At 30.9% G+C, this 72,089-nt stretch overlaps 7 protein-coding genes across 9 annotated transcripts in view; 4 read left to right on the forward strand and 3 right to left on the reverse strand.

Moving 5' to 3' along the window:
* Window positions 1-30,766: 30,766 nt before the first annotated feature.
* Window positions 30,767-31,526, forward strand: LOC125065773 (glutamyl-tRNA(Gln) amidotransferase subunit C, mitochondrial). Its single transcript, XM_047673588.1, has 2 exons — window positions 30,767-31,139; window positions 31,361-31,526. The coding sequence occupies exons 1-2, from the start codon at window positions 30,853-30,855 to the stop codon at window positions 31,524-31,526; spliced, it is 453 nt and encodes a 150-aa protein (XP_047529544.1). The 5' UTR covers window positions 30,767-30,852.
* LOC125065770 (DNA polymerase subunit gamma-2, mitochondrial) lies at window positions 31,516-35,682 on the forward strand. The gene is made up of 6 exons (XM_047673586.1): window positions 31,516-31,908; window positions 32,522-32,674; window positions 32,875-33,034; window positions 33,118-33,230; window positions 33,550-33,654; window positions 35,387-35,682. The coding sequence occupies exons 1-6, from the start codon at window positions 31,516-31,518 to the stop codon at window positions 35,441-35,443; spliced, it is 981 nt and encodes a 326-aa protein (XP_047529542.1). The 3' UTR covers window positions 35,444-35,682.
* A 209-nt stretch (window positions 35,683-35,891) lies between these two features.
* LOC125065771 (ER lumen protein-retaining receptor) lies at window positions 35,892-38,409 on the reverse strand. The gene is made up of 5 exons (XM_047673587.1): window positions 38,236-38,409; window positions 37,893-38,152; window positions 37,572-37,718; window positions 37,343-37,448; window positions 35,892-36,872 (listed from the first exon to the last, which is right to left on the reverse strand). The coding sequence occupies exons 1-5, from the start codon at window positions 38,324-38,326 to the stop codon at window positions 36,838-36,840; spliced, it is 639 nt and encodes a 212-aa protein (XP_047529543.1). The 5' UTR covers window positions 38,327-38,409; the 3' UTR covers window positions 35,892-36,837.
* A 138-nt stretch (window positions 38,410-38,547) lies between these two features.
* On the forward strand, window positions 38,548-46,349 carry LOC125065633 (translation factor GUF1 homolog, mitochondrial). Its single transcript, XM_047673366.1, has 11 exons — window positions 38,548-38,713; window positions 38,801-38,984; window positions 39,697-39,819; window positions 40,271-40,784; window positions 40,884-41,094; window positions 42,169-42,300; window positions 43,088-43,203; window positions 43,870-44,102; window positions 44,769-44,897; window positions 45,444-45,527; window positions 46,188-46,349. The coding sequence occupies exons 1-11, from the start codon at window positions 38,646-38,648 to the stop codon at window positions 46,311-46,313; spliced, it is 1,920 nt and encodes a 639-aa protein (XP_047529322.1). The 5' UTR covers window positions 38,548-38,645; the 3' UTR covers window positions 46,314-46,349.
* A 2,539-nt stretch (window positions 46,350-48,888) lies between these two features.
* LOC125065647 (WD repeat domain phosphoinositide-interacting protein 3-like) lies at window positions 48,889-53,564 on the reverse strand. Its single transcript, XM_047673385.1, has 6 exons — window positions 53,413-53,564; window positions 53,015-53,296; window positions 52,788-52,939; window positions 51,346-51,549; window positions 50,771-51,008; window positions 48,889-50,271 (listed from the first exon to the last, which is right to left on the reverse strand). Exons 1-6 carry the CDS (start codon window positions 53,477-53,479, stop codon window positions 50,168-50,170), a joined length of 1,047 nt encoding a protein of 348 aa, XP_047529341.1. The 5' UTR covers window positions 53,480-53,564; the 3' UTR covers window positions 48,889-50,167.
* A 13,084-nt stretch (window positions 53,565-66,648) lies between these two features.
* On the forward strand, window positions 66,649-69,479 carry LOC125065922 (tissue factor pathway inhibitor-like). The gene is made up of 5 exons (XM_047673781.1): window positions 66,649-66,678; window positions 68,002-68,158; window positions 68,925-69,003; window positions 69,144-69,253; window positions 69,385-69,479. Exons 1-5 carry the CDS (start codon window positions 66,649-66,651, stop codon window positions 69,477-69,479), a joined length of 471 nt encoding a protein of 156 aa, XP_047529737.1.
* A 2,244-nt stretch (window positions 69,480-71,723) lies between these two features.
* LOC125065768 (ubiquitin carboxyl-terminal hydrolase 7-like) overlaps window positions 71,724-72,089 on the reverse strand; it is a 4,827-nt gene continuing 4,461 nt past the window's right edge. The window contains exons 10-11 of one of the 3 annotated variants that reach the window (XM_047673583.1): window positions 72,082-72,089; window positions 71,724-71,883 (exon numbers count right to left, since the gene is read on the reverse strand). The exon at window positions 72,082-72,089 is cut by the window's right edge and continues 89 nt beyond it. In XM_047673583.1, the coding sequence (XP_047529539.1) occupies window positions 71,851-71,883; window positions 72,082-72,089 (41 nt within the window). In that variant the 3' untranslated portion in view covers window positions 71,724-71,850. Of the gene's footprint in view, window positions 71,991-72,071 lie in introns of all 3 variants that reach the window. The other 2 variants (XM_047673582.1, XM_047673584.1) reach the window with 2 other exon arrangements.

Here is a 72,089-nt window from a genome sequence, read left to right on the forward strand (position 1 = left end):
TTTGCCCTATATAGAGTTATCAAAGTATTCACTCACTTCAACTCTTTTGTAAATCAGGTACATATCAAAGTGTTCTAAATGCCTTAGACGGTATTCATAATCAAAACGTGCCACAAAAAACAGCTAGCAATTATTATAGCCTACAGGAATTGCAATATAATATGTAACGACTTAAATCATGTATTATATAGAATTCAGTTATATAAGTTTATATTGTTTGAATTGATCAACAAATGAATTTGCAAGTAATTAAACTAGCTTCTACTACTTTTATTCTTGTTAGTATTTTTAGGCTCAAAACTTGGATGTGAATTGGAAATCAGTCCCACCTAACCTATTGAGCTGAAATTTTGCACACAGTTTGAATGCCAGTGACAATCCATACCATACTAAAAGTAAAGTATATTAAATGTAATTCTCACCAGGATACAATTTGATGTAGAAATAATGGTTAAAATGGTCGTATTTTTTATATGAATGTTCTGTATTATTAAGTAATATCATGTTGACCGTACCGAGGAATAATGCAAGAGCCAAAAATAAACTAAAAACTTTAAATATAGAACTAAAACTAATTTCTGATCTCGAATTTCGAATCTGCTCCTTTTTATAGCCCTGTATAAATAGAGCTATAAAAATCTTTGTTTACACACTATTCGACCTCGGAGGTCGTTACCCAATTTGCACATTATATCCGTAATGTAATTGATTAAGCTTCTGAAAATTGTAAGTAATTTTAAAATATATAAAAAAATTTAAAGCCTACGGAGGATTTTCAAAGGATTTTCTCTAAGAACCTTTTTTCCTAAAAATCCCTGAAAAAAAAAATAAAAATAAAATACGCGCTTCGACTTGGATGCCGAAGTACGAAGAAAAGAGAAACACACTACATCGCTGATGGCGTCACACACCTATCTCCTGTAATTGTTGTCGTTTCACTCGCCTTTAGTTTATCAGATTGGTTAACGTTTACGGCTCCACTCCTAGCATGAAATTATATATACAATCTTTCTCAATAAACGAGATGCCTAATGGAATAAGGTTATTTTTTTCAAACAGAAGATTGTAATTTTCGAAAATAGCAATCAACATGCATGTTGTCGTTTAAACATACAACTCTCCATATTTATTATACAGATACTCTTAATCTTGTATAACGTTTTATTTGTGTATAAATTATACGCTATTTAGCTTATTAAATTCTGACAAAACGGAATAATTACTAAATCATCCTTTGTTACAACTGTGGTACAACCACAATTGATATTATTACAATTATATACACACACTCACGCACACCCACACACACACACACACCCACACACACACACCCACACACACACCCACACACACACCAACGCATATACACTAAAACTAAAGCGCGCGATCACCGTCTTAGTGGATGGGTGTGGCATTTGTTACGAATATAACATTTAACTTAAGGAACACATTTATCCGGGTTCAGTCATCCCCCTAACTGCGTCATATTAATGTATCGTATTAATGCAGTATTGATATTTAGCCGTCAAACAATAATTAATGAGAGAAAATCCCGAATTGAAATCTAAATCAGAATAAATAATATATTATTAATATGCATGACAAAATCGAACATATTAATCCCGTAGGTAGAAACATGCTAATAATAGAAACGGCGAATCATTTACGGTTTAAACCTACATTTACTGAAATAGAATTAATTCAAACATTATTGTTAAATATAAATGTATATTGAAATTGTTAAATCATTATTATTATTATACTCGTATATTGAGGAATTAGCTCCAAAGACATTCCTTGACGTGCCAGCCTTATTATTGCTTTTAATTATGAAAATAATATTATTTTAAAGACGATAACTTAAAACGATTATTGCGATTTAAAATAAAGGATTAAATTGTACCATGTTTAAAATATTTTTTGAATTATAAATCATACCATGGACAATTATCAACGTTTCAATATATGCATTATCCTAAACACGCTACAGAATTAATACACTCACATAATATAAATATGTGTGTGTATATACATTATAATGTTAAATGAGGTTGAATTTATTTGTCAGTGTGTATGGGGTAATCTCCGAAACTAATAATCCAATTCCAAAAGTTTTATCACTAGTAGAAAACTACATTAATCTTGACTGATATAGGGTACACCCCTACAATGCATATTGCACCCATGCGAAGCCTATTTGATTCATGCAGCAGAGTCTTCTACGACTCACCCACGCTGTACTCTACTATGACCAACAGCTACAAAATTCGAGGTGGATCGCTAGTCGATAAACAAAAAACTACCATTAGTTTTTAATGTCATAGAGTCTGGAGACAATCATTTGGTTTTAAAGGCGTGTTATTGTTATTATTATTTGCTTCAGCAAACGAAAGTTTTAAACTATATTTTGAACTTTACAATTGAACAATCTTGTTTTCTGGGATACGATAAGCAAAAAAAGTTTGTTCCTAATATAAGACACAAAATTCGTAAAAAAAATATGTTCTGGTATTGATTACTATGTCAGCATATATACAACATATCGTTAATTCATGATATAGTAATATAATATCAAAACAGACAATTCTATGAACATAAAGCCACTGCAGCAATGAATCATTCGATATATTATTATTTAATCAACAATCATATAATTTTTGATATGTATGCTGTATTTAAATAATCATACATTATTCATAGTCGTATTTGCAACAAAAATTTGTTACAACATAACTCGGGTCAGCAGTAATAATGAATATCGCGTAATCATAAGTTAGTAACCCGCAGGATTCCCGTGTAAAGAGCCGCGGCTAAAATTAATAAATTCGAATATTTCCGCAGCAGTTAAAACGAACTTTGCGAGTGCTCTGAATATTAATACGCAGGTCAGGGCGAAATTAATTTATACGAACCAACCAACCTCTACTTTATAGGAATTTTCTCGTTAAAAATTCTATTTTCGTTCAATCCAGAATCACGATCACTGGATTTGATTCAGCATGAGTTGACGGTTACAGAATTATTAAAGAGCGAAGTACATATGTACTAATATAATAATATGGATTCAGACATCGCTTCACGCTTGATATTGTTTCAAATAAAGTAAAAAGGTTTGATATATCCTATTCCATGACATAAATGACTACTATACGAAATTACATTACAATTTCTTCAACCGTACTGTGATTGAAATATAAACGTCAAAAACAAACATTGAGGCGTCTACATCATTGTACTTGTGAGCCGGCTGCAGGCTGTAACGCTACGTACACGAAGACTTACTACATTAGGAATATAGTAAATATGAATAGTTGCTTAAAATAGAGATTTAGACTTTTAAGTCCCTAAGATAATTAATCATTTTTTTTTATACGTCATCATCATCATAATTTTAATCGGTATTTTTTTTTACTTGTTGGTAGGATTTTTCGCAAACCCGTTACGTAAAATATCGTTATATTTCATGCCATTGTTCCTGGGCAGTGCTAACTAATTACCACCAGATTTTCCATCCATCATCTAAATACGCAATAAAAAGATTCAGCTCAACCCAATCCACTGAAAGACATAGACATTTCAGACCTTTACTCACGATCATAAGTAAAACGCATCCATAGCAAACCCTAATTTCCCCAATATCCCTCCCAATATCCAAAGCCTTGCTTCTGTGAGTCAACACTCCGTGACTACTATAGTTTAGCTTCGTTTTTCTCTTCCGGAAAATTATCAGGAATAATTTAGTGGTAATTTATTCCCTAACCAACCAATATTTGATATAATAGCCTCCTTTTGAGTATAGCTGAGTCGCAAAAGAGAGTCATTTACGCATGAGATTTTACGCACAAACTCTTTAAGCTCGTAATACTATCACCGATCTTATAAGATACAGAACATGATCAGACATAGGCAATCTACTATCAAAACTTCTCTGTCAGAAAAACAAAACAATAACTTTCTAGCGAAACTCCCATGCTTGCCTTAAAACTCGATCTACACCTTAAAAACGAGCCACTAGACCAACGATGTAGATACGTCATAAGTAACAGCACTTTATTATTTATTTATAAACCAAAAACAATCAAAATTAAATCATGTCACGCCAGCACAAAGAACATGGATTTAAAATTAATCTAAAATTGATTTTAATATTAACACTGAAAAAATATTTAATAATAAAATAAGGCGTGAAAATAACAAATGTGAAGAAACCGCAGATATAATTAAGGATATATTTTATAATCGTATTTTACAACGTCATAAACAGAAGATGAAATTATAAACGAACGACGCAATAAATATAAACTTCTCTGATACTCCATAATATTACGTCAACGCGGAGGATCGGCCTCGTCACGCGGGCGTTAACGTCGTCGTAATCTCGAAGGAAAATAACTTCAGTTAATAAGTTATCTTCAGTAAATATAAAAAATAAATGAATAAAGCAAAAACAAATATCCATGGCATACATTTTGGCGGTAAATGATCCACGTTATGGTCCAATGTCTCATACTTCACACCTTTAATGCGATGACCCCCTTGCCTTTGAAGACGTCATCTATCTTGTCCCAATAACTACACTGGACCACTCGCCCTTCAAGCCGGCACATAATGTTTACGTTTGCTATTAGGTGGAAGAAATTACTTATTTCTTTAGTCAATACTTCAACTTTTCGTTTATTAAATAAAAATAAACATTATTAACGAATTTACTCTACAGACGTGCTGTTCACAACTTTAATGTATCTTTCCGATATACAATAACTGAACACAAATTATAATCTATTATCATGAATTTTGGGGAAATTTAATCTATTCATTTTTTTTTTCATTTTAGTAACTCTTCGTCTGCCATCATGCTTGTCTCCATGTGTGGCATTTGTTTTTATGTGTTAAATCTCTAGATAGATATGGATAAAATAATGACATGATGCTATATATTAAACATCCATTGTATTATTAATTGTAAGCTTCATAACGATTTTTGATGACGATTGACGAATAACGAATTAGATAATATACCCACTTTGCAGGGAGTAACATATAAGTTTCTAGCGAAATAAGCTTAATAACTATACCGCCACTAAGAGTACAACACTACTAAATTTTTGGGTGTATTTTAAAGGAATCAACTCCTAGATCTCAAAAAGATATGACTTAATATTGACAGATGTCTAATATGATGCAGAAAATTCTTCCTTCTGACTACTATATAACTTCTGAGTCTATGCTGAGTCGAATAACTTTTTCATTTTTTTAAATGACTTTCACGCCCTAGCAACACCCCCATCACAAGAGATTTTTGTAGACAAAATAAAAATTGATGCACATCTGTCAATTAAAATAAAATTGTAGAATTTTCATAATTTGCGGAAACTTCTTAGTAAGTTTGAAAAATAATATCGTTAATATGTGTAAGTCGTACAGGGTTTTATACAGACAATAGTGGAAGTAAAATTTGCTTACTGGAAATGAAACCATAGATAAAGAGGGCATGGAAGTGTTTATAATTAAAACACTCATTTAGCATCGTGTGTACAGCTGCCTACCGACTGCCTCAATGGTCTAGTGGCTATATATGGCCCTGGATCCCGATGATCTGCCAAACCCCAGATCGGACCCATATGTTATTGGGTTTTTCAATCGTAAAATTGTCACTAAAAGCCCAAAGTCTGGAAATTGAAGTGTATGAAAGTTCATAGAGCCGTTAGGTTTGCCAGTGAGGGAACCAGTGGAAATAATAAATGTTTGCAATAACTAGTGCGCTTCAATATGTCCTGCTTATTTGGCTGGTCAGCCTTGAGACTGACATCATTAGTATCGTGCAGTTTTCAAAGTTTATTAATACGAATGTATTATGTGTGCTTTGTTACCGAGGTAATAACCCCTTTAATTTATACAAGATAAACTGATTGCACAATCAATTAAAAATTTGACTAAAAAAAAACAATTGACTTCGGAGTTTGACTGCATGCATATAAATACTATAAGCCAAACCTAGAATTTTATAATAATATTTTAGTTACTTTGAAGAAAAATTTACAAGGAGAATTATTTATTTCGAATGTTTTTATAATAGTTTTATCCTTTCATACTTCTAAAAAGTATTCTAATTTATTAAATTAATTGGGCTTCAATTAGGTACATTATAGAAGAATTTAAGAATCCTAACATACTTAGAGATAAGTGTGTATCTAAGTGCTTTCTCAGCTTCATCGTTGTCTGGCCTCACGTAATTGTATTATATTGAAGTGCGTAGAACATAAACAAGAATAGTATAAGCTAAGTTAAGTTCATTTTCTATATCGCTAGTTTTTATAAATTATCTTGTAAGACCCAAATACAAAAAACTATTTTTCAAAGATTAATTTTAAATTAATTTAATCAAAATAATGCATCCTCAAAAGTCTCAGTGTCAAACAGGACACTTTCATTTAAATAAAACATTTAATTTTATTTTTATTTTTTTTGGAATGGAATGTAGGACCTTCGACCAGAAGCGAAAATGACTCTTTAAAAAGACTAATAACCATCTGAATGTATAATGTAATAACAAAAATCAACTAAAAAGGCATCCTCCTATGACTCAGAAATTGTATGCGCAAAGCCCCCAAACTTCGCACCAAAATATAAACTCAAGCTTCTGGGACAGTCGATCGGGAGTTTTTTTTTTTTTAAATGTATTACGCAACAAGGTATTGATGCATTAAGTATTAAAAATACTCACTAAATGTATTTGAAAATAAATTAACAAGCGTACAATTTTGAATCAGTCATTCTTTTATAGAAACTATTATTCTATTACCGGATTTCCGCTCTTCTTTCCGTTCGCACGTATTTAATCTGACACACTTTTTCGTTCTTTTCAAAACACGCTATTCACCGTTATATCTAAAGGCCACACAATGTGTCTAGAAAAACTGAAACAAGCTATTTAGATACAAAACCTTACTTTGTTTTTTTCAACACGCGTTAAATTTTTACGAAAGCATAATAGTTTGAAAAGGAATGAATTAACTGCTAACCTAATACATTTTAGTCATTTATCAGAGTGTTCTATTATTTTATTTAGAGTATTTGTTAGTGACTCCTTTTATTTATAAAATAAGTCATGGTGTAATAATTAAATTAATGATACATTAAAAAGTTATAAATTATTTTTATGCAGACCACATGCAGTTCTGACATTTGGAGAGATAACTTCAAGCGTAACAAAGATCTTATTTAGCTTAGGTTCTAGAACTTTGTCATCCCAAAGATCTTTGAGCTAGGCCTGGGATTGTTCCAAAAACCAACCGAGGCTTGGGGAACCGCTCACCTCGCACCCGCGATTCCATGCAGATCTGTAGCTAATACATAATATACTTTCTTACAAAATGAATTAATTCCCTATATTGAAATAAAATTTGTTAACAAAGAAAAAATGAAACAATTGAGTTAAACAAAAGCACTGACGCTTAGTCGGTTGACAATGAAAATATAAATATATAAAAAATAATAATAATAATGGTATCCATTTAATTACGAGTATTCAATCGTTCAGTACGAAAGTTGTTAGTTTGACAAAAGTTTTATAATGCTCTCGATAGATAAAAATGTCGAATATATTGCAATTACGTGACGTGGGTAACGAATAAGGAGGAGGGTCCACGCAGTCAATAGTCTCATATTACTTATCTTCGCAGTAACCTTTTATGTTCATATTTTTAAAACTCTTACGAACATAAAAATGTTGGGAGCTAAAGTGGCCCAGTGGATTAAAAAAGTGAATTTAAAACTAGGGTTTACGAGATCAAATATACCACCTGAACGTAAAACCTGCTGTTTTATGTTACCGCTACCACAAGCAAGACTAAAAGTACTAAGGATTACTGATTTGTTTTTAATTAGTTTTTTTTATAAAAATGGGTAAAACAAAGTGATAGGACAACCTAATTTTTTGACTTATGTATATGAGGTTATAAATTAAAGAAAAAAAAAAAAAAATTTAATATATTTTTTTAAATAACCCAATGGTTTATTATAAAACAAACATCGAACATTTTAAATATGATGTATTTTTTTATACAATATTTCGGCTACAGTTACATTTGGTTTATTTTGTATGACATATATCGTGATAGGTTGATTGATTAATATATTCCCTAGTTAGCGCTGACAGCAAATTATGTGGCTAAAATTTTAACAGAGCTCGAATAAAAACATAAACAGTGAAAATATCAAATGCCATTGAATTTTTACTTATTACTCATAATGCGTATGCAAAATTTCACGATGACTATTTAAGTAAATAAGACTTTATAGCGTAACAAACTAACAAACTCACATTATAATATTGTTAGTTATGATTTTGAATATTGATCTCTATACTCTTTTGTAAAATAAAATAGACTTACCTACGAAATTTCCATTCTATTTTTGACAAGTTCCAAATTTAAATTATTCGTTATAAATTTTATAATCTGTAACTAACACTAAGAGAATTAAAGCAGTTGCAGAGTTTCGCAGCATAGAGTCCATATCGTTAATTTGCGGCGCTTAAAACACGCCTAAGTTGGCCTTTGTGGCAACTAGTAGTTGAACTCCAAAGCCCTCAAAATATCCCTAAGGTTGCAGGTAAAAGTTACATACCGCTCAATTTAAATGTGCTTAGTCTAACTACCTTTTGTCTCCAAGTTGACAAAGCGGACCCATAATGAATAGACTTTGTTCAAAATTTCGTCGTTTCTCAGACTTCTTATTGTCATAAGGAGTTACGAAGTTTGCGCTTTTTCGCGTAAAAAATTAACTTACGAAACAAAGCAATTTCCCTCGTTAAATTAAAAGCTTCAGTTTATTTTCAGCAAAAAACAAAAAAACCAACGATTGCAAAATAAAACATTAATAAAAAAAGATACATATATAGTATATCATAAATATTTGAACAAACGTTTTCGTTTTTTCCTGGTGTATTATAAAATTTTCATTGGTCATATTTTTACCTTTTAAAACAAATAAATAAAACAAACAGCTTTTATGTTTACTATGTTTGTTTTCCTTCTGAATTACAAATACTACACAACTATGACAAAGTTACTATGTTAAAAGAGTATATTGATGATTTATTTATTGTAAAACCTTTTTATTGATGGTTCTAAAGTTCTCAATGGCCACTTTAGATCTGACGTTAAGGTGTGTTCTTCTCTCTCTTCCTTGCTCATAACTTATACGATTTATACATATATAGTGCTTCTAATATTTTCCCTTTGCTTTGCATGTATATTTTGCTTTGCTTCTTTGGAGCTTTGCGTCCAAACGCAACATATCTGATGGGTAGGTGGTGCCCACACCATCAGGTATTCTACCGCCAAGCATTAACATTTTGTATTGTTGTGTTCCGATGAGTAAGCCGTGTAACTATATGAATAACATCTCAGCTCCCAAAGATTAGTGGACGGAAGTGGGTTTCTGTATTTTATAATGAAACAAAATTAACAAACCCAATACGAAAAAGATAAATTATATCTCTATATTTTAATTTATAGGTAAATTTTAAAACGAAACAATATTAAAGTATATAGTTCTAAATTCGAATTGGTATTATAGATTAATCTACATAATAATTTAATAGACAAAGGAAATATACATTCGGATTCTCAAGACAATAATAAGATTTCCAAAAGCTATTAATTAAATAAAACCATTGTTATGTAGTTTACTACTAAAACTCTGTTAATTGGTTAAGTTTTTTGTATAAAGAATCTTGGATTTTAATATTATATTTATTCATTATAGTATGTAATCAAAAGTAATCCCAAACCTAGGGTTTCCTTCGTCTTATTTCCTTCGTTATATTTACTTTTTCGTTTGATTTGTATCATATAATTTTATTTTATTCTTTGTTTAGTAATATTGCTTTCGTTCCAGAGGGAACGCCACCGACTGAATTAATTACCTTTTCGTCTTTACTCAGAACCGACATAATATTACTATTTATAACTATTAATAAATAAAGCCTTTGATGCATCCTTTGAGCAATGCATGTGTAGTCCTGATAGAATCCAAGCTACTAACTCAGAAGCAGATGTCCCCATTTTTAGAAGAAACTGCTAGTTTATAGATACTTCAAGAAGGCTATTTATTAAATTGTATTTCAAGGTTATTTAATTATTTACTTAAAAGGAATTAATTCCTCTCCATTAACTTGATGTAACAAATATATATTCATAAAGAAAACAGTTAATCATAAAAGTAACATTTGAGAAAAGTTAGATAACTTCTGAGAAGTTGCGATAGGGAATCCAATCGGTGACGTTTTATTAATCTTAAAAGATTCTTCAACTACGTCCAAAGATTTTATGATTTATTAATAAGACTTTAACCTATGCAATAGATATATTCGTACTGTATAGTAATACAAATTATTATGACGTCAATTAAATAGTATAGTCAGATACAACAAAGTAAATAGCATAAAAAACTTCTCCATAAAAAATGACAATTATTATAAAACACAGCAACTATATATTATACCAACATATTGTTTTATAAATTTAATATGAAAATACGAAAGCATGTAGGAGTAATCAATGACATGAGATATACACTATTTATTTTATATTCAAAAATATATTTTCGTTTTTGATAGAATAAATGTGTTTCGTAATTTGCATTTACAATTTCATAATAATAATAATATCACAAAATTATAAATTCAGTGACTGCGATACATCGTCGGCGTTAATCAATTCTGGATTGATTTGACTAACTTTAACTAATTGGCATGTAATTTGAATTGAAATGTTCTAACATTTGATAATATTTAACCAAGTAAAATAGTGTGTATGGGTTAACAATTGGTTATTTGTTTGTTTATCAATTACTCGGCTTGTTGATTCTGTGTGATTGGGTTATTTAGTTAACTTTAAATTGTACTAACGGTTGATATCATTACTTTTGTATAGATTTTTTTCCAAAGCGTCCAATCACAAGTGGACTTCAACTCAGGAGATGTTAGAGTCCACAAGATCGTATTTAAATACGGATGTATTGTCTATCACCTTGAACTTATAGATAATTGGATGGGACGGCATTATATAGTTCAAAAATCAGTCGAATACAAATAATCAACTTACTCTATGTACGTATATGGGATGGATTAATAGTTCACAAAGAAATTACATATATTCTCATACAAATCAAATCGTCTCAACTAAAAATCACGTAATCGAATAAAAATTAAATATACATCGATTTCATACTTTTTAAATAAATATGGGAACGAACTTCCGATAAAAGAATTCCACTTAAAATGAAAAATGAGAAAAATGTTACTTTTTGGAATATTCAGCTGGTCCACGTGTACACGGAGACCTTTATGTCCGAGCGAGAAATGGCTTATATTACTTTATAGCAGAATGAGGTGAGAGGAATGAGGACCATGTTGAGAGGAAGGTCTTGAGCATAGATGTGGATGGATATAGAGGAGACGACCAAAGAAACGATGGATGGATTCTGTGAAAGACGATATGGCTAGAAAGAATGTTAGATGTCGGAGAAGCTGACCCCTAATAAATTGCGATAAGAGCAGGAGGATAATGACCTTTAAAAATAAACTGCATATGTTTTTAAAGATAAAATAACTTGTCATATAAAAAAGAGTAAAACCTAAATATATTTTATGTCATAAACTAATTCCAAAAAAATTGTACCATCATTTACTTACATTAGTATATGAGTAATATAGAGGAGCGTAATTACTCTACTTAGTAATATAGTAACAATAAAAAAGTCTAACAAAACTAATCTATACATAAAACTGATGCAATTAATTTTTAATGTCACAGATAAATTTAACTTTTTTACAATTCATAATTACTAATTACTTAATTATTTTTAATTGCAAACGATCTGAAGTCAAATTTAAAACTTTTAAGTAACATTTGATCAAATAAATTTCAGGAAATTGATTTTAAAACAGTATTAACTATCAACATAAGGGATGTTTTAGTTATATTGCTGCTATATGCGTAATGTCACACCAGTCTCTGTTGTATTTTATTTACTGAAATTTAATTCGCTGAATATATTATTATTATCATACTGAGGATTCCAAACTGTATTGCAGTATTATTTAATACTGCAATACAGTTTGGAATCTAATAACAAATAAACCGTATTATTAATCATTTTACATCTATCAAAATTGTATGTACATACCATTCTGAAATTCGGCGAAAAAATTAGAAATTATATTAATATGAATATATTGTTACAATTGTTAATAACAATTACACATAGTTACATTTTAGATGTATTATGTTCGTATGAACGAAGAAAACACAGGAGTTTGTCATTAACCATGTAATTCCGTCTATAGCTTCATTTTGTCACACACTATTTTTTACACACCCACTTATGTTACTTTATTATTTAACAAAGTAAAAAAGTACCCTACATTTTTAATCATAACATTGTACATAACATACCTCCCCCCTAAGATTAACATTTAATTTACAAAAAGTACTGTTATGAATCAACACAATTTGGTACACAATGTTATATATATAAACATAAAGAACAAGTTTTTCAATTAAATTTAGATAAATAGGATTTAATTAATTCAGGGTCTTTGATATGGTAACTTAGAATGCTAGTTTAATTTATTTCTTGTTTTTCCTATACTATCAGAAAAAGTAGATGGAATCCCCAACATCTCTTCCCATTCGCTAGCATCTGGTATCTCAATTATTCTATCAAATTCTTGACTATTTCTTACTCCTTCCTTATTTTCTTCATGTACTGTGTTATCCGTGTTTTGTGTACTCTTAACTACATCTCCCTCTTTCTCCGGATGTGTAGTAATAGATCTTTTTTTGATTAGTTGATCTATATGCCTTGTAATTACTCCACCATCATTTGTCTGTACCCTGTAAGTTGATGGGCCTCTTTTGTCAATAATTTTTCCTGGTAGCCATCTTGGGCCACTGGGGTTGTAGTTTCTAAACATTACTTGTTCTTCCACATTAGTCTCCCTGTTTTTCTTTTCATTATTTTTAGTAATTTGTTCTTCAGTCTTCTTACGTTGTATATTGTCTGGATGCAAAGTATCTAATAATGTGCGCAAACGTCTTTTCATTAACAATTCGGCCGGACTTTTGTTTGTTGTGGTACAAGGAGTACTTCTAAGTGTTAATAGTAAATTGGGAATTCTTATCTCCCATTCCAAATCATCCATTTTTCTGAGTTTATCTTTTATTGTTTGCACCATACGCTCTGCCAATCCATTAGTAGCTGGGTGATATGGTGCTGTGGTCACATGTCGAATATTGTTAGCAAGTAGGAATTTTTTCATTTCATTTGAAACAAATGATGTGCCATTATCCGATACTATTGTTTCGCATAATCCGTGTGTAGAAAATGATGATCTCAAAAGCCGAATTACTGTAGCCGACGTAGTGTTATTAACCATAAACAATTCAGGCCATCTCGAATACGAATCGACAATTATAAGAAAATATTTATTATGAAATGGCCCAGCAAAATCCATGTGTATTCGCGACCATGGTCTTGAAGGTGTTATCCATTCATGACTACTCTTTGACGGCATGTGTCGATTTTCTAAACATTTGGAACAACTGCCAATTAACGTTTCGATGTCTTCACTGAGAGAAGGCCACCACACATAGCTCCTAGCTATCGCTTTGGTTTGCACTATTCCAGTATGTGCTTTATGTAACATTTTTAACACCGCCTGTCGAAGTAACTCTGGTACTACCACACGACAACCCAGTAGTATACAATCGTCTTGTAATGAAAGTTCTGTGCGGTGTAACCAAAACGGACGCAAATCTGTATCATTAAGTTTATCAGGCCACCCGCGCTGAATATAGTTCATAACCCGGGATAATGTCTTGTCTCGTTTTGTCTCAGAAGCAATACGTTGGACGTCGTAGGGAAAATCTTCAGGTGCTTCAGCCATTAAAAGAATGTCGCTTAATTGCTGTTCAGGTTGCTCTGGAACCGGTTGTGGCCATCTACTTAAACTGTCCGCACTACCGATTTGTGATCCCGGTTTATATACGATTTCATAATTATGAGAAGTTAAAGCGATGGCAATTCTAGTTAAACGAGGTGAAAGCATATTCGGCATTGGTTTCTTCGGGTCAAAAATACCAAGTAACGGTTTGTGGTCGGTAACTATGCGGAAACGCCTAGCCATAAGATAATTGTGAAATTTTGTGATACCAAACATAATAGAGGTGGCTTCTTTATCAAGCTGTGAATATCGCCGTTCATATGAATGCAGTGTCCGAGATGCCATGGCTATAGGTCGTTCTTGACCGTCTTCCATTTCATGGGATAGGACCGCTCCTACCCCATATTCCGAACTGTCACAAGTGAGTATCAAAGGCTTATTTTCATCATAATGTACAAGAGTCAAATCAAAAGTAAGTAAATGTTTTGCTGTTATGAATGATTTCTGCTCTAAATCCGACCATTTCCAAGACCGTGATGAATCTAATAACCTATGTAAAGGCTCTAGTATTGTAGCTTTATGTGGGATAAACCGTTCATAGAAATTGTAAAGCCCAAGAAATGCTTGTAGCTCTTTTTTATTTTTCGGTTCCGGAGTGTTTAATATTGACTCAACTTTACTCGGTGCTGGATGAATTCCCTCAGAGTCGATAACAAAACCTAAAAATTCTACTCTTTCTTTTGCAAATTTGCATTTATTTTTATTTAATCTAAGTCCAGCTTTTTCGATTCTATTTAGCACCATGTCAAGCCTTTCTTGCATTTCCAACATTGTACGACCACAAACTATAATATCGTCAATCAGCACTGCTACTCCTTGTATTCCTGCTAGTAGCGAAGTCATTAACCTTTGAAAGATTCCGGGGCAGGCTTTAACCCCAAAGGCTAATCGATGTACCGTATAAAGGCCTTTAGAAGTGTTTAATGTAAGCAATTTCGCTGTATCATCATCCACCAATACCTGCGTGTAGGCTCGGTCTAAATCCAAAGTGGTAAAAAATTTACCACCAGCTATTATCGCAAAAACTTCACTAGCCGTCGGCATTGGATAAGTGTCAGATTCTGTCGCTTCATTGACCGTACTACGATAATCTCCGCACAGTCTAACTTCACCAGATTTTTTCAAAATAGGTACTACCGGTGTAGCCCACTCTGAAAAAGATATAGGCTTCAAAACTCCTTCTCGGTCCAACCTGTCTATTTCTTTTTCCACTCGCGCTTTGATTGCGTATGGTACAGGGCGAGCTTTAAGAAATTTTGGGTTTGTCCCTGGTTTAGTATGTATAGTGACTGGCTGACCACGGTAGCTGCCTAGTCCGTCCTTAAATACTTCTTCATATTTTGTAATTAATCTGTCCATTTGTAAAAAATCTTCGTTGGAAATAAAGTTGATATTTATTTTTATATTAAGTGGAGCCAACCAATCACGCCCAAGAAGACTTGGTCCGCTACCCTTAGCAACAATAACATCTAAGCTTTGCTCTATGTCCTTATACTGTACTGGTACTGTAACCCGTCCGAGTATGTGTACTGGAGTTTCATTCCATGTTCGTAGACATAACTGAACTTGTTGCAGCGTATTACACGGCAGATGTTTACAAAGCATATTCCAGGTGTATTCATTAATTAAGGTGAAGCTAGCTCCTGTGTCCACTTGCATGCGAACAGGCATGTCGAATAAAAATACTTCTACTTCAAATGGTGGGATGCGGCTTGAGCTCTTAACATTATAAATGCCATTTAAATAGTCGTCACACTCTTCTGTGTAATGAACATTTCTGTTAGTAGACTTCTTCTTTTTAATGCAAATTTTTTCGATGTGTCCTCTCTTTTTGCAATACCTACACACAGCATTAATAAAACGACACTCTCCCGGGTGCCGATTACCACAACGAAAACACATTCTTAAATTAGGTGTCATTTGCACTGCATTAACTTCCATCGGTTCCGGGGCGTCACCTTCGGGTGTCGTGGCGTGTGTCGGCAGGTCTGAAATAACACTGGCAGACGCTGCTCTTTGGATTATTCGAACGTCACGTCCCGCACTTTCAGATGACAACATCGCATCTACCACATGTTGATATTGTAAATTTTCTCGTTTTAATAGTTCGTATTGCAACCTACTGTCACACATTCCACACACCAGTCTATCCCGTAGCATTCTTTCTAAGTCACTGAAGTTACACCCGGAGCTTAGTTTTCTCAGTTCAGCTATGTATGACGATGCTGATTCCCCGCGCTTTTGGTCGCGTTTGTAAAACTTGAAAGACATTGATATTTCATTTGGTTTCGGACTATAATGTTTGCCCAATATAGTTTCTATCTCCGTAAACGTCACATCGATCGCCTTCCTGGGCGTAATTAACGCAAGTAAAGTTTCGTATACGCGTGAACCACATACTGTAAAAAAGTTAGCACGTTTCACGTTGTCCACGATGATTCCGTTTGCTTCGAAACAGAATTTTAACCTTTCGATATAATTGTCCCAATTAGCCGTGTCCGGATTAAACTCGTCAAAACTTATTGCTTTTTTATCCATTTTGATCACTTTTACCATACGTCGCCACTATTATGTTCGTATGAACGAAGAAAACACAGGAGTTTGTCATTAACCATGTAATTCCGTCTATAGCTTCATTTTGTCACACACTATTTTTTACACACCCACTTATGTTACTTTATTATTTAACAAAGTAAAAAAGTACCCTACATTTTTAATCATAACATTGTACATAACAAGATGTAATACCGCAAAAAAAAAATTATAGTTTTTTTTTTTTAATATATTATGTTGTATTCACACACGCTCTAATAATTTACGAAACTTTAATGTATCATTCTAATATTTGATCGAGTTCAGTAAGTACAAGGCTGCAGGTTTGTATTCCCCACAGCATCATCGGTCAGGACGACATAATCATCATCAATAAATAACTTATCTCCTACATAAAACCTCATTATAAATATTACTGAAAAAATTTTAGAAATCGGATGATAATATTACCTCCTAGACGATTTAGAAGATAGAATTAAAAATAAATTACCTCTTTATAATACACAGAGATACATAATGACAAAGTTCATTAAATAGACCGTATTTATATAATTATTAGTGTACATTAATAAACATGTCTATAGAATTAACTTTCTTCACTTACATAAAATCCACGTTCTATAAATCCGCTAAAGCGTTGGCATCGTGCCTTACTTTGCAGTGCTCTCCAGCCACAGGGCTTTGTACAAATACATACATGAATGTTTAGACGCTTAGTAAACACTACGATAAATCATTTACTTACATTTTATATGAATATCATTAATTAACAAAACAACTCGTTTATTTATGTATATTTATGTTGATATATATAATATTTAGAAAACTACATTATTTAATTGGTCACACAGTTGCACGCACGCAGTCTTAAGGCCTCCGTTCCTTCTGGCAAAACTTTTGGAACTTATTCCACTACGCTTCCGTGTGGATTGATTAATTATTATTTTGGATAACCATTATTATATATTAATAAAGGGTACTTTTTACCTCCCTAAAAAAAAGAACATGCACGACAACATAACTAAATTAATATACCACTAATTAATATACGTAAATATTGTTTAATTCTCCTAACTACTATTTCATTAATTACGTATTGTATATACGTACCATTCAAACATATAATATTGAAGTAACATATATATATATGTTTTTTCCATTTTGAAGGGAAGTTGGTGAACACATGTGGCAGAATTTCATTAAAATTAGACGCAAATTAAGCACATGAATCCTTGGTTAAGATGCACGCATTCTTCATTAAATAAGTGAATATTGCTGATTGACTATTTTTTATATTATATTTTAAGTCTCTATACATAATTATCAGCCACCCTGCGATCGGCTATAAAATGTGGGTACTTCGAGGTCGGAGGGGATTAGCTCGTCAGTCTCGCCATAATCAGATTTTTTCTAGAAGTCTGGCTACTATTACAAGATTTCAAGGAAAATGGAAAATTTTAAGCAATTATAGCATCGAAAATTCTGCTTTAAGTAATGTCACTATAATATAAATCAAACCAAACCATAAATATTACACTAACAGACATACTGTGCTGTTTATATATGTTACAGATTTTACAAAACGAAACTAGAATGAAAGGTTTATAAATACATAAATGACAAACAAATCTTACAAGGCAACACTTTAAAAAAAAAACTATAGCCTGTTAGTTTCCCACAAATGGGCACAGTCTCTTCGCATTTCGGATAGACCATTTGAAACTTCCACCAAGCTTCTTCAATGCGGAAGAGATGAAGAATGCCTAAAAAACTAAATTAATGAATGTAGTTTGGACACCGCATAATTTCAAAATTAAATATTTAACATAGTACCTTAATAATTATATTATATACAATATAGTGAAGTGAAAATTACATATTATAATAGGTATAAATGCCGGAAAGGGCTTAGTTTAGTTAAAGGGTTTCGCTTTTATTGTTTTATGCATATTTTATCCAAGAATAAATTTTACTAGTGTGAATATTACTTATTATATTATTAATATATATATTATTATTTATATCTACCGGTTGGAATTCTAGATTCTATAAAGAAACGGCAAGAAATCTATTTTTCACAAAATAAATTATACATCGTTTTATTAGTGAAATTTTTCATCAAAATAGCTGTGAAATGATCCTTCGTAACCATTTATATACAATTTTACTTTTGTTTTTACTTATCAACAACAGCAGTAGCAATTACTATGTTTTCTAGGTTCCTCTTGTTAAACCATTTAATAATGTACATTGCTCCACAGAATAATTACTGACTCTATACAGTCGAGTACCTGTATCGTTTGCGATTGTCTTTATGAGTGAGTTCTGCATGAGTGGATTTACTCATAGTTGTGACTATTTTTCTAACATACATAACATTACACATTATAGATAACGTGAATAGCTCTTTTTCTGCAGCACAAATACCGTATGTACATATAAACATTGGTAAATAGTCCTATTTTATTCAATGGTCTAATCGTTTTATACAACAGTGGGGGTGGGGGGCTCATTTTGTCATAGCATATCCTCAACAGCAGTGTCAAAAAAATCACGTTAAACCACTGGATCTATCGATTTTTTAATTTATGATTCGTTAGTCGCCCAATATTAAAATATATATTATATACCTACTCTTTTTTATATTACTATCTCATTACTTACATTTTATATGACTACCACTCCTCATGGACATCTGCAACACCGAGGAACTAGCGTCAGCTTTGGCAGTCTTTAAAGAATGAATAGGCTCTATTCTTGAACGTTCCCAAATCGTATCGGCTCGGTAAAACCACCGGTAAAAGGCTGGTATTCATATGTAAATCATTCCAAATTCGAAAATTTCGATCTTTAAACCGAGTGTCATGAATTTATTAAATAAATTGACAATAAGCAGTATAAAATTTTAAAAACAGCGTTGTAAATCTGTTTATTTGAAAAGAGCAACTATGCGAGTTTCTATAACAACACGAAATATTCGAGTTAACAACACGAAAGCCTTATTTAAAAACAATATATAATATTAAAAGAATAAAACTAGTTATATTTTAATTGGACGTGAGTTTGCAATGTTGACGCCTCATATCACTACCAACTCATGTTTTTGAGCACATGCTAGGTCAAGGTCAACCCACTACATCTGCCAAGCTTGTAGTTAACGAATAAAATAAAAAGCTCGATTCACATCTACACAAACTCATGACTTTTATCCAACGTTTGTCCAAAAGAGATATCGTTCTTAGTCATACACCACCTTATCACACATTTTTTGTCATAACTGTAATCTGTTTTACTCTGCTGGTGATATCTCTGTACTATCTTACGAGTACATAGCACAAAATAAAAACATCATTGCATAGTTTATTATCTATTAACGATTTTAAATAGTGAACAATAGTGTGAAATATCCGCTCAATCACATTTGGTACCGCCAGACATTCTCGGCGAAGATGTTTTGTCTGAACCGCTGTTGGTCAGTACTAGTCCATAGTAACTGACGATCTATACGGTTATAGGTGATCTTAGATGCAATCGTAGATACGGCACATGTGAGTGTCAGTCAGACGTCTAGCGGTAGATATAAATACTAGTGTGTCTGCCGCCTAGGCTACGCCTCAAGCTCATAGATATGAATCGACCTTAATTCGTTCGTTCTGTAACGTAAGAATATGTATAAAACAGTAAATGTTAATGTTTTAGCTCTAATTGTATTTGTGACCTTTAAGCGTACACATATGTATAACTGTTCCAGGTCTTAGTGAGATATAAATACGTTTACCATTAAGTTATCAAAAGTTTGTGGATTCTTGGTTGTATTGTAATAATGTGTACTGTTCTACATGAAATTGAGAACAAAGAAACCATTTGCTGAAACCAGTAAAATTTCTTGTTAACAGTTTTACGTTTTTTTTAATTGTGAAAGATGTAGGCTGGTGAGCAAACGGTCCACCTGATGATAAATCACCACCAACCTTATAAATATGGACCATCACTTACAACACCGATGCGCCATTAACCTTAAGAATTAAGATGTTGTGCCTATAGTTACACTGGCTCGGTTACCTTTTGAACCGTATATTCTATGGCTACTTTAGCTTTTAACATTGTTTCCCTGATCAGCAATGGGGCTAACGTGTGAACGAATTTAGCGTCTCACTATACATATAACATAAAAGCAGAAATGTCGTTACTGGCAATACTAAAGGGTATTTATTACTTATTTCAAATCTTTATTAAAGTGTTATGTTGCTGGTAAAGTAATTGAGAGCCCTAGTCTTACGGCCATTTTCAATAACCCTTCTAAGATTACGGATAGATCGTTATCTCCGATTATCAGTAAGAACTTATCTATCTTTAATTTGCCTTTCACAATCAAAGATAAGTGTTATCTATCTTTAACAAATGAAAAATTATTTTTTCCTCTCACTTATCTAAGCTTCTTCGAACGTTTTGTTTTACTTTAACAACAACACAATTTTATGCTCAAAATTTAATTTACTTTTATTTATTTTTAATTTTCTTATTATATCAAATACAGTAATAAATTATTTTAAATTTATATAAAGTTTCAATACATAAATAGGTTTGTTTCGTTTGATTTACAATGCTTTTTAATTAATTTAATTAACTTACTTTTCCGGAGTTTATTTTTTTGTAAATATTAGGCTAACGTATCCAAAGTATCACGACCGTAAGCGAATGACGTTACCAGAGATAGCTTCGTCTATCCGAGAGTAACTTGAACCTGTTTTGGAAATGCTTGTAAGCATGACATGTATAAGCGTTCCTATCTCTAGTAAGCTATCCGTCCTCCCGATGACAGATGGCTAGTTTCGATAGCAAATGCTAACCGTCGATATTGAAAAGAAAGTATGGGCAAAAGAACATATTTAACTACTTTAGTTACTGAAATTAGGGATAGATAAGTTATTGAAAACGGCCATTAGACACGCACAAACCAGTTCTCCTTTAACAAACAGTCACAGAAATAGTAAGCTGCAAGTATGACCGCTTTCACATTGCTTGAGAATCATAAGGAGTTAGCAACTTTAATAACGAGAGGAGGTAATATTTATGTTTGAGTTCCTCGTGGACTGCATTTGTTTTCTGGTAATTTATTTGTAGTCTTTAATTGCATATATAATGTAATCCGCTCGCTTCAAATGTAAGTATTTAATATTTACGTTTACTTTTTCATACTTATTTTTTTCCATGTTATATCAATCGTTTGTCTCATTGTCATACTTTAGATAATAATGACGTATTTTGATTTAATTGAATTTCTAACGGCTAAACATATAACCTGATTCTGAACCCAGGGACCTGGATAAAGGATTCCTTTGTAAAATTGTAATATAAAAATCTGGTTGGCGCCAGTACAATGTGATCGGGGTTTTATTCGACTTTAAAAAACAAAGGAGATTAAGAACCTCTTTCATTCGACTATATTATTTTTTCAAGTGTTTCACCATGGAAGTCCGACGTTTATCAACCGATGTAGAATTGATCCCATATAAATTTAAAGAAAATATATCACGTTTAAGGCGGGAAAAAGGGATTATTTCTTTTATATACTCAAATTATATTATTTATTTTCTTGTAGTATTGTTTGCAGATGGTTTTTTTTTTTGTTAAAATTTCATATTAATTGATCAAGAAATTCTCAGTAGCCGCCCCTACTACAGAATTTAGAAGCGGTATTACAATGTTCTTGAAAGATCAGCATCTTAATCATTTATAACGTCTCTAGTAACGCAAGCTTCAATATATGACTTCAATAGACCATAAAGCAAGATCGAACCTGCGACGTTCTCTTTGATATGAGTTTCGAGAACGAGAAACACAATTTATTTGTTTTTTACTGACAATGATCTCTAACGGCTACCTACCTAGCTGTACTTTATAAAGATCTACCTCGATGATCTATACATGACATATATGTATGTATTAGTTTGAGATTAATAGACTTCACACCGTTTGACCGATCACCATGAATGTTGGCATATACCTATATATGTTTATTCATGAAGATCGTTCTTATAGTATCCACTTTGTGGATAACTCGTCGCTTTATAGTGCTTCAGTTCATCAACTTCTGTCATTGGGAATCCACCTATAATACCCCTTTCATATCACCAACTCGACGAACGCAATTTTCATCAAAATAACGATAATAACAGAATAGATTCACTCGTCACACATCCAAGTCTTTTCTCACGGATTGTGACTGACTGCGTAAATTGCTTTCCGTGATATATATTTTAATCCGATTGGCGGTCGCTTATAAATTAATTGTATTTTAAAACTTTATTGGAAATTCAAGCGCTGACATTGTTTTAAACGATAAAACTTCAGCATCTGATGTCACCATGTATTGAATATCACCATTAATTTTAATTTTGGCTAAGGTAATTCTCTAAGATAGTTAAATGGAAAAGGAAATGTGTTTGATCTGGTTTTACGGTTTAATATGACGCTTAATTTGATCTTCGCGAAATACGGATAATTAAAGTCCACGGTAACGTGAATATCCCGCTTTTTATATATTATCCACCGTCATTAACCTCCAACCGAAAATAATCATACTCATACCCATACAAGCAAAGTATCGTAAAAGTTATGAAAAAAATATTTTTTTTACTTATATCGAGTATTTTTAGAGACTTTTATCCATATCAAATTACACTATAAAAATATATATTATAAATTACTTATAACATATGTAATAATTAGGTTACTGTACAAACCAGTTTAGCTGGCAACCTTTTTTTCGCAATTCGGTTTATTATTGTTGAGAAAAAACGAATCAGCTCTCTTGTCACCGGTCGAATCGATAAGATAGAAAAGAAAACTTTTTCCCTTTTCACTAGGTATAAATAAATGGCATAAATATTTAATTTGAAATAATAAACGAATTTGCTCCGCATGCTCGCTTGAGCATTTTCCGCCACGGATTCTGCTCTCCTAGTTAATTTTAAAGTATCTTCTAAAATCGGTCTATCAAGAGCAATATTTCAATGGACATATTTTTTACAACTAACGAGGTTTAAGTGATAAGAATTTTCTTAGAAAATGTTTATTTCTAATGTTTTAGCAAGTTCATTTAAACAAAAATAAACCGTTACGTCGCGAACGCTTTAATTTGAAAAGATACAAATAAAATTATTATACTGAAATTAATTCTTGGAATACACTCATCTCACAGAAATTCCACTTCAAAACACATTTAATCACTTTCATTACTAAATGTTTATATACTTTTAATAGATCCTTTTTACAAATATCATCTCGCAGGAATCAAAGTGAATCTTAAGTTTATGTCGGAACGTTTATTCCTTTAGAATGTTACATTTTGGGTTTCTCCGAAGAATTCGAGCTTTGATTTCCCGAGATCAAACAGTCAGCGAACTGAAACAGCACGCGTGGAAAACGTTTGGCCGGATATTACTTGTTTCACCTACGCTATTGACGTTGACGTTGTGTCTTATATAGCGAGCTACAGTACTTTATCACGAATAAAGGTTTTTTTATCAAAAAGGGCACTATAGCACATATGTATATTGTTATTTCGTGATAAAAGTAAATTGTAAACAGACGTCAATGTAATAAGGCAGGTAAGTAAAATATACACTTATTTATTTATTTAAATGCTTTATTGACCAACATAAAGTTAATGGGACAAAAGGCGGACTTAAAGCCTGAAGGCATTGTCTGCCGGTCAACCTTTAGGTGAAACAGAAAAACCATGAAGGCGGTAATTAAAAATTAATTAACAATATATAACAATATATGCACATACTTATATAAAACTATATAAAAAAAACATATACATACATATCCATATAGTGTCTACAAAATAAATATTTATATATACTGTCTATCGTAAAAGCATATATATAATATAACAATAGTTAATTTAATAATAATAGTGCATAGCAGAAATCATAAGAACTAGGGGCTTTCTGACAATATGTGCTCACGTAGACTAGTTTTAAAAGTAAATTTTGAGGTAGCTTTCCTAAAATGTTCGGGTACTTTGTTCACATAATCGGACAACTTAAACGGAGTAGGAATTAGAGACGAAACCGGAAGTGTGGCTAGGGACAGAAAGAAGGTAAGAATCCTTAGACCGTAGTTGACGATTGTGGTTATCACAAAGAAATTTGAATTTGCCTTTCAAATAATCGGGAGAGAGAAGATCAAAGATAATAGAGAAAAGAGATGAAAGTAATCGGAAGTCTCTACGTTGTCGAATTGTAAACCATTTTAGTTTATCACGATACTGAGAGATATGGTCGAACTTACGAAGACAGAAAATGAAACGCAAAGAGTTATTTAAGAGACAATCAAGTTTATCCAGTTGATTTTCGTTGAGATCGTAATAACATACGTCTGCATAATCAATTATGGGAAAGACCAAAGCGTGCACAAGTATAATCTTAGTCTTGATGGGAAGGAAATTTCGAAGTCGATTCAGACACCTTAACATGGCTGTAACTGAGCGATTAATCTCAGAGATATGCACAGACCAACTGAATGTGGAATCAATGTGAAGACCAAGGTCTTTTACATGATTACGATAAGGAATATTGATGTCATTGAACCAATATTCTATACCAGACACGTATCTTAAGGGCCAGACCCTTATAGAATACTGGTTCAGAAAAATAAAAGTAATTAATTGTGTTTTCTGTTGTAAGATTTACGTAAAGACGTTGTTTCTGGGGCCTAATCTCTTATGCTCGTGCACAAACTTGTGCACAAGATTACTTTCTGCATAGTTTCGTAGTTTTTGAGACTAATCACTAATGGTGATTTATAGTAACATCCTCTAATTGCCTCATTGCTAGGCTCTACTCCGTTTGAAGAAAAGATTTTGGGACTTATTCCAGTAAGGTGCCGTCGATTGGTGGGTATACATTTGGCAGATTTTCATCCGATACATTCAAGACTTTTTTACAGATCAAGCACATGAAAATACAACGCTGCTTTCCTTTTTATCTTTATTGATAAATAATGATTAATTTTGACCAAATCTTAATATTAATCATGGCATCTTCAAATCAGATATCAACGCTCGTCAATCAAGTAGACGACAGACCTGTTATCTGCATAAATTACTCACTCAGCTTGAGCTGTGAAACGCCTGTTACAGTCAAGGCTGCTAATGATTGCAAGATCCTTCACAGATAATTTGAAATCCTACACATTTAAGCTGTGCATTTCATGACATTAATTTGTCCACATTTCGCTCTTATCACGATTGCATGCCAGAATAAAAAAAAAGAAAAATCATGATTTCATTAACTATCAAACACGCATACAAAGTATCACACACCAAAATTTAAAAATTCGTATGACCTCGGTTCGTTTTTCTATTTATTTTATATTTGTTTATAGAATTAGTCTTACTTATGTAATCTTATATATTTTTCTTAATTTCATGTTATTAAGCTAAGTTAATTAAATATTAGCTTAGAGGAGCGGAGTCTTCTAGCACAGGCATTTCATGCTCATAAGAATGACTTTCACTTAATTAAACTTTGGGTATGAAATAAATTTATAAGTATTATTATTATTTTTATTTTAATATTAATTTTAATAAGCTAAGGCAATTGCTAAGCCAAGACAATTGGCTGCATACTTCTTCCCGTGTACCTACTTAATATAAATATATATTACCTATTACTTAAAAATGAATTTGTCATTTTCTTTTTTATTTGAGTACACACCTGTGAAACCGCAAAATAGTTAATAATATGCTAAATATTATTGAGAAATACGCAATATTATATTGATTACCTATATACATACACGCCATATGATTTATTAATTAGGTAAATAAAACTAAGTTATATATAAAAATATACATATTATATTAGGGTTCCGTACCCCTAAAGTAAAAAAGGAATCTTATAAGATCACTTTGGTGTCCGTCTATCCGTCTGTCAAAACCCAGCGTGAAAGTATCAAGTTGCAACTAATATCAAATACTAATGTTGGCAACCCCTAGACAGTGAAAAAACAAATGCAAGTCCATGCAATAAAAAGATACGGCCGTTTGTGTCCTATTTGTGCCACATATGGGAATCAAAACCTTTAGAGTACTGCACATTGACCTAGAATTATGAAGTTCAAAATTAAAGTATTATTGGCATTATTTGGATCTTAAACAAGCACTTTTAAAAGGTCATTCGTCATATTTTACAATGATACCAAAAAAGTTTCTCTGTAAATAACTATTCCAATGTCTACAAGCTGCCTTTGAAGCTGTCTCTGCCTAACTAAGACAAAAAACAATATGTTTAATATTTGATGAGTTACAGGTTTCATACTTGCAACTTTTAAAACGCGTTCAATCTGAATTGAGTTAAAGTTACTAAGTCCAATATTCTTAGTTAAACCGTTCTGAATATCCATGGCTTTCCATGAATCCGTATAGTCAACATTCGAATAGATTACTTTTCCATTAGGCGTCATTGGAAACGGCTTATTTCCTTCTTATAGACAAATAAAATAAATTCTGTGTGCACATAAATTGTTACATAAAATAGCTACTTTTGATATAATATACAAGTACCCTGTTTCGATCGAATAATTAATGTCTATTTTTCTTTACCTAATCTTTATTACTGAAAATAAATAATAATTTTTAAATTAAAAACACTGAGCAAATTTAATCGCAACCGTAATATGTACAGATATATAAAATTAACTTTATTAGGTAATTGAAACATTTAAACATATCAATTAAAAAAAAATTAAAATAATAAGTCCTATGAAAAATTCTACTTATTACCAAATCTTAAAGTTTACCCTATAATTGTACCTACTATTCTATAATTGTACAGAAAGGAATTTGTAAAAAAAAGTAATTAGGGATTTTTCGTAGGTATCAGGAAAAGATACCTACGAAAGAATCACTTGCTTGTCAGGAAAAGATTTTGGACTCTTTGATGGTTTTCTACGTTTCTACTACGAGATTTAATTGAGAAGTCTTCGATGTTTTAAAATGTACCTTATTCAAGTAGGTTTACTCTTTTGCAACATTTAAAATAAAAAGTTATGTGACTTAAATACATTTGTATAATATAATATATCCTGTCTGGAAGTCAACAGATTTTAGCTCCACATTTTTTTACCTTCTATATAATCTTGTGATGAATTATAATTATACTTTTTTATTAATGTGTATTTTATAAATACACTGAATGAATGAATCGGCAAACTTAAAAAAATATATATATATTATCTGCGGATACCTTGCCCAAAGAAGGATTTATTGACTTTGAGGAGTCGAAAACTTGGTGTTACAAGCTTATCCTTACGTCTTGTGTACATACAATGATTATCACTGATTCTATCAAAGTAGTCAATGTTACTGTGAATGTACCTACATAATATTGTCGTAAAATATATATTGTGACGCAAATGTAGGTGTTCCTACCTTGTTAAAAACATTCCGAAGGGAGTCTCTAGCTCCAAGATTATAAATAGACCGGACTGCTCTCTTATGTAAAATAAAAACAGATTCAATATATCTAGCGGTACCCTAACGTAATGTGCCATATTTCATAATACTTACTATGAAAATAACGAAAATATACGAGACGTGCTGTATCAATATCTGTTAGTTGTCTAACTTTTCTAACCGCTTACGCTGCGGAGCTGAGTCTTCCTGTTGCACATCATAAATGAGAACTCTACTGAAGCTTAGAATCCAATAGTATCCAAAACCACCCTAGGATCGGCAATATAAAGACTTGCTTTCTAAAATTTAGTAGCTTAAAAACTCCGTTTTTATTTTTGAGCATTCAAAATTATATATCTATTATGAACTAATCGTGTATCAATGATTACGCAATGTTGAAATAATCATAGTCAGTTTTGTTTCTGTATCGTCAGCAAACAATACTATATGACAAATACATTTAACATAGAAAGGAAGGTCATTTATATATACTATAAATAGAAAAAAAAAACAAAATTGATCCTTGTGGAACACCCATTTTTAGTTACAGATCCAGAAAACTTTATTCCATTAATGCAAACTTGTTAGACTCTTTGATTTGACTTTGAAGTAATTATAGCTTTGCTTTTAATACCGTAGTTAGGACATTTGAGCTTTTTATAGAAGTGTTTCGTATTCTACATAATCAAATGCTTCAGACAAATCACAGGAGCTTCTTTGATTTTTCCCCATGCATTGTAAATTTGTTTGTGAAATGCTATTGCCGCATCAATTGTCGAGCGATGTCTGGTATCATCAAGGTACAAATATGGCTAAATTGTATCAGACATATGCAGGCCGAACATGGTGTAAGTTACAATATTAAATTTCCACTCGAAAACTCAGAAGTATGTAATTATTACTGGCCAATCAAAATAAGAAAACTACTCAAGAAACTAAGTTTTTAAGTATGGACTCATAGATTTTTTATAATATAAATATATATTCTATATATCTAAGACGAAAATAGAATGACATTCAAATACAACGATTTTCTTATAACCTATAATGACTTTTGATAATAAATAAAAAGGGGTTAAGAGTTCTGTCGGAAGGTAATTATTGTGTAATATCAATAATATTATTCAACCTTTTAACTATTTGTGTGCTTCGGCAGTCAAATCGGCTGTAGCTAACATTAATAGCATTGCATACTTCACTAGGTCTTACCTTTAAATTATAAACATTATAAACAAATAATTGAAAAATTGTTATTTTAATAATGTAGTAGCTCAAATTTGAGTATTCATGATTATTGTACTATTCTTTAATAACAATAATTAAATAATGAGAATAAATTGATATACAATAGTTCATTTCAGTTCAGAATATTTTAAATGTTTTATTTTTTGAACTACTATCTTAAAAAAATTGCAATAAATTATACACAAATCAATTATAAGCAATGTACTAATTTGCAAAGATTAGAAAAGTTAGTTATATTATTGTTTTTGATTGTAGAGAATTAATGAATAATCGTAATATATCGATATGATTAAACTAAAATTTTATATCTATACCTTTTATATATATATTTTATATCTACCCATATAGCAATTAAACAAATAAGAACTATTAAATATTGACTTTATTATGTACAATAAATTAAACTAAACAAAACATTACTTAACATAGTTATTTACTGGAGATTATGTAGTTTTAAACCATTTTATCTGATGAACCTTCTGCTAAAAGTTCTTGTTCTGCAGATGCCTTCGCTGCTTGTATTTGGGGTCGAACGTATTTGAAATACTTGTATACATGATCTCCAAGGATTAAAGATCCATATAAAGTTAAACCCACGCAACACAGCACAGCTCCTCGGTGCAATTTGTCGTATAAAACACTACGTGCATATTTTTTCATATTTTCTGAAAAAAAGAAAAGTGTAATAAAAGCTACTAAGACAAACATTCAATCACTCAAATAACATAACAAACTTAAATAACATTTTGATATTACCTGATTATTGTACTAGATTTTTGGAAATAAATATAACCTAAATTTTTAACAGATAAATGTCAATTGAAATTGATAGTTGGGACAATACAATGACAACCATTGTCAAAACTAAAAAACCATAATAAATAATAAATAATAATAATAAATATTGGACAACATCACATACATTACTCTGATCCCAATGTAAGTAGCTAAAGCACTTGTGTTATGGAAATCAGAAGTAACGACGGTACCACAAACACCCAGACCCAAGGCAACATAGAAAACTATCACTACTGACCATACATCAGTATATTTACCTGTTATAAATATCTTATCTTATAAATATCTTATAATATTATATACGACCTATTAGTAATTGCACAAATAAAATTAGTACAAAAATAATATTTACATTAATTTCTAATTCTTTAAATTAACTTGTATAATTTACTTGTTAACCGTATGATTTTTTAAATTACTAAAATCACTAGGAAATAACAGAAAAAGTATGTATAGAATAATCATTAAGTAACTTAGTATCGATAAATGCGATTCACCGGTTAGCTCTAAATTAAATGTTTATTATATGTAATAATCAAGATTAAGTATACATAATACATAAAACCGGTTTATAGATTTATCGATAATCTATATAAAAAATATTCTATCTTAAATATCGATAAGTAGTCGATGACTAAAAATCCCATTTCCTAATTCGATATGTCAGTCCAACACTAATTTATAATATTTTTTGTTTTTGTCTATAATTTTTGAGGTTATGCTAATAACTTCTATCTGCTCACAAAATATTTAATATCTGATTTTTAAAAATATGCAGAAGAATTTTGTTTCATTTTTTTATAAAACAAAACACATTTTTCAGTTCAATCAATTTTCATCCAAAGTGCCTTCGATTCCTGTAAAAACATTAGTAAATAATAAAACAGAAATTACTAAAGTGGATGCGACCACAATATCTTTAATAGAACGACTTTCTTTGGTAAAATGTGATACAGATGAAGGTGTAAAAGTTCTAGAAGATTCTATTGCATTTGCTGATAAAATCCTACATATAAATACTGATAACATTGAACCTCTATACACTGTCTTAGAAAACCAGTAAGTTGATAACTCATATTTAAAAGTCATAAATAAAATAAAACTATCATAAATATTGGATTGTTACAAAACATACAACTCAGTTATTAAGTCCATAATATGAATTATAATTATCAAAAGTTAAGTTTCCTAATTGTGTCTGTGATTGGATGTAAATGTAAACTTAAGATATGAACTGTAATGAAACTAATTAGCCTTAATTGCCGTATAAAATATTTCAGAAACTTACATTTACGGGAGGATAAAATAACGCAGGGCAACTGTCAAGCAGATATATTAAAAAATGCGGTATTAAAAGAAGAAGAATATTTTGTTGCACCACCAGGCAACATACCATTACATGAATTACAAATAGAATCAAACACACAAATTAAGAATGAAAACTGAAATTCAGAAACTTCTAACGTTACAGAAGTTCTTTAAAAATGTACAAACTTGTAGAAATAGAATAATAGTAGATCTAGAAAAACCGAGTAAAATACTAGTCCAAAATATTCACCATAGTTGGCTGAGATCAATTAATGGGAAGACAACCCATCATTTTCCTGTATATTTAGATAAGACTATTGCTGACAAATATACTAAAACTTACTATGGTATTATTAATCAACACTCATGTGATGTAAACCAAATAGTTTATGAAGAAAAAGAGAATGAATATGACGTACTCAATAAAGTTCAACTTAAATTTGACCTCATGATCCCTCAATCTGATGTTATGCAATATTTCATACAGTGGCAAAGATATAGAAAATATTGGTGGAGTTCTGTAAGTATCAGATGGCTTAAATCTGACTAATATTGCAAGATTTCATGCTATACTCGATTTTGTATTTTATTTTTTGAAAGATACTTCTGCAAATGAGCACACTGTCATGTAATGCCTTTTAGTTTGGATGTCATGATTTTGACATTTATATATTTATAAACTTTTAAATTATCATAACTGTTTATTGTCATGCCTTTTAAGTTGTTGCACATACTGGTGAAGGCATGTAGAACACATGTAATCTGCTATATATTACTTTTAAAAGTATGTGCAATGGATGCCATTGTTGTAAACAATAGAAAAGATATCAAATAGAGATATTTCCTGTAACTTAAATAATAAAGAACAATATAGATGTTAATATTGTAATGTTTTATTGTCTAATGTGTATCAACAGATGTAGATTTCTAAATATACTTTAAGCTTAACAAAATCATCGCCATAGAGCAGGAAAAACTACTTTAGCACTGCTAAATTCACTCTATTTAATAGAAGAGTAGCTATACAAAATTATCCCCATGAATAATTTGCTGACATATGCTAAATTCCAGCTAGTCTAGTCTAGAAATTCACTTGACTTTTAGTTAAAACTTTAAACAGCAATTTTTTCCAGGTGACTACCACTCCCAGCCTGTTTTCCATAAATGACATGAAGCATGGTGTAGGAAGATCGGTAGTCAATATAATAGCTAACTTTAAATGGGGTCAACAGGTTGTAGAATCTATTAGTGTAAATTCTAATGGATCAGATGTATCACCAGAAAGTGTATGTTTTCCAATTTCATTTCACTGAAATATCCCTGTATGTTAAAAAGACTTGATTTACCAAAATGAGTAGTTATTAAAATCTCATCAACAGACAGAGTTTTTTTGCATTTATAATATTAGTATAGATGACGAAAATTCTTTTAACCTTTTAGTCATACTTACATGACTTTAGTAATTGGTTGTCATTTGTGTTTTTAGATGGTTAAAAATACTTCCTGTCTCACTTGTACGATGGGATTAGAAACAGCATTTGTAACTATCCTCTTGGATGGACTTTCAAACGCTACCAAGGAAGAATATCTTAGACTTCACAACAAAATGGCGCCTTATAAAATATCATTTGCATTAGATAGCCAAGGTATGCATAAAGGTATTGAAACATATGTATATTCTGAAGCTATATGTCATAAAAGTAGCTTCTGATTTTTTTTTCTATTTCAGAACCTAAAGTGTTAAATACACTTAAAGAGTTGGCTCAACTCCTCTTCCATAAACTAAAATCAAAGGAATTATCAGCTTGGCTGCCTAGTTTTACACTGCCAATACAAGCACAGGTAAATAAATTGATTTAAATTCGCAAATTAAACTAGCTACTGATTGGATAAAAAAAAAACATTTCATAGTGAGTGAGAGAGAGGTCTTCCTGGTTATAGCCAGTTGTTGTATGGGTTTCCAGGTTTGCCTCATTACCAGGGCCCTATTCACTTCATTCATTATTTTAGGCTTGTTGTTATTTTCAGTGGGTATGTATATATATATATCCAAACCTACCCTATTATTGTATATATAATAGTAAGGTCAGCCCAAAATATTTTGTGCTGGTTTTTAAGGATCAATAAAATTGCACAATTAATAAATCCAAATTATTTACAGGTAAAAGAAAATCTACATTTGGGCGTAACATATACAGCAATTTTGAATGAGAATACGCTATCAAATGGAATCTTTCACTTATTAAATAGCAGTACTATGCTAAAAGTAAGTTATTTGGTATATTATAGTGATGCATACTAAGTTATTACATAGTATAAAACAAAGTCTCTTACCACTGTATGTCTGTATGCTTAATCTTTAAAACTACAAAATGGGTTTTGATGCAGTTTTTTTTTTAAAGATAGAGTGATTCAGGAAGAAAGTTTATAAGTACAATACATGCATTAAAGTAAATAAACACTGGTAGTTTTAGAGATTTAGAATGTGATACCGTAAATAAACATATTTTTTGCGCTTACATTGCAAACACTGGCTGAACCTTACGAGATAGATCAAAATAATGTTCTACAATATTGAATACCTTAAAAAGGTCTTCAAAAAAGTTTGCGATGGTATATGTCTATCTCTGAGGGATATCCCACAATAACCATTTTTTATCCTTTACTTTTTACGAGAAATAATCGCTTATTATCGAAGCGATTTTAAGCAATGCAGCATTAATCCTTATACAATGAAGTACCTTTAATACATTGTAAAATTAATATAGATCAAAAAGGCCCTTCACAGCATGTAATATATTTTCGAAGATATTACAGATTTAAAACGCAGGGGAATAGCGGTTTGTCTTGTTTAATGACTGTTTGTGAACGTTGTAAGACGTTTGTTGGTTTTCAAAACCTCTCGTTTAATTATAATTAAAGCGTTAAAATTTAATTAGTGAAGGTTATAAATGTCATTCATATCGTTTCATTTACTATTAAAGAAAATTACGGTATTTTTAATAACGATTTAATTTTAATATTTTACCTATTTGCAAATTTATGCATTATTTTAATTGATTGTAAAATTTTATTTGATCAAAAAATTTACTAAAATTATTCGATGACAATTAATTAAAGTTTGTACATACATATTTGTTTTTTAATTGTCAAAATATACCAAATGAGCTGAAACTCTGGATAGGGGCGGAGGTTGTGATGTATTTTACTCGTAGCCATGATGAGTCCACTGCTTATTTCACAGTTCGTCGTCAGACAACAGATATATGTTATGGTACTAAATTATTGCATGTACAATCTACATGTAATAAAAAATATATTGAACGGTTCGACAGGTTAAAATAAATTATTTTTATCGATAATTTAACGATCCCTAGAGACTAGCTAAATAGGTCAGCTCCGGTTTTAGATATTGGCATCCAACGAGCGACATTCTTTATTCGATTATCAAGCGTTAGAACTTATCGCGAAACGGTTTAATAAATTATACATAAAAAACCATAGATAATCTGCCGTTTTTTTGTCTAGTAATGAATGTTTTGGAAAGCTGGGTATAACAATATACATACCTAACGCCCTCCCGTCCTCTTTCCGGTATGTCGGATTATCTTCCCAATAGCGATTGTGTTTGTGTATTTGTTTGATTAGATACATATCTGTTCACTATATCTATTACAAAGCAGTTGTTGTTGGATATTATTCGAAATAAATATTATATAAACATATAAAAAATATAAACCAAGATCTCGAAAATTTAAACGGCTAATTATCTAATTTAATTGGAATCAATTATATGTATACCAGTTGTCGCCCGTTGTTTCTGTCGTATTTTAGGGCTCGTCGTCAGGTGTTAAACATAAAAACTATTAAAGTTTAAGCTTGCTTCATACTCAAATTCATCAAATTAGGTTCAGTGGTTCAGCCGTGAAAGAGTAACTGACAGAGTTACTTTCGCATTTATAGTTTTAGTAAAAATTCACATTATTTCTTTGTTTCAGGAACAAGTACATGTGGCTGATTTCGATAGTTATGCAGCATTACTATGTAAAAAATAAAATATCAATTTTCATATAATTTGTATTAAGTAAATGTCCATTTTTATATAATTAAACATTTGACAGTCAAGATGAAAACAACCAATTAGTTCACTTTAAAATTTTAATTCTTATTGCAAGAAATTACATTAGAATCTTATAGGCTATATTTAAAGGAAATTAAATGTTTGATCTACATTACAATATTGCGTAATCAATTAAACCAAATGTAGAATAAAAAAAAAACCTCATAATTCATATGAAAAATCTACACATATTTATATTAATGGTTTAACCAGTTTGTAATAAATTATGCTAGTTATATTATGGTCTTTTATTCACTAAGAGATTTATTTAACAATTTTCTGAACTTCACTTACCAATTCTAGTTTTTATTTAATATTTGAGTTGAATTAAATTTTTCAGATTTATCAGATAGTTATATATTTGAGCTACCAACATATTAAACTGGTGGAAAAGAAATACTGACGACACAAAAAGATCCACTAATTTTTTTTATATGATTTAAATTGATTAATTCATGATTATTATGTATTTATTTAAAGCAATCTGCTTTTAATTTTTATCAATTTATTTTTAAGCATACCAATTAAGATAAAATTACACATATATTCATCCTCTGTAAGATTTTTACCAATCACTGAATACACTTATTTTCATGAAGGTTTAATGTGTAATAATTAATTTTACTTGGATACTAGTTTATTTATTAAACAGAATAGTGACTCATAATATTATTCTCATAGTTGAATTTCAATATGTTGAACACTGCCTTCATTATATCTAATAAACCACAATAATAGCAACTGTTATTAATGTTTAAATTATCTTTTATAAAAGTTGTGCAACATTTGCCTCTTAGTGTACAGTAATATTGTCATAAATATATCAAATTTTGTTTTAGTGTAAGGTAATATATTAATATATACTCTAACTTATTAAACCGTCACACTATTAACGCACAACAATGCCTGCAAGTTAAAATGGCACGTCCACAAAGTTTCGTGGCCATGCCAAATATAAACATCATTACGTAATACTAACTTGGTTATAGTACAAATTTTAATAAAACATGCACTGTATGAACTAAGTCATAATGAAAATAATAGCAGCACTTTTGATTTTAGGATAAATGTTTACTAAATTATGATTTTCATAATTTTATCTGATCAATTTTAATATAATGAAATGCCAATAAACAGATCGTATAATTAAAAAATATATATGTCAGTTAATTTAACATTGGAGTGTATACATGTCCTAAATAAAAAATGTTTTCACAGCTGTAAAACGTCACTTGTTAAACTAGATCTTAGGTAATATTATTGACTTATATAAAATAACTTGACAAACTTTTGTGTCACTTCATATTGCACCCAAACATATTGTGGCATTTAAGCTGGCAGCTGCAGTTTCTTTCCCTTAAGAACTGAAAAAAAGTATTATTTAGTAGATAGTCTATGAAACTATGGGAATTATAATATAAATTTTATTAAAACCTTTTGTTATCAAAATATTTGTCTTGAGGTGGATTTGACTTTAAAGACTTTTATACCAAACTCATCATATTACTTAGTATATTAAAGATTAAATTAGTTTTTTTAATATAAATAATTGATAAATAATTTGTTCCTAATATTTTAGATAATTTTTTTGTCTGCCTATTACTAAGTAGTAAGCTCAGTTCAGATGTTTTGTAAAACAATGAGTCTAAAATGTCAATGTTAGTATCTTTTAAATATACTACAATGGTTTGAATACTCTTCAAATTCCGAACATAACAATATCAAATATATCCACTATTGCAGTAGAGTAATTTATGGGTAAATAAGTTTATGAAATGAAGTAAAATTTACGCACCACTTTTAAGCGCTAAGTATAAATTATTGACTTTTTTACCTTTAGTAATGTAGAGATAGAAGAAATCACAATACAGTACAGTCTGAACTACACCGGCAACAATTGCTATGAGTTCATAATGGTCTTCAACAAAGTAGCGGTATATCTGTAATAATAATCAAGATATCACTTTATCAATTTACATATAGATTAAATACAATACAAAACAAGTTAAAGTAATTAATGGTATTGTTGATTTATATCTGCTTTTTTTTCTAATTCAACTCACCCAGTTCAAGAGATATAATCCTCTGTATGATCCCAACGCAAACAAGTAATGGGATGTAATGCTCTCCGCCTCTCCAGTCTTAGATACCAAAAATAGTTGTGGCAGGATTGCAACAGACTCCAAGTAAATTGAAAATGTCCATAATACCTGAAATTTTTAGTAAACATTCATGTAACAGAACTATTAGTTTACGTACATTATAAATTTGTTCGTAATTAAAAAAAAAATAGAAGAAAAAAAAACTTCTAAATAAAAACTATCTCATGCTTATAGATAAATTTTACGTATCAAATATAATCTGGAGCATTGAATGTTACTAACCTCCATTAAAGTGAATTCACGATTAATGAGCAGTGCAAGAATAAGAGAGGGAATAACTAGGAATTCAATCCTAAACGTGTCGTGGTTGTGGTCGTAGGTGGCTTTAAATTTGACATACATCAAATAAACCGTAGCATAGGATGCTGCGATGAACACTATTTTCATTATAGTGTTATATGGCGACACGAATGTTGTAATTAAGTCCAAATACCGCGTTGTGTATACTATTGAAAATAGTATTTGCGATTTTCCCGATATTCCTGGAAAGATAAGCAAAACGTTAAAACATTTACACTCTTTCAGTACTAGAAAATAAACGCAGCATGCCGGTCATTATAATTACCTGCACATGATCTAGTTTTCCAAATTTTTAGTAATAATATTATTATAGCTAGGAGATGGGACAAGTCCGCGAGTAAGCGAAATATATTCATGATTTATTATTTTACAATGAAGCCTAAATTAGACGCCGCGTAAACTAACTCAACAATCTTCTCATTCGTGCAAAAATGACGTGGCTAACTGACAAAGTATGAAGTGTTTACAGCTATAAAATAAAATTGTTACTCGGATAGTTGTACCGAAATACAACATTGAGCTTAATTTTTTGTAACATATATTCTCAGCTGATTTTGATAGGTCAGTCCGACAGACTAATTCTTACGAATTTAATTAAAAGAATGGATCTTTGAGTTTATTTATTTGAATATGATTACGGATTGTGAATAGAAAGAATAGATAAATATAATAATAATGGTTAGAATTATAAATAAAGTAGGTGCTTTAAATTCATTTGCATCAAGAATTAGAGTTTATGAAAGGTATTTTGAGTTATTAGGTTATCTGAGGTAAACAAATAAGAGCTTGTTTTTAAAAGATCAGTATGTTTTAACTTTTTGATATTTCAGTTTCATTAAAAGGTTGTATAGTTCAGAGGCTGATTCTAAAACGATTGATGTCGCTAAGATTAGAAATTTCAGTATTGTAGCACATGTTGATCATGGCAAAAGTACTTTAGCTGATCGTTTACTTGAAATAACTGGTGTTATTAAGCCGGGACAAGAAAATAGGCAAGTGTTGGATCAATTACAAGTAAGTTTTTATTACTACTGCAATGCAAAACAAATAAGGTGTAAACACCAAATCATGGGAGATATTTTATATTTTAAATGGGCTACTTGATGGTAAGTGCACACCACCTCTTTCTCCTGTCTTTGATCACATCTGGCTGTATTTTTAGTTTCAGGGTGGGGTAAGATGATTTTGAGATATAGCTTATTATTATATAATTATATAAATTATTATAAAAGATTATTACATAAATAAATAAAAAAAATATTTATATGATTATGTAAACAGGTTTCGGTATTCCAAGCAAACACTACTAATACTATAACATATATACAAAGTATGTATGTAATGCACACTTTGTATGAAAGATTTGTATTTAACATAACATTTCTCTTATATACTAGTCAACAACTTTAATTCAAATCATTATTCTCACAGAATAATCTAAATCAATTGCTTTAAATAATGTCTGCAAATTTATCTTTTCAATTAGGACAATTTGGCCTAGAAATTATGCGATATTTGTATAAATGTTTATACAAAAGATGTTAGGTATATGGAAAGATACATTAACATTGCTAGATCCTTTATACAGATTGTATTAAATTTTTATATCACTATTTAAGTATATATTTTAGAGTAAAATAATTTTAAACTTACAAATCAAAGTCGGGACCTGCATATACATAGTATATCGTAAAAATTAATTTAATATTTCGTTTTATAATTTTAGGTGGAGAGAGAAAGAGGCATTACAGTTAAAGCTGTAACGGCATCACTAAATTACACATTTAATAATGAACAATATCTATTAAATCTTATAGATACTCCAGGTCATGTTGACTTTTCCAATGAGGTATCTATTTTGGCCTATTATATAGAAATGCATTTGTACTACAATAATCCAAAAAAATATTACAAAATTACTTTTAAATCACCAATATGGCTCAATATTGCACCGAAATGTATAAGTATAAAATTACAACAAAATTACTGGTGCAGCAAAAGGCGTTAGACAAAAATAACGTACTATACGCAATAGTGTTCAAATAAGAATAATTGTTTTATTTCATTACTAACACTAGTCTGAAATAAACTTTTTCTTTTTCTAATACAGATTTTTCTACTCTCCATTTAACGACAACTCTATAACGTCCAAACACATGCAGTCCCTTGAGTGTCGTTATATAGAGTTTGCACTGTATATAAAAAAGAAAACCTAACCTAACTAAAATTGGAGCTTTTTTTGGTGCAGTGGCATTTGTGTCTATGAACCAATTAATGTTAATTTCTATATGTTTACTTAGGTAGTCCGCAGTGTCAAAGCTTGTCAAGGAGTTATACTATTAGTTGATGCTAATGAAGGAGTACAAGCTCAAACAGTTGCAGTCCACTCACTAGCCAAAAGAAACAACTTAATCATTATACCTACTCTCAATAAAGTTGATTTGCCCCGTGCAGACCCAGAAAATGTTAAAGCTCAGCTAAAATCCCTCTTTAATATAAATCCTGATGATGTTATGAGTATATCTGCAAAAAAAGGTTGGGGAGTCCAAGAATTATTACAAGCTGTTATAACCAAAATACCTCCACCCCCTGCAGATTTTAAAAAGCACTTCAAAGCCAATATTATTGACACATGGCATGACAAATATAGAGGTATAATGTGCTTAGCATATATTGAATCGGGGACCATACAAGTTGGTCAAACAGTAAAGTGGAGATCTGATTTGAAGCAACACACACTTAAATATTTGGCACTTTTACGACCAGGCGAAGAACCTATTGATAAGGCAGTTGCAGGACAAGTAGTAATGGTGGGTAAGTAAAGTAAAGTTAAAAGAAACTCAAGTTCTGTAAGATATTGCAAATTTTATAATTATGGCATATTTAAATACGTCAAAAATTTCCTTATTTTAGGCTGTGGTCCGAAAGGGGGCGGATGTGTGGGAGACCAGCTGCTGTCATTAGAATCAGCAGAAAATATAAAAGTAGCAACAGCACCAACTGTAAAACATATGGTTTATGCTGGGATATATCCTGCAGATCAGTCTCAACATACACAGCTTAGTGATGCTATAAAAAAACTTGCTTTAAATGATTCAGCTGTTAGTGTGAATATAGATTCTAGGTAAGTTTTTCAAAATATTGTAAGGTTTCTAGAATACTTTTTTAAAATTTTGATTTTAGTGATTTAAATAAAGTAATTTTAAATCTTTATTGGTACTGATTTTGTTGTATACAATGAATACATTATAATGGCAAGACATTTGAACTAAAATGTATTCTGATTAAAACCGTTTAGTTGCTCTAACAGGCCACAGATTATTTTGACATTTATTAATTTCTGTTTTAAAAGTTACTGATTCATAAAGATAAAAGGTCACGTCATGTGAAAAGATATTCAATCTGACTGACAGAAATGAAATTGTTCAAATTGTTTTTAAAAATAATAATCAGGGTCTTCCACTTTTGTGGCCCTGCTTGAAAAATCAATAGACCATTAATTAATGGCTTCTATTATGCAAATCTTATTGCAAAAGAGCGTAAATCGATTATTATTTTTTACGTCTCGGAAAACTGTCATTGGACATCTTATTTCGTTACGATGAATGTTCATCAATCGGAAGTTAGTATATCATGTTAAATTTTAATAAGATATTCAAGTATTAAAATTTAAGAAGCATATTTTTGGAAATAAATTTCACAATGATATCTCGATTATTGTACATGAGTAATTGAGATTCATAAGATTTTTCGGCGATAGGCATAGAAAGTTAGATACGACTTTCTCAAAATGTATTGAATTAGAAGGAAAGCATGCAGAAAAGTAAAATATTTTTCCTTATATATTTATTCCTTATATATATATATATATCTTAATTTATAATACAACACTATTGCACTTGACCACTTATTTTCACTTTAATTTAACTTCCTAAATTCCGATAACAGTTTCGTCGACGTTCAAACCGCCATTTTTTCGAAAATTCATAGTGAATATCATGACTAATCAAGCTCTCGACCAATGATATCGCGTCAATTTGCTGTCAAATGTTTTTTATTTGGTTCTTTTCCTGTTCTGATTGGAATAGAGTTTACATTTAATATTTTGTAATTGTTGTCTCTTTCTTTATGCGATTTAAAAGGGTAGCAAGTCATGTAAATAAAAACTAAATAAAATAATATTTGTGTTCAATTTCAGTCCGGCTTTAGGTCAAGGATGGAGAATAGGCTTTTTGGGTCTTTTACATTTGGATGTTTTTACACAACGACTTTTACAAGAACACAAAGCTGAAGCCATATTAACAGCGCCATCTGTACCGTATAAAATCAAGTAAGTGTGTGTAAACTGTAAAATGAAAAGTAAAGTATGTTAACCATAACCAATATAGACACAGATTGTATTGAATGAAAAGAAATATCCTGTCTTCCACTTTTGAATTTATTTTGCTGAGCTGTTTAACTTCTGGTTGACTACTAATATAGAATTAAATCCGACAAATGCCATTTTATTAACAATCGGATTTTTTTATTTCAATGTTTTGAGGAATAGAAGTTTTATTGAACTCGTTCACTTTCGGATGAGTTTCTCGTCTATATAGTCGTAAGGGTAAAAATTTAATTACAATTTAAATATCTTAAATGTGAAATCTCATCTACATTAGTTTGAGAAAGAATAGTGTTAAATAATTACAATAAGTTAAAGACAAATGCAGAGCCGTATCAAGCTATGCTGGGGCCCTTGGGCACCCATTAATTTGGGGCCCTTTTGGTAGATATTTACTACCGTGTATAAATAATTTAAACGGTGCGGTAATTTTCGTAAATTCGTAGGAATATAATTGGTTGTACAATCTTATGGCTATAGTATACATATTTCTATCATGTTGGGCACGTCTATAGCTTTTTACTTTTAATATCAACTATCTTCACTAGCTTTTTGATAAACATGTCAGTTATTTCTTACAAATATGAAAATTTCGAAAATATAATGTATAGCATAAACGTGTGAAACAAATTGTTGGTTCTTCGGGGCCCTTCCAGGAAGGAGGCCCTGGACACGTGCCCCGTGGCCTATGGTAAAGACGGAAATGGACTGATGTAGTTTTATTTGCTTCCAGAGTTAAAGGTTCAAAGCTTATCAAACAATACAAGGGAGATGAAGTGTTGATCACGAATCCTTTACAACTACCGGAAGCAAGCAATATATTGGAGTATTATGAACCATTAGTGATAGGTATGTTAGTAAGAATTAAATTGATTTAGATTTTTGCCAAGATCTATGTATTAACCCAAGGCACATCACTATATAGTATAAAAAAAGTTGCTTCCCACTGTCTTCTGCTTAGATCTTTAAAACTACGAAACGGGTTTTGATGCAGTTTTTTTTTAAGATAGAGTGATTCAATAGGAAGTTTTATGTATACATGCTTAATATAGTAGAGAAACACTGATAGTATTAGATGTTTTCTAATATGATGTCGTAAATAAACTCATTTTTTGCGCTTACATTGCAAACGCTGGCTGAACCCTACGAGATAGATCAAAATCATGTTCTTAAACGTGTCAAGTATTGTACACCTTAAATAGTATATGCCTATCTCTTAAGGATAACACAATAACAATTTTGTATCCATATTATAAAATAATTACTTATGTACGGAGCGATTTTAAGAAATACAAAATTAATCCTTATCCAATTAAGTACCTTAAATACATTTTGTATTAAATATAAAAATAATAAGGCCCTTTAAAGCATGTAATTCAAATGAATATTTAAAATGCAGGGACATAGCGTCTTACGGGTCTTTAAAGCGAAAGTTTATATTAATATAATGCGGTTTACCTCCCATTGTTGATTGAATATTATATGATTTTCAAGTGTCTTGTTTTTTATTCTAAGGAACAATAATAACACCGGTAGAATACATTGGAGCAGTGACAACCCTATGTGTCGATCGGCGAGGCACACCCCTGCCATCCAGTGCGGTCGATGACAAAATGACAATGATGCAATTCATCCTGCCATTATCAGAAGTTGTCATTGATTTTCATGATACTTTGAAAAGTTTAACGTCTGGGTTCGCGAGTTTTGACTACCAGGATCATGGATTCCACCCAAGTGCATTAGTCAGAGTTAGTATGACCTATGGTGTAATGTTTTGTCACGCTCTACACAATCTGTCTCGTGTGTTCAAAGTAAATGACCGAAATACTGGGCGAACATAATTGGAACTTATTTCATATATGTTTGCTGCTGTGGTTTGGTTCACCTGACATATGTAGGTTGAATATATGGGATACCTATATCCGCCTGATGTTTTCAATCGGACATGAGATTAATTACAAACACTATTAAACCACATCACAGTTGAACCAGCTATTTTCGGTAAAGATCTATGTGATCTGTTCACTCAGTCACCTTGGCTTATTTTAAATATCTTATTAACTGATGTTGTCTTAGATTTTCGCGATTATTACACATTGAAATAAAACTCTGCCCGTAAGTATAAGTAAGTATAAGTCTGGCCGTGACCACGAACACTGCAAAGTGCTCGAAACGTCGGGATGTTAAAATAATTAATATACGCGATTAAATCCGTTAAAAACTAGTTTTATTTCAATCTTATTAACTTTTGCCAGTGTCCAGATAAAAAGATCTCGAAAGTATAACTTTTTTTGTGTAAAAAGATATATTTCATCAAATTTAAACTCGATAAGAGTTTTAAAACTATTAGCAATCGAAGAGACAAAAACGAAAAATATCTCTTGATTATGATTAATTGTATGATTTATTTTCAGATGGACATTGTTCTAAATGGAGTTTTAGTAGACGAGTTGTGTACAATAGTGCACACAAGTCGCTTGGAGTATACTGCCAAAAAGTTAACTGCTAAATTAAAGGAAATGATACCACGTCAAATGGTGCAGGTAAATAATGATATTTTGTTTTAAGATACATTAAAGTACTGTCGGAACGAATTTTCTACCTTCGATGCCACAATGACGATCTCAGTACAGTGAGGAAGACAAAGGTTATCCATAATCATAATATAAAATATGTGTTAGAGACTAGCCCTAGCCTCCAATACGGTGCTACGCCATAGGATATCATAATTAATTATATCATTAATAATATCACATTATTATTATTACATATTATAAAACTATAGTTAATATTATTTTACATGGAATAACATTTAATACTGGCATGTAACACTATTTCTTATTTTAAAAATGATTGAGCTGTCATAGGGAAAACAATTGGATGTTTGTGAGGCAATGTAAAAAATATAGAGATTGAAACATCATTGTACAAAATAATTTTATTTTGCCATCCCGAACTACTGAAATTACATATGTCTTAGTTTGTTTATTTAGTTTTATAGTTTTGCAGGTTTAAGGAAATCTTACTAAAACCCATTTACTGTGATTATAATATCTATTAAATAACATTTGAATGTTTATTTTATTCAGATCGCGATACAAGCTGTTGTATCAGGGAAAGTGTACTCTCGTGAAACAATCAAGGCGTATAGGAAAGACGTGACTGCTAAATTGGTACGTTATTATTTACACTATAGTGTTATTAATCTACGCTTAAATTAACTATTCGTTGATTACAGCAATATTCTTTATTTGAATTTGAATTTTATATTATGTGTTATCTTTACTAATGTTATAAATGCGAAAGTAACAATCAATCGGTAAAGCAGATTATCGCTCATACCGAGCACACGAAAATAGATCTTAAGGTGACGAACCTTTTCTTACCCCGACTATACAATGCGTTTCTATGAGTCTTGATGTCTAAAATCTTAACCTTTAACCGTTAACGTGTAATTATACTCACTTATCTTTCAAAAGGGTATACAGAATTACAAATGTTTTCTTTACTCTCAGAATTAGTCAGCGGTTCCCATCACTTTTGTTTTATTTCAAAAATTCCAATAACAGTTTCGTCGACGTTCAAAACGCCATTTTTTCGCAAGTCCATAGTGAATATCATAGATTAATCAAGCTCTCGACCAATGGATATCGTGTCTATATTGTTTATTGAACTTTTTTCCTGTTATGGCTAACCAATAGAGATTATAAGTTCAGTAAATATTTCATATACAAATAATTGGCAATATTTGATACGTATGTCTGAGACTAGAATATAAAAAGTAAATTCACTCGAAGTTGAAAAATATAAATAAATAAATTTTACTATTTCAGTATGGAGGTGATATTACACGCAGGAAAAAGTTGTTGAAACAGCAATCTGAAGGGAAGAAGAAAATGCGAAGTGTTGCCAACATTAAAATACCAAGAAATACCTTCATAGATGTGTTAAAACGATAATAGTTTGTAGAGATTAATAAAATTTACTAAATTTTATATTATTTTATTTATTAATGATTTTCATACAGTGAACAATGCGTTGATAGTCAGATATATTTATTGAGTGATTATAAATACTTAGTAAAAGTACTTATAAATTATATTAAAATAAATTCTCATATTTTTAAATATGGTGCATTTATTGTATTCATATTAACATTCGTTTGATAGAGGGACATATTTTTGTAATTTAATAGAGTACTAGCTATTATCCGCGGCTTCGCACGCGTAGAATATGAATATATTTACAAATTAACTTAAAATATTACGTAAATTTAAAACCTCTTTGTATATCACATTGGTGTGTATTTCAGCCCTTATATATATATATAGAATATCTAGAAACGCTTAAATGCGAATCAACTCATTTTTAATCGGTAGCCCAAAAATAAAGATTCCTTCTTCTAACTTCAAAAATTACGGACTTCCAGACTAAGCTATATAAGAAATGTCAACCCCTATTAAACCCGTTGGAGGGAGAATATCTAGAAAGACTTAAATACGTATTTAATCATTTTTAATCAGTATCTCAAAAATAAAGTCTCATATTTTTTACTTAAAAAAAATGACGGACTTACTTAAAAATTTTCATCCTCTATTTCACCCTCTTAGAGGTAGCATATCGAAAAACGCTTAACTACGTAATTACTCATTTTTAATCAGTGTCACAAAAATAAAGTTTCATTGTTTTAACTTAAAAAATGATTAACTCTCATAAAAAACTTTCAATCCTTATTTCAACCCCTCAGAGATAGAATATCAAGAAACGCTTAAATACGTATGTATACATTTTTAATATGTAACACAAAAATAAAATTTCATACTTTCAACTTAAAAATTGACGGACTTCGAGACTAATCTATATAAGAAATGTCAACCCCTTGGAGGTAGAATATCTAGAAACACTTAATTACGTATTTAATCATTTTTAATCAGTATCTTAAAAATAAAGTTTCATGTTTTTAACTTAAAAAATGACTGACTCCCATAAAAACTTTCAACCCTTATTTTACCCCCTTAGTGGTAGATTATCTAGAAACTATTAAATATGAATCTACTTACTTATTTTTGATCAGTATCCCAAAAATAAAGTTTCATGTTTCTATCTTAAAAAGACCGATGTCAATACAAACGTTCAACCCTTATTTCACCCCCGTAGGGGTAAAATATGCAGAAACATTTAAATAAGTAGTATCTACTCCTTTTTAATCAGTATCCAAAAAGAAAGTTTCATGTTTCTATTTTAAAAAATTACGGACTACTATACAAATTTTTACCCTTATCTCACCCCCGTCGGGGTAGAAAAAGCAGAAACACTTAAATAAGTATCTACTCCTTTTTAATCAGTACCCCAAAAATAAAGTTTCATGTTTCTAACTTAAAAAATTCAACCCCTTTAGGGGTAGAATTTCCAAAATTCGTGTGCCATGATATGTTAGTTTATAAGTATACAGACTAAAATATAAGTTTTATGCTTCTTGTCCTAAAAATTACAATAATACAACTTAAAACCTTTCATCCCCCTTTTCAACCCATTACAGCACTTTTTCCAAATAAAAAGTAGCCTATGTCCTTTCTCAGGCTCTAGACTATTTGTGTAAGTAATAAGTGATTTAAAATTGAGAAAAAGTTTTAACAGAAGCGTTTCCCGAGCCTTTTGTGTATATTATTTCGATTGAGTTTAGGTGTTTCCTACCTGCGTGTGATAAATGCATCTGCCATTACAATACATCACCAAATTACTTTCTCATTAGGTCAGCGGATATATTGCCACGGTATGAATATTAATAAAAAAAAAACTTTACATATATATGTACCCCACAGGTGTTTCGTTTTTGTGTCGGTAAGAGGTCACCAATGGAATTTTAATATTTTCTTTTACATAAGCAATGCGCCACCAACCTTGGGATCTGAGAATTTTGGTGCTGCGTGCTTACTCAGAATTATTACATAATTAACTGAGATCAAATCAAATGTCAAACAAGTCGAATATGTCAAAAGTGGGTGTCTAGCTTGGACTAACATTCATAATTATAAATAAAGTATATTTGAATCTCAGGATTTTTAAAGGTGACAGATTATATTATAACGTCACATTTTGGCCAGACTGATGAATGCAAGGAAAAATTGAAAGCACGATACAGCCAGTAACTAAAATATAATAAGTATAAATTTATAAGATTTTAAATTAACATGGTTATTTTTATTACTAACAGTATTTAAAACGGGATATTTACCAATACCAATACCAATGTCTTGTTCACGAGAACAAATGTCTACAAATCTACAAATGTCTTGTCGTGAACAAGACATTCGTAGATAATTTCGAAATATCGAGCTTCAACAGATGAAAATAAAAAACATGGTAAATATCCCATTTTAAATACAGTAAGTACAAATTTATAACGAAATATGTATTTCGTTATCACAGTTAATTGTGGCAATGAAACCTATTTGAACGTAACGGTATTTTAATGGTCGAAATAATCTGTTCCACAGATAATAAAACACAGTTGTCTAATATAAAATGCTTACCGCTATTTATTACAAGTTCTCGATTACAACAAGGTCATTGCATAATGAAAAAAATATAACAATAATTTGTAAAATATCAATTAATTGTATGCTTGTCTGAAAATAAAATGAAATAATATATTAAATAATTAAAATTAAACTACAATTAAATATAAAGTGACAAAGAAAATTTGGTACAAACATGTATTTTGTGATCGCATTACTAAATTGTTTCAAAATTGTGTATCCTAATTATAAAAATAATAATAATAATAATCCAGCCAGTTAGCTTTAGAGTAATGTAAATAATTCGCACGTAAAGCAATGTCTCGGTAGCCCTCAGAGGCAAATCTAAGGCACTAAATTATAATAACTCGAGCATTAAGCTTTTAGTTTACAAATAACCGATAATACATAATTTTGTAATACTCTAACTAATCTACAACAAGTTAAATCTCTAAAATTTTCCAATTTAATTTTAACGAAATATATTTTTTAGATCCTTAAAGATTTAAAAAATGATATAAAATGGTAGGAATTTGATACGAAATGATATTTGATAGTGATATTTTTTTTTTCTAATTCTTATAAAATTTCCTTAGTTAAATACATTAATAACAATTTATAAATATACAAATGTGTATCAAAATCAAGCATGAGCGTGGCGTTAAGCATTTTGTCTTTTCTTAGCGGTAACAAACATACTTCAGTACTTATTTGCACGCACATCCTTGATTCCTATGGTACTGTGTTAAGAAAACAATAAGACTATTTATATCAACTATCAGCCTCTAAGAAATATTTACATATAAGAAATGTTTGAATTTTTTATTGGACACATTTTAAAATTTAGAATTTACATCACAAAAGTTTTTAATGCATGCTATGATACGTTTGACAATGTATACATTATCGTTTGTTAAAAAAAAATATAGATATGTATTTAATTAGAACTACACAATTTAATGTATTTTTTTTTTTTAAATATATTTAATTTTTCTAATAATAATTTAATGATGTTGCTACTCATGTTTTTTTATGTAAAGTATTATGCAGTTCTAATTACAGTACAGATGGAAAAATAAAAAGTGCACTAGTCTTATCACTTAAAATCACCGAATTGTTCGATGATCTTTAAGGGCATATCACATTTAAAGAGACAAGCGCATTTGATAATTGAAAAAAAAAAAATAGTTATCTAACACAGTACCAATATAAGCATTGAAAAGATATTAGGTTAAACCTAACTTGATGCTAATTTCATTAATCACATTCCAAAATTATTATGTAGCGTATCACATTTATCTGTCTTCCGATGTCTCCAAGAATTGAGCATATACATCTCTGGTACATTCACCTTTCTCATTAAACTTATATTTGTAGTATGAACCATCTGCACATATCACTGCAACGGGAAGAAAGTTCAGTGTCATTTCTTGAGATTCTATTTAAAATAATTAAGTAAGTAAATTGTGTATTAATAGTCAGCAGAACAATTACAAAGTGTTTGAAATGTAAATTTCTGACTGATACTGACAGACTGACTCTTTATGTCATAGATTAATCAAATATAATTTTGTTAAATTTTAAATGTAACCATATAACAGCATGATGAAATAAGCCTAAAACCTTCTCTTTAAGAAGAAAGGAGGCTTTTGCCTCAGAATTGTGAGAAGTTATAAGCTGTTACTTCATTATGTATATGTAATTGTTTTGTCTATACTCCAAGTATATTTCCTTTTTTTTCAATTAACATAAAATTGTTTTCCATAAAGAAGAAGTCTTTGCTTTGATATTATAAGGATATAGTAATAATCCTCAAATATTAGTTTTATTAAGCAAAATACCTTGAGCAATTGTTTTAAACAAAATCAATTAAATTTTGTAAAAATAGAACAACTTACCAATAATAGAACTCTTATCCACACCAAATGCACAAATACATGGTGGACCATTAGGTATGGTGAATTTACAGAAGCTCCAATTACTTGAAAAATATTTTGGTAAGAAATTAACTGTCGCCAAACTTGATTGTTTATTTAATTTTTCATCCTCTAGACTGAAGATATGTACCGTGCCATGGTCTGACGTTACACAGAGGTTAGTGCTTGTGTGGTTGAAGTTTATACAATATATTGTTGCCTGGGGAAAAAAGTTATTGATATTTTTTTTCATTGAACAACTCCAACATTTTTATTGAACATAGAAGCATGATGAAGTTTATAACTTCATCAATCATGCAAAAGCTGGCAAAATCTAGAATAAATAGAATACCTAATTCCTGTTAGGTAGAGTATTCCCCTCCTTTTAGAGGAGTTAAATGTCAATAATAATCTAGTCTGTTTGAAAGCAATTGACCTCAGCAGAATGTTTAGAACAGCAATGTTTATTAAAAAAAGCATGAGGGAAATTGTTTCATTCCCAATATAAGCTTGCATATGGCAATAAGTATAATTACATATTTTTATATTATCTATACCTGATGCGCTCCTCTTCTTAATTCTGCTAGCTTTTGCCCAGTACTAGTATCAAAGACCCTGATTAGTGTGCCTTTTGTAGATGCTGTGGCCAACCTAGTACCCCCTACATTAAGGGCTAAGCAACTGAGGGGAGCTTCGTGTGCAGCAATAAGATGACCTTCTGGTGCAGTACTGGTTCCTGCGTGACTACTTAATTCCACCAACTGTAATATTACAGTGAAAAAATAATTAAATAAAATATCAGCCATTCCATAATAAGAAATTGAAAATACTCCTCAAATTAAATAAGTTACTTCATTCATGTAATTGGCTAATAAATGAAACAAAATTTATTTCTTTATAAAAATGTCTCTTGCAATTGAAATTACCAAAGAATTAGCTCATTAAGATAAACAGAAACAGAGATTGTTATAGTGGTTGTTATTTAAAGACGGCAATATCATATTTCCTGAAGAATATTCAAAATATTTGTTAAGATTAATTTTAAACATCACATCTGAAATTCAAAAAACTACCAGTTTTGTTTATGGATCTACCATCCATAAACAAAACTGGTTAATATCAGTGGTTATTTTCAACAAAGTATATCAGGACAGGCTAGCAAGACTATCTTTTTTTTTTAATATGGCAACTCAATATTTATTTATTTACTAATACATAATTAGAGTGTATTGTTACTAAGTTATTTTATTGATTATATAAACACATCAGTATTTGTTTTCCTCTGACCAAACATTACACAATAACAAACAATTATCTGATAATGATTATTTATTTTATCATTTGATTGGTTTCGTCTACCATATTACTAAATAAGTTAAATTTGATAATTTCTTAAAAATGCAAGCTTCTTCTTTTTTTTAATTGATGTTTTATTAAAAATTACATATTTTAAAAAATTTTGGAACTCTTGATCAATAGCAGACTAAGGAGTGGCCCTCCATATGCCTATGGCCTTTGGGGACCTCTAAATGCTTCTATGTTTCCAAGATTGAGTCCTAAACAAGGCTTTTAAAAATGTGCTTGTTACCTATCTCAGATATGGTTTAGAGTTGGAAGGTCCCATACAGATAAAATACAAATATATATATACAGGTTGAAGCAGTAATGTAAAATTAAAGAAGCATGTATTAACCTTTTTAAAAAAAAGTGATTACTACAGGTAATCTTTCTATTTTTGATACAGTTTATGTTTTACTTTTGTATTGAATTTATTTATGTACACACTTATTACGGATTTTATTTTCCTCATCCATACTATATTTAACGTATACTTATAATATAAACTATTTTATATACAAACAAGAACTGAATTAAAAATCTCAGTCTCACTCTGCTTTGTTACCTGGCCTCCTAACAAGACTTGTCTGCCATTATTATTGTTTTAAAGTGTGTTAATTAAAATGTATTAATAAAAAATCTAGAATAACTGTTTTCTTACCTGAACATGTCCAGTTTTACGACTAGGATATGCTACAAGGGCATTGTTACTGTTTGGACATACAACACAAAGCCCTCGAGTGTTTTGGCATGTCTCAAACACATGCAGTAATTGGGGTTGTGCAGTAAATGTATAAACTTTAATCAAATTTTCTGCAAAATAAATGAATTATAATTATTCTTTGTCCGTCATTACGAAAGATAGACCTTTAACTAAACAGTATTTACCCAAAACAACGACGATTCTATCTCTTCTTAATTTCACAGCTTTAACAGGGCTATTGAAATCTAAGGATATTGCAGAATCTTTTTTTAAATCGTCCCATATGATTACTCTGTTCGGAGGATACACGGGAGTCTTGCCTCCACCGACTAACGCCATATAATTACACCTAAACAACATTTCGACGTATGATAGTCCTCCTTCTGCGAAATTTTGACGTTCCTTTTCTTTAAGTGGATCGCTATTAAACACTCTAAAGCCATTTTCCGTTCCACAAGCGAAGCAGCCTGTAACAATTTCGAAACAAAAAATTTACGAAATAACTGTAAAGAATATCATCACCAGACAATAAAAAGTAGGTATGCAATTACTTTCGACGTCTCACAATTTAATCAGATATTACCTTGGTCCTGATTAAAGCCCACATATAAAAGGCCATTTGAAAAATTATTTTCCTCTGACAAATTCATGGTCAAATTGTAAAATCTTAAATTACACTTTTAAAAACAAGTAAAATCTTAAATAATCATAGTTCGACTTTGCGGCAATTTGACAGGATGGATAATAGACAAACATGTTGACGTTTAGTTAATAATAAACAAATCTTTTTCTAGAACAGATTATACCTTATATAAATGGCTTAAGAACAAGATACAGAATAAAAATGTATGAAGTACTAACATTAATTAATTTAATATCTAACAGATTATTTATTTTATTCAAATATTAATTTACTAACACGTCTACTGCTTTTATCTTTAAAAAAACAAGTCAACAACCACTCCTTTTATCATAATGAGTAATAGTCTATTAAAAAAGTTACTTATGTTTCACAAATAATTTATAATCTAAAAGATTATTTTTAAATTTTAATAATAAATGAAATTATTAAATAAGTAGAAACCTTTCTTAGTCGTTTTTCAAATGTTTTCTAGATGGCGCTTGCCGCTCAAAACTTTTACAATCTCTAAAAATGTCTATTGAAAACTTAAATTTGATTTTCAATCGAGAGAAAATAAGATAAAAAAATCTGTACTAATTATAAATGCAAAAGTAACTTTGTCTTTTTGTCTGTCTGTTGCGCTTTCACAACTAAACCACTGAACCGATTTTGATGAAATATTTAGCTTAAACCTCAAGGATGGCAAATATGTTTCTCAAACATTTTGCTTACACTGTATTCCAAGCCAAGCCTATTCTATATAGCCTATAGATTTTTACCGGGTAAAACTAAAAACACAAAGCTTTTATTGAAATAAAAATAATACATATAGGTACTCTTGGTTTCATTGTAGGGCTATTCTATTGTGACATGTATTAGACCGCAACATTTTTTTTGTAGTTTTTAATTCTAGCGCACCTTGACCTTGAGCTAACCAAAACTAAATTATCTATAGTACCACTAATCACTAAACCACATAGCACTGCAGCCTTTAAGTATACGTACATTAGTGTAGTTTGGCATTCACGTGATTAACGTCCTTTTGGTTATTCAAAGTTAAAGTATACGCAAATGCGTATTCTTTCGTATTTGTCACACTCTATCAAGTTTAGAGATAGGTATCATTAGTTATTAAAAACATAAAATAAGTGCCTACAACATCATTAGACTGCTTTTTTGCAGATCTGCTTTTTCTATAGAAGCCATTCAGAAATTAAATTGATGATACTAAATTATTATAGTCCAGTTATTATATACATTTGGAAATGTAAATGAACCGAGAAGGTTGATTTTTGAATATGTTCTCCGTTCATTTACATTTCTCGGCCTGTTTTTTATGTATAATGTCTGGACTATTACGCAGAATAAACTTTAAGGTACAACGTAGATAATAGTAGTAGTAAATAAATCATGCCATCTCTCAGACGAACTGTTCCCGACGCTCATTCGACTATATTACTGTCTGTCCCACGTTACTCAGTAAGCTTAGTGAAACTATAGGGTGGCAATTATAACTCACTCGTAAGTCGTAATTTTCGCCGTCTGATAGTAGTAGACCAATTAAATAATTATTCACAGCAAAGTGTCTGTTTTAAATTTTAATAACTTTAGTATTTTCTTTTTAATATAATGTTTTTAATAAACAGCTGTTACCTAACATAAATGTATGTTGTTATTTTAATTTTTAAAATATTTTTCTATTTCATTACTTGAAATTATAGTACCTATAATTTGAAGTAATTATTATTAAATTATAATTATACTGGTATATAAGGGTATACCCATAAAAAAAGTTATTATAGCCTTATACTTCACAGTCCACACATGGTCAGATTTATGTAACCACTAGCAAATGAATACAAAATAATACGTTTCGGATCAATAGTTTATTAATAATAATAATTCGATCTTACTGTAATTACATCACACTACCACAAAATTTATTATGATATATGTAAATAAAACTATGTTCAGGCACTTTATATAAAAAATTAAAAAGACATTCGTATAGTAAAATGTGTAGTATGAGTAATGAATAAGAAGTAAAATGTAAAAGGTATCAAAATATACTTACGTTCCGTAAAACAGCGACGAAACAATGCTGTAATTTCATTTAAGCCCCGTTGTTAGAAATCTTTGTAAAGCTTTTGAAATGATTGAATTTTTACGCAAGCATTTCCATTCTCATTACTTTTATGTAGCGGTATGTATTTTCATTGTAATGTTTTCTTGGAATTGTGTTTTTTGAAGAACAATGTAATTATACACGTGGATAGTTTAGAAGCAAAACTTAATAGAACTTTACGTGTAGCAACAAAGGAGTACATAGACTGATGGATAGATTATCTTATAAAATATAAAACAAATGTAATAAAGAAAAGAAACTATAGATTTGTTTGTGGCATGAAGTACTTCTTAGTATAAAGTAATGTTTTTTTTTTACTAGAACTTTTATACAGTTATATTCTATCCCGACCGTATTCGACAGTGACTGGAATCTGACTATTAAGAACTTGTGTGGTGTGTTCTCAAGTGACTGACATAGCCAAGTTTTGCATCGCAAGTACGACCACATTCACTGTAGGTCAGCACCCCTCCGACATCGTTATAATGTATGGCCACAGGTGGTCGGGCCTTGAGCTCGTCCCGTTTGGCATCGAGCTTTTCTTTCCGTTTCTTCTCAGAAGCAAAGATCTTAGTGCTCACGCTATTCCTCCAAAGTTGCCCGTCGGCTGCCAGTGTTACCCATAAATGTGACGGTTTCAGTTCACACACATAAAAAAGTTGTTAATTTTTAATTTTTCGGTTATTTTATTTACCTAGGTAGATATACTTTATTAAATGAAAGAAATTTCATGGTAAAATCAATGGACTTAAATTAGGCATTCTTTGCCTGCAATTTTTTTTCATTGTTCCTATCTTTTATTTCTTAGTTGCATGAATTTGTTACTACCGAAAAAATATATTTTAATTTCACTTTTCAACTGTTTAATATAAATTTATATAAATGCATGACTGCAGTATTACTTAATTTTAACTTAATTACTAATTCCTATACGATTTTGTTTATCTGGACGGTTTTGTTTATCTAAATTCTAATGCTATCGAACAAATTACCAACGATGCTTGCGCTAACGAAGATTCTAAGAAGTACATTTTATATAAACATTTTTCTTATATATGTACAATTAAAAGCACTGACTTAAACTAAAAAAATAACTTAAAGATACTTTGAAATGTTGCAGTCAACATTTCAACAGGAAACGTTATTAAGACTTTCTGCACTAAATCGAAGAGGCAATTTTCCTGCAGCCGCAGGGTAGATTAAGTAATTATTAATCGTCGCCGGTCCCTGTTGCAATCTCGTCTTCACCGACCAGACGATAAAAAACCATACCTAGTACTAATTAATACTGCGGCTCGGGTGCACTTTAATTTTGCACGTCCAAAAGCTTTTGTTCATAGCTATCCGTTCACGAGGATTACTTTGCCTCTCTTTAGAGAAATTTTAATGTATTGGAAAGATATTCAGTTTGCAGTTATTGTTTTTGTTGCAGTCTACACTATGGCTGTGAGCTACTTATTATGGCACTTTGTTGCCTCATAAATAATAAGGCGAATATTTTATAAAATAATATAAATATAATTTTATTACGAATTCAGTAAACATATGCAATTCAACTCATACAAATGTATACTCTTCATAATTTGGGCGCCAAATGTAGCTGAGTGACTTGCAGTTTACAATGAAATGAATATCAATACAAAATCTGTCATAGGTTTCTTCAATCTTCAATCCTTTGAATAAACGCGAAGTTTCACGGGAGACACACTAGCATAAGTTTAAACAAGAACTTTTCTTAATTTAAAAACAAAAGAAAATATAGATTAAAGAATCATAACTTTTTTTCAATATTTTAAATACATGTAATTAATATATATATATATAAAAGCGAAATCACTGATTAATCACGAAATGTCGGAAAATATAACACCTACAAACTTGAAATTTGGCAGGTAGATTCCTTACAAAATGTAGACATCCGTTAAGAAGCTAGCTAAACGCTACGGATTTTCCGAAACACTACCCCTACATGGGTAAAACAGGACTTGGAAATTTGTTTTTTATAAATTTCGCGCGGATAAAGCCACAGTTTCAGCTAATATATATATATATATAAATATACATTTCAAAAATTTCTTAGATTTAGTTTGATAATACTAAAAAATTATTATGTACTAATATCAAGGGCTAGATGAACTGCACAAGTGCACAAGTGCGAATACACGAGTGTACACTATTAACTCACTCATAATTTGAGTTGCCGACACGACCGGATAGAAACTGGACGCAGAACCGACGATTTTATATTCTATCTAAGGACTATAGTCCAGTCCAGTCCAGTCCAGGATATTAATAAAATTGTAATTTTATTAATATCCTATATAACTCTGATTTGCTATAGAACAGTTATTAACATAAAAATCCAGTAACCAAATATCTCGGGATATTTCAAGTTGTAGCCACTAAATCAATGAGTCACTAAATAAATATACATACATTTATTATTTAATACAGAAATAATATTTTGTTTCTATCTTGCTTGAAAATAAATTATGTTAATAGTGATATATATATATACGCAATGTGGTTTCCTCAACGAAAATATTATTTCAGATTTCACCAATTTTTTTAAATGTTATAGTTTTTGTAACCTTTGCCTCGACTCAATTCCAAATTTAGAACTGTGTATATGATGCTTACCTTTGGTTTATAATAAACAACTGCAGGATATTTGATAGGTGAGAGATTATTAATTAATTGAAATTATAAGCTTTTGTACATAGACTGCGAGAGAATGAACACCGATGCTGTAGTCTTGCTGAATAGTGCATCGTTAGGGATAATCCGATTCGGGAATTGGAGCATTCGAGTATCCGAGCATTCGGGCATTAGGGCATTCGGCATTCAGTCGTTCGTCCCGCGCAGTTCAGCAATGCGAGTCCAGGAATTTGAATGCAAATTGAAAATGCCATTAGATCAGCAAACATCTGCCTCCCGATCAAACGATGCAATTGTGCGCTCGTGACCGAGAAATCATTATAATTTGTGAATACGGTGGCGTTGACAATTTGGCTTCTAATAGATCAATTATTATTTAACATTTAAATGACTCGCAATCAAATGCCGTTTAAATAAAATTTTCAGTTTGCAGTTGCATATGGAGTGTGCTTAACAACTCCTCGCAGTTTAAGCGGACTTTTTATACTTGACTTGAGTTTTCTTCCATTTTCTCACTCATTCCAGAGAACAACTAAGTATGCTCTTATTGCTCTTACTGTTTTGTTATTAGTTTCAATACTTACAAGCTACCGGGACCGGCTTCGGCTTTCGACGTTTACGAATACGATAGATAATATATATAACACTATTGCTTTACGCGCACACTAGCAAAGCTCCTCTGTCGGTATCATTTTATATCTTCAACAATAATTATCATCGTATTTCCGACAATTCATACAATACATTAATTAATACACCAAATAATACAATAATTTAAGTTGATTAGTGAAAATTCGTTCTTTTGAATTTATTGCTTTCAGACAGGCATACCCGACGGAAGGACATTATTATACAATATTTTATGATATCACTAGTTTTATCACGATGACATTTTTTTATTATAGAATAAAAACAATGTCATCGAGATATATAGATCTATATCTATTTGATGTTAGTTTTGCTTATTGCCAACCTTTTTGTATTTAATTTATAGACCAATTGCGAAATATCTAAAAAAATGATCCTTACAGTATTCGCATATGATCTACAACATCTGATATCGCACCTTGGTGATAAGCAACAATAACATTTCATCCTTTCGGACAATCGGTTGTTATCATCGGACGGCCAAATGTAGCGCGCACTCATTAGTCAAATCAAATAGCGCGCGTTTCCTTTTACACTCCTGTTACTTCTCATGAAATGATTCCCACGGATTGCTCGAAAGATGTTTGATTGAAATTATATTAGATTTAAGTTTTTGCCTAAGCCTGTTTATAAGCGACTCTCTGCACAAGACACACTACATATTTTATAGACAAAATGTGATTACATTTGTTGTGAATAAAATGCATACTTTATTTACAAAAAAAAACTTAATGTTTGTAGGTACCTTATTCTAGAGAGGTCTATTACACATTAAAAGTAATAAAGGCCTATTATTTCACCACTGGTTCATATTTTATTTTATTTTTATGCCTTTTTCGTCGTGAAAACATTAACTGGACTCCATTTTAGCTACACAGCCATTACCAAGCAGTTTATTCTCATCTAATTACGTTCCTGTCTCGTTAATGACAAAAAAAAAATACATCGATTGCAGAAAAATATGCGCAGAATTTTTATTTTTAACTTTCATAATTTAAACATAAATTTCTTTAATTTGTTTATGATAAAACATTTTTAAGCACGAATTGTACTGATTAATATCAATTTATTTTAAGATATAAGATTTTGTTTTTTTTTTTCTTTTTTTTTTATATTTATATTTATTTTTATTTATTATATTTATTTATATTATAAATAAAAGCTTTTGTAGATAAAATTTCGCGTTTGCGATGTTGATCTTTGAAGAGTTTTGGAGCTTAACATTGTTATCGGAACTGAAGCAACATGTACGATTTAAATTCTGTAGTATAAGAAGGAATGGTTCAAATTCAGCATATAATGAGGCAGAAAGTGTTAAAATATGCTAAGAGGACTGTATTAAGAGGGAAAGAAAAGAGGAGTTGTTATCTTGAAATCCAAAAATCGGGTTCTTGTTCTCAAACCCATAGGAGAAGGATAATCATTACTTTAGCTAAGTTTAAAGCGCGGTGCGAGAATGGAAGAACGTCATACGTCAAAATCATAAATGGATAATAATTATCATTTCATATATGCATTAACTTAAAACGCTACACAAACTAACAAACATTTTAATTAAAAAAGAAACTTGTAAACTTTTTCCATTCCAAATTCATGAAGTTCTGTCCATTATAAGTTCTAAAATTCGAGTGTAAAATTGTTATGTTCGTTTAACTTGCATAAATATGGCCAATACTAAATGCATGTGTCCACCCAGTCGTCGGTTTTGAGTTACATATGAAATAATTCAAAAAAGACGGTATTTATATGTATATTTTTGTATTATATTCATATATATATATTGACAGTCCACACGCACGCACAAAATCACACCATCGGGTCAAGAATCAGCTTAATAGCAACGGTGTTGTGTTATGTTGGCACGTTTCATTTATTTACAGAAGTATCCATGCGTAGATGTCGTGTTAGCAATATTAATGAATACGCCAGGCCAAATGATTGGTCTAACAAAGCAATATCGCTAAGCCAAGTGCCACCTTTATAGGTGGAATATAACGGCCATTTTAATAAAACATGTCTTCTATTAAAAGTTAAAAAAAAACGATTTTTGAGTCGATTTTTGTGAATATATGTTATATTCACAAAATTCGTACAGTCGATATACTTTGATGTTAAATTCACAACAGCGCGATTTTTAAGACATTTTCTGCCTCGCACAACCGCTCTGTGGAATCAGCTTCCACCGGTTTTCCGAACCGATACGACTTGGAAACCTTCAAGAAAAGAGCGTACTCCTTCCTTAAAGGCCGGCAACGCACCTGCAAGCCCCCTGGTGTTGCAGATGTCCATGGACGGTGGTAGTCATTTTCCATCAGGTGAGCTTACTACCGTTTTCCACCTATTACATAAAAAAAAAGAAATTCAACATGACATGACAGTTCAACGGGCGGCCATGTTTGACGTTTACGGGTGCATTCAAAAAGTTTGTTCAAATAATATTTTCGTACGGTAGTTAGTATATTTAATTCCACTACGCTGCTCCAATGCGATGCTCCAAACGATGTTTTCTTTCATTAAAGAGCACGAGATGAACTACAAACACAAATAAGTTTGTATGACAGTTCTACTCATCGCATGTGAGCCTGAATATTTCTAATATTATAAATGCAAAAATGTTTATGTATGGATTAACGGATCTGGATGAAATTTGGCACAGAGGCAGTTTATAGTCTGGAATAGCACGTAGGTTCACTGCACTTTTCATGGAGGAAAAGGGTACGGGATGGATTTATTTTTGTTTTTCAGAGCTAGGGATCGTGAGGTTGTGCATAGTGATAGTTAAGGGGTCAAAGAATGACATAGGCTACATTTTATCCCGGAAAAAAGTATCAGTCCTATGGGATAGACGTAAGAGAAAAGATTTGTTTTTTGTAAACGATAAAGTCTGAAGTAGCAGAAAGTGTTAAAGTCGGTAAACTTACTGGAATTATTTTTTGTTCAGTTAACAATTATTTTATCACCACAAAACCAATTTATTTATGAGTTATAACAGTAATTTTATGTAATTTCAGTAATATTAAGAGAAATGATATTCATGAAACAAGTCGAAAGACTATACAACTATACTACTGTATAAATAACTTTTTTAAAAGACGTTTTAGTTTTTAGAAGACGAAGACAAATAATTTCGCTATTACCAAATCTTTAAATAAATACGTATGTACTGGGCGATAGAAGAGGGTTATTAAGTACATTAACAAATAGCATTAAGGCTATGCATAATGATTGAACTTCCTTATGTATACTTTCTTGTATGTATGTACGTAAACTCTCCAAAACAATTCGACCGATTTTAATTTAATTTTAATATATGCTTAATTGGGTCCACAGGCGGCCTATATTGAACCCGGTAGGTGGCTGCGAAAGGGTTGCAAAAAAAATACATAAGTATATATTAAAATAATAATAATTAATTTTCATAATATACTATTAATCCGGTACAATAACCCCGGCGAAGACGTGGATACATTTTATTAAATACATATGTAGGTATTTATATATTATACAAATATGATGGCCCTATAACTATTATTTATTAAGTATGTAATCATAAAACATAAATTCTATTACCTTAAAATTCTTCTATATGTATTTTATTGTCTAAATATACATTGAATATATTAATTAATAAATATTTATTTTCAAAGTAAAACATAATAGAGTTTACGAAAATTTAATTAATTTACTTATTTTAGCAATACTTAAGCATATATTTACAAAAAAAAATGAATTATAGTTTGTGGCGGAAAAGATCGTAAAACGTTCATATTATTTGCGTATGCTTTTCGTTTCTAAAGCGCTGGCTCAGTCAGAGAGCGTGAAAGGATGCTAGATCAATTTCAATGAAAAGAATATTAGAGGAAGCTAAGATCTCACATTTTAATGAGCATTTACTTGTGAGGGTTGAAGTACGACGAAGACTAAATAAATTTTGCAGTTCAAAATATATCCACGAAGGAACTTGATCGGGTCGAACGATTTGGAACATAATTATATAAGAATCGCTCATTTAATCAACAAATAATTAAAAACAAACTTATCTTCTTCTTGCATTTAAAGAGGAAGGCTTGGAAAGTATTCCACCATCGGTTCCCGTATGTTGTGGTTTTTTTTTATGTAATAGTTAGGCGGTCGGGCAAATGGGCCACCTGATGGTAAGTGATCACCACCGCCCATAGAATTTGACGCAAAGAAATAATTACCATTCTTTACAGCACACCAATGCCCCACCAACCTTGGCGGCTAAGATTTTATGTCTCTTGTGCCTCACTCACCCATCAAACCGGAACACAACAATACTAAGTATTGCTGTTTGGCGGTAGAATAATCAGTGGTACTTAAACCTACCCAGACGGGCTTGCACAAATCCCTGCCATCAAGAGATTATTATATGGATGCGATGGAACTCCTTGAGCAAGTGAGACCATGTAAACCGAAAGAGTCCACCTCCTTTCCACACGGGCATCTGTGCTCACAGCACAGCGGTGTTCCCAGTCGAAGACCATTTAATATGCGGAAACATTAATTATCTAAAAGTGTCCCAAGATTTTTAGAGGGTAATGAATTCAACCAGTGACTTTACTCTTTAGTTGATAACGCTAGAAGCCTGGCACAGTTTTGGGCACTTGTTAAATTTTGTGTCAAACAGTGTAGTGTAACGTGGAAAGTTTTTGTTTTTTATTTTCCTTAGGGATACCATCATAAGGGCACTTTACCTTCCAGGTCTCTATCGCCTCAGTAACATTTGTGATTTTGTCTGATTTTGATTTTAGAATTTGTGAACAAAGGCCTGAAATGCTATGTACAGAAGAAAGAAAGAAATAATACATTATTTACACATTAGTTAGTTGAATACATTAGTTCAGTTAGAACTGGAGTTTGTCGAAAGCAATTTACTTTAATTATGTTTATGTTTTTTATTGTTTTTTTCTTATACAGTCGTAGTACAGCTCTGTAACTGGCCAGTAACTTTTTTCGTTCTTTAAAATTATTTCTTTGATAAATCGTATCAATTTAGTAAATTGCAAGCAGGAATCCTTTTTTTCTCTATATATATATACAGGTAGAGCTCATCAAATTGAGACCATAACCGACTTTTTATATGTAGCTATCGTCCCATAATCACTGGGACCAAAATCTGCTTACCCTATTAATATATAGGAGATACGACTACCTACCAGCTCTGTAATTCACGTAGTTATTTCTATGATTAACCTGTATTCTTGAGAAATTAACTATTCTAGTAACTAGAAACAAATTGTTTCATTGTTCTTTATTCGAATCCATGTCATTTTAAATTAATTTCGATATAATATTTATTAATAAAGATTCTTCTACAAACGCCGTGTGCGGAACCAATCGTAACTAGTTAGATGTTTAAAAACGTAATTTTATGGCTTCATACGTCCGTTGCGATCGAGGGTCGAAAAGACCTTTGCAATATTTTCTCATACAGGTTTTAAATTTCGAATTCTTTCTTCATACGGATATATTACTTCTTATATACATCTAATTTTAAATAACGTATATATTGTCGAATAGTAAATTTGGATTCGAATTTTAAATTCTTCGTACATTAAGATACATATTGCGTAAATTAACACATTTTCTTAAAATATTTTAATATTTATACTGTAAAACACAAAGTGATATGCAATATTGTTTAATAATTGTTATAACATTGAATGTATACTCGCATCAAAATCGCTTATCACCGTAAGTCCTCTTTCAACATTTTAAATGACATAATAGTAATATTGGTTTGATTAATAGCTCCGCAAAAACGTGTTAAGATACATAACATGTTTTAATTACGAAGGAAGTGTAATAAATATTAAGAATGTCGTAACTCATTTGAATTTTCCACTCAATAATAAATTATCGATATGTACCAGTATATAAAAACACAAATATTTCGACTTCCATTCGATTAATATTTCGAGTTTCCTACGTATTGGTTGGTTCCTTCCGATTGGCTGATATTTGAATTTCGAGTTTCCTTGGTTTAAAAAATATGGGCATTCATTTAAATGCAATTCAATGTACCCTGATACTAATAAGTTTTGGTTTATCTGTGGTAACTCAAAATAATACTGATTTAAGCCTTAAAATGAAGAGGACGCCTTACTTTGAAAATGTAAACAGAGTTAGTCTCGAGGAAGGTAAGATTAAAATTTTATTAAATCCATAAGAAATACCGTTTTAATTTTCCGTTTTAATATTAATTTAAATTTTTTGCTTACATTCGGTCCTATGAAAAGAAAATAAATCTATCTGCATAACTTAGAATCAAAAAGTTTAATATAATCATCGATTATAATTTTGCTTCGTTATGTTAGGTTATCAGAATGCAAATTTCAGATCAATTATATCAATTTGATTCTTTTGTCAAAATTTTTTATTTACCAATCTGGGTTTTTCTACCATGCCTCAAACCTCAAAACACGTGAAAAAGTCCATGCCCCATCGGGTAATAGGGGATATATATTATATACTTAGAGGGATGAGAAACTTGTGTTTACGCACACTTAAGATGATATGTTCGTGACCAATTCTGGCCGCGATATTACATCTGGAGGAAGCCAAGCTAATTACGCACACATTACAGTGCACTCAATGTGCATTTTCTTTTCTCTCACACTCATGTAATCCGATGGGAGGCCAAATCCGACACGACCGAAAAGATACCAGGACCGGGATCAAGAATTTCCGAGGTACGGGAGTGTACACACTTAGATCTATCTATCTATCTATCTATCTATCACTGGAAATTTGTCGAACGAAAAATCCACTAATATTTCAATCGTTTTGATCTGGGGATCGATCACTGCACCTCGGGATCCGCGGTCTTAACGAGCCGGTCACTTTTTCTGCGTAGTTGGCCATCCTTCACTGAGAAATAATAGGTCAGGTCTCTTTATTATATCACAACTAGTTCTATATACTAAAAAAATGTTCGTTTAAAATGATAATCGCTACTTTTAATGATATTTAGCATTTCTTCGGACAAGAATGAGATGGAGACGACCGTTATTCTGTTATCTCAATTATGAAACAGGATTGTGCAAAGCACATATGCCTAGGTAAGCAAAAAAATAATATATAGGTAATAGAATTAAAAACAATAAATTAATTATTTGCATTCCTGAGACGATGTTTGCAATTAAAAACTACAAGCATTTAGATGAACTAAAGTTTGAACACGAAAATTATACTTAAACATGTATTGAAACATAAATTTTCCACTACTTTGTACTCATTAACTGCCCGATCTGACTTCATCCGGGTCAAATGGTCCAATTTAAATCACCCAAGAATCCCTCAAATACGTACAAAAATATCTGTAGATTTATATATGTAAAAATAATTAAAATCTTGTCTAGGTTCTACTATGACAGAAAAGCAAAAACTTGCAAAAGATTTATATATGGTGGATGTTCTGCGAATCGAAATAATTTTCGAACTTACGACAAATGTATGTTGACATGTAATAAAGATGAGAAATTAAAAAAACTTTATTATTAGTATCGGTGTCTTCATTTAACTAATTCAATCCCTTAACTTTATTATTATAGGAGGAAAGAAGAATTGACAGTGTTAATATAATCTAATTCTTCAACGACACGAGTAAAAGATTTAATCATTATCATATCGTGCGTAGTATATATTTGTACATCGATGGAATTATTTATGAGTCTCAATTTACTTAAGTGCCACTTGTACTTGTCTTTTTTTGTGGACTGGCAAATGGTCTCTAGATAGCCGAAATGGCCAAGATATGTGAATGGTTAGAACGCGTACATTTTAACCAATGATTTCAGGTTCAACCTAGGCAAGCACCACTGATTTCTCATGTGATTTATTTGTGTTTATAATTGATCTCGTGCTCGATGGTGAAGGAAAACTTCGTGAACCTGCATGTGTCTAGAATCACCATACTGGTACAAATGACCTAATATTTTGTGTCATCTTATTACACCGCATTGCGAACTTACATGTACGTACAATGATATACCTATTAGTTTGTGCCTATAGTTAATTTTCAAGTTCTTTTTTTTTTAATATAGTTCTATTTTTTTTAATATTCAAGTAATGGAATAGGTTTTTGTCTTCCATCTCACTTGATGGCAAGTGTAGATGAAGATGAAGATTTCAGTTGAAATGTAAAATCTTGTAAATTATGAACTGAATTAGAACCGCTTTCACTTATCCTATAGGCTTGATATTTCACATGTATTTTATAATTTTATATAAAATTCTGATAATTCTAGAAGGCTATATAACTCAATTAAATGCGAAACCTGCTTCGGGAAATAGGCAGATCATTTTGTCAATTGTTTTTTTATAAGTAAAACTGTCTGAATTTCTAAAAACTATCAGGTACTATATGCGCTGCAATTAAACAGAACTCACATTTCCTTTTGATCTGCTGGACACTGATCTGCTAAATTCACTTATGTATCTTTTATATGCTAGTTCAGTTCGGATGAAATGCGTTTTAATGACCTGATTCCCAGGATTGGGTCCGGATGATGAATTTCCAGAACGGTCAACAACTTTTTAAATGGGTGGTGGTAAACATTGGGGTGGCCTCTTGCTGCTTTACGCACTAGCGAGAGGACACCCCTATAATAGGCACCCACTCCAGGAGCCCGAAGCTTTCTGAAAGTTACTGTTAAAAAATTGTATGTGGTAGACGTTACAGATAAGGTTATTACAACAATATGGGATATAGAAATTTTTACCTTCAGTGCCGAGCACGAGTTAAATTATAAACACAAATTTAGTACACGAAAATTCAGTCATGCTTGAATGGGTGTGAGAATCCTCAATCATCCGTTAAGATTGACTAACTACACACGAAAAACAATCGCAATATGCAGTCTATATAGAAACATTAACTTCGTTACGGAATCCTAGCAATAAAACATTTTTCAAAGTAGAATTTATTTGTATAGTCGATAAAAAATGTAATGAAAAGTGTGTTCAGTATTTTATGAAACATAAATTTTATCGCGATATACGTGCTTCATATTCATTCAAGTTATTTTAAGATGCGTTTTCTATGTGTGTTAATATCGCTATTATATAAAATTGCAAACGGTCATGATTCTTCGGAGGTAACATTAACAACAGCGAAATTGCAGAAGACTATTTCCCCAAAGCCCAGCACATTGTATAAAAGAATAAATGTTGAAAGATATTATTATGAAGGGGCTGCCACATTGTTGGATTTAGTTCGTCTTGTGGATACAAGGCGCAAAAAACATAACAAAAGTGAGTAATAACTTCATATTGTAAAATTATAGAATTGAACGGGGTTGGCATGGCGTTGACTTCCTAAAGAATTTCGGATTTTCTCAAGATAGACTAGACAACTGTGCGGGAAATATAATAGTACACTAGAGTGCGCCAACACAGGTGCACTGTTTAAATACTCTCAAAATCTCACAGGAGGGAAAATCCGACACGATCGACTTTAAGCGTAGAAACAACAGCTTTGTATGTTTTCAAGGCACGGGAGTATTAACACTGCTGACATAGAGATAGATAAAAAATCAAATAACTTTTAGTGGTTTTTTTTTTCTTTTGTTGGTTGATTACCTGTCTATAATAGGTTAATAATAATAATTATTCTTATCTCTATATTTATGTTATATTATGATGTTATGAAGTTATAGTTATATGCGTTATAAAAACTGCAGTGCATAATTTGAAAATTTATTTTTTTATTTTTTTTCAATTCCAAATATTGTTTCGAATGGTCGCATCAGATCAGAGAAACTAAGGGATCATATGTTTTAATAATAAATCAGTACGAGTTCAACTATCATCATTCTTAAATAAAATAGTATTAAGATCAAACGTTGAAAATCTTGTGTATTTTAAATACTTTTATTAGTGAATTTTTACTAGTGTTATAATACACTAAGTGATCAAGCATAAATCATATAAGTTAGAGAATATTCGATAATTGCCATTAATCGATACATTAAAAGGGAGCATACACGACGATGAAAATTTAAACGGACTACAATTTTAGGATATTCGTATATATGGAACTGGGATCACTGGTGTCATCTCCAACCGATAAGAGGATATTGTAAAAAGTCGCTAAATAGGTACGTTTACGATTATAATTTTACTATATTATTATTTTTTAATTATTATTTCACACAAAGGTATCAATTTAAAATATAAAAGATTATAATAATTTAGAATATTTTGTCTAATGTTTATTAATATTTATTATGACTTTTAGATTTTATTACGATGCACAGTTAGATCAGTGTTTGCCATTTATATACACTGGTTGCGATGGTAACAAAAATAATTTTGAAACACGTTTGGAATGTGAAAGACATTGTAAAGGTAGAAACATAAAGTCTTAGAAAACGTTAATTTATAATAAACTTTCTTAACATGAATTACTTTTAACAATATTTTTCATTTAATAATTAATTAATTTTGAAATAATTAATTATTATTACTATATATTTAAGGAATTATTTACATCAATGTTAAGCATCCTACGCAACCAGCGGCTTGTTTTCTACAACCTGACACAGGTTACTGCTTGGCTCTTATACCTAAGTAAGTTAATAATTATTTAAACTAAATTAATAAAAATATGTTTTAAAGACTTGAAATAAAAATAATCCATCAATATTATTTATTACAATTAATTTAACTTTATTTATGTCGAAGTTTATGTCAGTTATTCATGAGGTGTAAGACATAACAAAACAAAGAGTAATACCAGCGCAATGTTAAATAAAAAATATTTATTTAGTTATAATAATATGTCAGTTTGCATAACGACATCGCTTAGCCGAGTTGGCCCAGTGGTTAAAACATATGAGTCTTAACCGAAAACTGTAGTTTCAGATATAGGCAAGCACCACTGTCCATTTTTTAAATTTTTTTTGCGGTGAATACGACATAGGGAAGAGCCGAGATGGCCCAGTGGTTAGAACGCGTGCATCGTAACCGATGATTTCGGGTTCAAACCCAGGCAGGCACCAATGAATTTTCATGTGCTTAATTTGGGCTTATAATTCATCTCGTGCTCGGCGGTGATGGTAAACCGTGAGAAAACCTGCATGTGTCTTATTTCAACGAAATTCTGCCACATGTGTATTCCGCCAACCCGCATTGGAGCAGCGTGGTGGAATATGCTCCAAACCTTCTTCTCCGATCCACACTGGAGCAGCATGTGAAGTAAAGCAAACATTCTCCTCGAAGAGAGAGGCACAACTGTGGATAGCTTACAGGCTGTTATTTTTATACAAAAAAAAAATATAATTTCAGATATTACTATGACATCAATGAAAAAACTTGTAAGAAATTTATGTATGGAGGCTGTGGTGGGAATCAAAATAAATTCGACACAATGTTCTCATGCATGAGAGCATGTTCTGTTGTTGTAGTTTAGTAGTACAATTAGTCGATTACATAAAAAATAAACTTGTAAAAATACATTTTCTATAGTTATTGTGTGTGCGTGTGTGAAATATTTATTACCCAAAAGAAATAACGATAAATTACTTACACAATTCCTTATTTGTATAAAACTGTACCAATACTAAATTGATAGTGTAGGCAGATCAAATCACGCCCAGATCATTTTTATTCTTGTGGCGAAATGTGCCGAAGCTTGAATCAATCAAGGTAATCTATCAAGGTTTGGCTCGTTAAGTGGTTACCCGCAGTTTTAGTAAACGGAAAATAAACCTATAAACGAAGAAAATGACTAATAGGCTATTTTTTTCTTGTATCGAATGTAATTAAACTGCGTTAATTCTTTATACGATTTTTATTATATTTTATTTCGTGTCAACGGTACATTTACCTTTTAAATGAGTTTCATTACACTTTATGCCATACCTACCCTAAAAAAGCTACATCAATGTGAAATATTTTTTGTTGTACGTGTGTCAAATATATAATCAGCTTTCAACCAACTCAAAACTAGAAAGTAAATTGAAGCAAATTCTTTGAAATGATTTTCATAAATTATAAATATCGTTATCTTCGTAATTGTTATACGTTGCTAAAGTTAAAATTTTGGTCTGCAAAAATCCTTTTCTATATTTTATTTCAAGTTGAAATAAAAATATTTAAGCTCGGTTGGCGGGCTAGCAATTACTGGGAGACCGGGCCTTAATCCACGTTGTGACGAAGAAAAACTTCCCTAATTAATAGTCGAGCTGGATTAATTAGCGAAGACATGCTGAGCTCTTACCATTTAGATTTTTTTTTAGTTTTTAATAGAAGAAATTAGTTCTATAATACGATCTAACTGGAAAAGCGTAGCTTTCTTATCCCATTACTCGTTAAAATTTAACGTACACGGCTCTTTAAATAATTTTTGATAAAAATTCAAATGAGTAGTAAAAAATATTAGATACACTGTTACGTGTATAAAAGTTTTTAACCTAATCTTTTGTAAAATGTTTAAGCTGAGTATTAGTCTTTATCAGATTGGCTTAAGCCATCAACATGGAGATTGGAGGTTTTACGGCGTCGTTGCTGCTCTCAGATTTTTTAGTGTCGCCCGGAGCGAGCATTTTGCAGCGTCAGTAATTGGAGACTAATTTATCGCGTGTTCCCGCGAGATTTATTGGCAAAGGATAAAAACTGTTTTTTAAAATAAATATTCACACAAATTGTAGATCTACGATAAGAGTTTTTATTGCTGTTAAAACTGGTGATATATTATTTGCAGTGTATCGTGAATACATATCAAATAGAGAGACAGGGAGAAGATATTTAATGACAAAACAGTATACATTAAAACTGTAGCAAATAATTTTATTAATAATCGTACATAAATAATAATTACAAGAATATACAAAGTAAAATATAACAAGATCAATCACTCGGTTAATTTACACCAATCGCCATCGGCACTTTCGAAATAAAGGCAATCAAATTTAATGTTTAAGATCTCCTTTGCTCCATAATTCTTATCTTCCTTTAAATTTAGAGCCAGCTATGGCCTGTAAAGTGAAGAACTGTTTTAAAGCGCTAAAAATCCTCGCGTAATACTTGGCCGAAGTTACTGATGTATCGGACCTAAATTTTCTGCATTTTATTTTTCTGCCGCCTGAAATATGCAATATTCCTTTGTTTTTACTAAACAAAATAAAAAATAAAAAACTATCGGAACACTAGAATGGATATTTACATGTCCTTACCATCTCGT

Source organism: Vanessa atalanta, chromosome 8 (assembly GCF_905147765.1).
Source record: "Vanessa atalanta chromosome 8, ilVanAtal1.2, whole genome shotgun sequence".
NCBI lineage: Eukaryota > Metazoa > Arthropoda > Insecta > Lepidoptera > Nymphalidae > Vanessa > Vanessa atalanta.

Coding starts and splice junctions, on each gene's coding strand:
- LOC125065773 (XM_047673588.1), top strand. CDS start 30,853: ATGCAGAAGAATTTTGTTTCATTTTTTTATAAAACAAAACACATTTTT. Junction 31,140..31,360: donor TACACTGTCTTAGAAAACCA/GTAAGTTGATAA, acceptor AAAATATTTCAG/AAACTTACATTTACGGGAGG.
- LOC125065770 (XM_047673586.1), top strand. CDS start 31,516: ATGAAAACTGAAATTCAGAAACTTCTAACGTTACAGAAGTTCTTTAAA. Junction 31,909..32,521: donor GAAAATATTGGTGGAGTTCT/GTAAGTATCAGA, acceptor AATTTTTTCCAG/GTGACTACCACTCCCAGCCT. Junction 32,675..32,874: donor CAGATGTATCACCAGAAAGT/GTATGTTTTCCA, acceptor TTGTGTTTTTAG/ATGGTTAAAAATACTTCCTG.
- LOC125065771 (XM_047673587.1), bottom strand. CDS start 38,326: ATGAATATATTTCGCTTACTCGCGGACTTGTCCCATCTCCTAGCTATA. Junction 37,449..37,571: donor GATTATATCTCTTGAACTGG/GTGAGTTGAATT, acceptor TTATTATTACAG/ATATACCGCTACTTTGTTGA. Junction 36,873..37,342: donor CTATCTCTACATTACTAAAG/GTAAAAAAGTCA, acceptor ACTTTTTTTCAG/TTCTTAAGGGAAAGAAACTG.
- LOC125065633 (XM_047673366.1), top strand. CDS start 38,646: ATGGTTAGAATTATAAATAAAGTAGGTGCTTTAAATTCATTTGCATCA. Junction 38,985..39,696: donor AAGTGTTGGATCAATTACAA/GTAAGTTTTTAT, acceptor TTATAATTTTAG/GTGGAGAGAGAAAGAGGCAT. Junction 44,898..45,443: donor TACCACGTCAAATGGTGCAG/GTAAATAATGAT, acceptor TATTTTATTCAG/ATCGCGATACAAGCTGTTGT.
- LOC125065647 (XM_047673385.1), bottom strand. CDS start 53,479: ATGAATTTGTCAGAGGAAAATAATTTTTCAAATGGCCTTTTATATGTG. Junction 52,940..53,014: donor TAGAATCGTCGTTGTTTTGG/GTAAATACTGTT, acceptor TTTATTTTGCAG/AAAATTTGATTAAAGTTTAT. Junction 51,550..52,787: donor GTAAAACTGGACATGTTCAG/GTAAGAAAACAG, acceptor GTAATATTACAG/TTGGTGGAATTAAGTAGTCA.
- LOC125065922 (XM_047673781.1), top strand. CDS start 66,649: ATGGCCAAGATATGTGAATGGTTAGAACGC. Junction 66,679..68,001: donor TATGTGAATGGTTAGAACGC/GTACATTTTAAC, acceptor GATTCTTCGGAG/GTAACATTAACAACAGCGAA. Junction 69,004..69,143: donor TGTAAAAAGTCGCTAAATAG/GTACGTTTACGA, acceptor TATGACTTTTAG/ATTTTATTACGATGCACAGT.